The 60948-nt window shown below is 39.2% G+C and overlaps 5 protein-coding genes and 1 pseudogene across 5 annotated transcripts; all 6 read right to left on the bottom strand.

The window, feature by feature from the left end:
- Positions 1–3295: 3295 nt before the first annotated feature.
- On the bottom strand, positions 3296–4359 carry LOC125361704 (olfactory receptor 2AG1-like). Its single transcript, XM_048360285.1, has one exon. It carries the CDS (start codon positions 4253–4255, stop codon positions 3296–3298), a length of 960 nt encoding a protein of 319 aa, XP_048216242.1. The 5' UTR covers positions 4256–4359.
- Positions 4360–16569: 12210 nt separating this feature from the next.
- Positions 16570–18320, bottom strand: LOC125361642 (olfactory receptor 2AG1-like). Its single transcript, XM_048360214.1, has one exon. It carries the CDS (start codon positions 18189–18191, stop codon positions 17241–17243), a length of 951 nt encoding a protein of 316 aa, XP_048216171.1. The 5' UTR covers positions 18192–18320; the 3' UTR covers positions 16570–17240.
- A 7519-nt stretch (positions 18321–25839) lies between these two features.
- Positions 25840–26907, bottom strand: LOC125362407 (olfactory receptor 2AG1-like). Its single transcript, XM_048361256.1, has one exon. It carries the CDS (start codon positions 26788–26790, stop codon positions 25840–25842), a length of 951 nt encoding a protein of 316 aa, XP_048217213.1. The 5' UTR covers positions 26791–26907.
- Positions 26908–35329: 8422 nt separating this feature from the next.
- On the bottom strand, positions 35330–36342 carry LOC125362408 (annotated as a pseudogene).
- A 7751-nt stretch (positions 36343–44093) lies between these two features.
- Positions 44094–45044, bottom strand: LOC125362409 (olfactory receptor 2AG1-like). The gene has a single exon (XM_048361258.1). The coding sequence runs from the start codon at positions 45042–45044 to the stop codon at positions 44094–44096; it is 951 nt and encodes a 316-aa protein (XP_048217215.1).
- Positions 45045–52206: 7162 nt separating this feature from the next.
- Positions 52207–53157, bottom strand: LOC125362410 (olfactory receptor 2AG2-like). The gene has a single exon (XM_048361259.1). The coding sequence runs from the start codon at positions 53155–53157 to the stop codon at positions 52207–52209; it is 951 nt and encodes a 316-aa protein (XP_048217216.1).
- Positions 53158–60948: the final 7791 nt, after the last annotated feature.

Below are 60948 nucleotides of genomic sequence, written 5' to 3' on the forward strand. Positions count from 1 at the left end.
GCAAAATTTAGTGTGAAATCCTCTACCCATGAGATAACTTCTACACAAAACTAGATTAATTTCTTTATACTTTTAATGCAGACATATATTTGGGGGCTTGGTATATTCTTGTAGAACAAGTGTCTGTCACCTATTGGTATACCAGAGAATAAATCTTATATGAATGTGTGTCTACACACCTGCCATTCTGTCCCTCAGCTGGCATTTGTTTGTGAAAAATGCCTTTTACCTATTAAGTCACAGAGATTAATGACTTACTTGTTTGAACGTCAGGAGTTGGGGACAAAAGTTAGCGAAGTGTGGCATTGAGGTGAAATCATCACTCTGCTTTTGTAAATAAAATGTTATTGAGACATTTGTTGTTGTATTACTCTTGACTCTTGGAATTGCAGAATTGAGATATTTATTCTCTGGCATTAACAGAGCATGTTTGCTGATCTCTATACACATTAGAGCAAGTAGTGTTTCCTTCAGTTATAGAAATGTACAATGTTGAGTAATGTAAGAGAAAATTTTATTATATTTGTTTGCAATCCAAGGAAGACACAGAGTTGAGAAGATTTATGCATACTTTGTTTATGTTAAAACTTATTCTATTGGCCACAAAGCATTGGATTTAAAAATCTTTTTAAGAATCATGTGGGATTTATTTTAATTCTGATATGAACTTCTCAGAAACCATTTCAGTCTTGTTAGGAAAAGTATGTTGTATATTACAAAGTTCAAACACTCCACAAAGGATACATTGTCTCTCATAGTTTACTCCTTTTTACCTCATCCCTATTTTCTAGGGTGTTTGCATCATTTCACTCCATACTTTTCAGATTGCTTGCAGGACACATTCTGTAGAATTGAATTAAAGGCATTTTTAAAATATAACTTCATTATGTTTAAGTAGTTGTACAAAGGAGTCTCAATTCATCAAAGCAGTTTATGAATACAACACATCCTGATCATTATTTCCTCTTTCATCATACTCCCCCCATCACTCCTAACTCCTACTTTCCTTCAATTTTGTAGGATTTAAAGGTATTTTAAATCCATATGTTTCACCATACATTTTAACATTCATTATTTTCCTATCTATCTATCTATCTATCATTATAAAACTATTATTTAGCCTAGGGATGTGTCTCAGTGTTAGAGCACTTGACTAGCACAAGCAAGCGCCAGGTTTGATTATTTGAACTGAAAATACTAACTGAAATATGGCTATTTTAGTTTCAAACATTGTGGAATATAGAACTGAAGGCCACGTTAGAAACATACTACCATTAACATTATGAAATATCTTTATATTTTATCCATAACTGTAAGTAATAGAAATGTGCCTGCGATACATATGCACATTCAAATTATATTTGCTAAATGCATGCTAGAATAAAGGCAGTGAGTTCATTTACATGCATATATTCTCATGTTTGTCATATTTCTTAGGTGGTTTCTGGATTTTTGCTAGTTGTATGCAAGCTTGTGTTAGTTTCATCTTTAAATTGTATGGACTTGAAAAGTAGTTACTGTGGAGACTCCCGTATTGGTTTTACTTTTCTTCCTTCAACTCTCCCTTCTTTCTTTCTTTTCTGTCCTTTCATATGCAGTCTCTTTCTTTCTTCCTCCTTCCTTTTCTCTCTTCTATCCCTCTTGTGTCATTTATTGTTAATTCTTGACCACTGCTTACCAACATATCTTACTTTTTAATTTTTTATTATTATTTTACATGAAATCTAATTATTATATATTAGTAGTAGTTTGTGAAAATCTGCCAATACAAGATTCAGGAAAAGAAAAGCAATGTAAAAAGTGAAGGAGTGGGATGTAATTGGGAACAGTATACTACAAAATCTCTTTTCTGCACATCTGTTCTATTGTATATCATGGTGATTATATTAAGAATAGCTGCATATTGTAAACTTGAAAATTGCCAGACATGGTTTTAACTGTTCTTACCACAATGCATGTGAAGTCAAGAACATCTCAATGAGCTTGAATTATTAATGCTATAATTACACACACATTAAAACATCATAATATATACAGAAAATAAATAACATAGCCAACAGATGTGTCAGTTCTGAAAAGAACCATCATATTAGGATTTTGATGACTGTTTACTATTCATGCATGTAAAAGACAACATGTTAAATACAATTTACCAGACTTGGTCTAAATTGTTGACATTTGTTATCTTGTTCTAACTATCATGAGATCAGGCTTCTATTTGTCACCACTCTTACAGCAAACCAATGTACAAAAAGAATGGGACAAAGTGTCTTAGGATGTAGAGATAAACTGAGGGACTCGTCCTCTCCCTCTTCGGGAATTCTCTGAATCATTATGACAAAATAGTAAGGGAGAAGAGTCGCTAAACATTACACATTACCATTCAAATAAAAATTCAGCAAAGCCTAACACAAAAGGAATATTCATAGTTTTGAATTTTCTCAATTAACAAATATATGTGGTTGAATGAGCTTTAACTGTTATAGCTTAGTTTTATAGATTCATTTAATATGTTGTAAGGAAAAACAGAATTTCTGCATTTTTGCCAAGCATTGCTGTCAGTGATAAGCCACAATAAGTGTGGAGCTTCTGTAACTACAAAGTTATCTTATTTTTTATGTCTTTTCATGTCTATTCATGACATAAGGTAAAGCATTTTTAGGGTAGACAGAGGAGGGGATTATATATTCTGTGCTTTCTTTCCTCTGTATACATATAAAAACATATTCCCACATCAAGATTATGAGCTATTTGCCATTATTTCTAAAACAAAATAGTGTATCACTAAGAATACATAAAAAAATTCAAACCACAGAATCATTAAACTCTCACTAAAGGAGAGCCTTTAGCTGACGAGCTCAGGTCCGGATTTCAAGCCCCATGACTCCCCTTCCCCTCCCGTGCACACACTAAAGGAATCCAATATTCACAAAACAGTCCTCTAAAGCAAGATAATATTGGTGTTTCCTTAGGAAGAAAGACTGATATTCATCCTGGTTTTGTGATATTGAATTGAAAAGTTAATCTTTTGCCTAATGAGTAATGTAGGTGACTCAATGTTCCCTCACCAGAGTGAGATTTACATATGGATTTGCAACTTCTCTTCTTCTAATGGCTTTTCAAAGTGAGGATTCTAAAACAAAGGGTATGTGCAAATGACCTGACTGTAAAGTGTTTTTATATACTAGCTACAGAAGCAAATGAAAGATAATATTAAACACTTATGCAAATTCTCCAAATGAAGCTATCTGAGGGCAACAATCTCATGTGGAATAGAAATAGCAAGAAGCAAGTCCTAAACACTGGAATGTGAAGAAAGGATATATTTCCCAAGGACTCTCTTCAAAGCCCCCATGACCTCCTTATTTCTCAGGCTGTAGATGAGGGGGTTCATGGCTGGGGTGACAATTGTGTAGAAAAAAGAGAGGATATTGTCTCGTTTGGGACTATGGAAGGAAATGGGAAAGACATACATGACCATGGCAGACCCATAATATAATCCAACCACTGTCAGGTGGGAAGAGCAGGTGACAAGGGCTTTCTTCCTTCCCTCATTTGAGGGCATGTGGAGCACAGTGAAGAGAATTAGCATGTAGGAGACCAGAATGGCAGAAAGTGGGGGAATAAGGAACATCACACCCATCACATACACCCAGAGTTCGTAGGTGGAGGTGTCTGCACAGGCCAACTTCAGCAGAGGAGCGATCTCACAGAACAGATGTTTAATCATCCGGCCTTTGCAGAAGGGATAGTGCATAATGTGAATGGTATATGCCAGGCCACTCACAGAGGCAAGGATCCATGATATGGTCACCATGTTCCAAAGGACACTTGGTCTCATGAAGATCATGTAGTTCAGGGGATGACAAATAGCCACATACCTGTCATAGGCCATAAATGCTAGAAGGAGAGCCTCTGCTCCACCCATAATCAGTTCCAGGAACATCTGAAGGGCACAGCCTACAAAGGAGATGGTGTTATCTCCGCGCAGGAAATCTGTGATAGCCTTGGGGTTGATGCTTGATGTGAGGAGAAGGTCAATGAGAGAGAGCTGCCTAAGTAGGAGGTACATGGGCACGTGGAGTCTCACATCCATTGTGATGACAAAGAGCAGTAGTCCATTGCTGGTCAGGGCCAGCATGTACAGGACTGTCATTGTGACACAGAGCAGCTCGGGAAACTCACTGTCATTCAGAATGCCCACCAAGATGAAGCCGCTTCCCAAGGTAGAGTTCCAGAGCTCCATTCTGTGCATAGAATCAGGCCTGTAGAGGAAGCCTTTCGAAGTGATTTTGGTCAATATTTGAGTAGACTGGGAGAGCTAACAGAAGTCTCGTAGAGTATCTTTCAATTCCCTATGTTCCCTCTGTGCTTTCTGATTTTTCTCAATGTTTTCGGTGAAATATAGTGATCTTTGAGTTCAATGAGTTACACACATGTTGATAACTACTAACCATTAAGTGTGTGTGTGATGAAATAGAATACATCAGGGTAGACATCTTCATAAAGAAAATCATCCCTTGTATAATGAAAAATGCTATAAAATGGTATAAAATCTAATTGTTTCCATGTTTAAAATGTACTTATTAGTGTAGCTCATTTTTAAAATCATGTTCATAAAAAATTCTGCCATTTTCTTCCTTGACCCAATGTCTACCTTTACTTTCTCATCTTCAATTTTTTTAGCTTCCTCCACACAGGAATCTCTGGTCAACTTGACCTCAGGTAGCCATCAGATATACTCCTCTCCTGTATGGTGGGATGCTTGTTTTTCTGGAGGAAAAGCAAATCTGGGCTACAATGAATTGATAGGCTAGAGAGAGCTTAAAGTGAATTGAGAAGAACTGCACAAAATTGTTTACCTCATTAAGTGAGTAATAAATTATTTACCCAGAGGAAAACAAATAGTAGGAATTGGCTGGGGTTTCTAGAGGCATGGTAGTAGTTTCTGTTAGTGAAGGGTATGTGCTTTAGGTGTCAGTTGTGTAATACATTGTGGAAATGATAAAAGCCATCCTACTACCTGAGATTCACATCAACATTCTGAACATGAAACCTTGGTTCTTTCCTTCACACCTCAGAAATCTTGGTGATATGAGAAAGGATTCATTCTGAATACACTGAATCTAAATGATAGTAGTGGTGTGTCGGGCTCACTCTCCACATCCCCCCCTTTCCCCCCCAGGGAGATGCCAAGCCCCAAATTGTGAGGGACAGTTGGCTCTGCTTCCACCACCAGCAGGAGAGGCAAAGCATGTCCCTATCGGGCTAAGCTGAGCTGAGGTAGGATGCCCAAATCCCCGGTCCCAATCCCTCTCATGTTTAAGAGCAGGCACGAAGATCTCCGGGAGCTGGTCCGATGGACTGCCAGCCTCAAAGGATTTTATGCAAGGGAGGGGTTTATATAACAGTAATGGCAGGCAGGAAGAGGAGGGACTAACTGGGTATTAACGATTGGCTAGTGAACTGTCCATCACGGCGATGTCACGAACTTCCTCTATGGGCGGAGACCACAGCCCCCTAAGGACCGGGTCTCTGGGGTCTCCGGTGCCATTACACATGTGGCGGAGACGGGAAGGTGGGGCTGGTTTGCTTTTCTTCCGGCAGGACCGGAATATGGGAGTGGCTAGCTTTCACACTGCCCCAGGACGGGAGGGAAGGCAGCATCTCAGTACCGCCCTCTCCCCCTCAATGCTCAGCTGAATCCCCAACAGTAGTGGAAGGGTTTTAATTGGAAAGGACATAGAGTATGTGGATGTGTGAAAGCCTCCACATATCCTGATTTTTGTAAATGCAATCCTGGTTGTTTTGAAGGCTCAAGCATTACTATGAAAGAAAAGTAGAAACATCATATCATTATGTAGACCCAGGACGGTCTTGATCCTATGACCTCAGCCACCAGGTGTTGGCAATACAGTTCAAAAGATCGTGCCAAATTTTCCTAGACTATTCTGACATTTTTTGGCATTGAGCAAGTATGTACAAGAGAGGTTCTTGAAATTATGTGTTAATATTTGATAGTACTCTTTTGTAGTACCATTTCTTTTTTGCCAGTCCTGGGCTTGAACTCAGGGCCTGAGCACTGGCTCTGGCTTCTTTTTGCTCAAGGCTAGCACTCTACCTCTTGAGCCACAGAGCCACTTCTGGCTTTTTCTGTATATGTGGTACTGAGGAATGGAACCCAGGACTTCATGCATGCTAGACAAGCACTTTACCACTAGGCCACATTCCCAGCCCTTGAATTACCATTTATTGGGGGGCTCACATCACACCATTGGTGTCCAGGAAAATGAATAAGTAATCAAAGTAGGGACTAAGATTTGTTTTTACCAGTATCAGGGTGTGAATTGAGGGCCTAGCTATTTCCTTGGCTTTCTTGCTCTTTCTAGTATTCTATCAGTTCATCCATGCCTCTACTTCCCATTTTCCTGGATTATGGAGAAAGATAGATCTCATGGAGTTTTCTAGCTGGCTGAAACTGAATCAGAAGATTCCCGGTTTCAGTCTCTTGAGAAGGTTGGATTGCACACATGAGCCATTGGAACTCAGGAAATACTGAGTTTTACACCAGAAAATTAGTATCAAAAAGCTAAAAACTTAGGAAGTGGCACTGTGGCTCAAGTGGTAGAGCACTAGCCTTGACCTGAGGAGCTCAGGGCCAGTGCCCAGGCCCAGAGTTCAAGTCCCATGACTAAAAGAAAAAAAAAAGAAAGAAAGAAAATCTGAAAACTTAGTCCTTGTTAGTAGTATTGAATATTCAGTATGTTCCTCCATGTATGAAATAGATAGCTGTCAAAGTGCCTAGGGTACAGATGGGAATGAGTTAGGAATAAAATGTGAGAAATTAGACAACTAGGTAGCAGACAGTCAGTTTTAGTCTTGTTATTCAAGAGTCACAGCCTCCCCATAGATTCTAGAAACAAATATAGAACCCTTACCTCTGAAGAAAAAAGATACAGCCTGATGCCCATACCCAGTGTCCTGGAATTAATTAGGGACAAAAAAAAAGGCTCAAGATGCTGAAATAAAAGGAGGTATTTCTCCCAAGAATGGGGGGGTGAAGATGTTCATGGCAGTCAGCAGATTCAGGAGTCAAAGTTTTCTGGGGTCACCACCATGGCCAGTCCTCTCTGTAGAAAGGGATGGGTGCAGTTAATCACCTGAGAATCCAGGCAGGATGCTGGGTGAGGAAGTCCCTGCTTCCCTCAGAATGTCCTCATCCAGTGTTCAGGTGAGAAGTCTCTCATAGCACTGCAGAGGTTCAGGCTGAGCCTGGAGTCTATGTACTCATAGCTGGAGTCTCTGATAGAAGATGTGCCTGGCAGAGAATGTAGGAGACGTTTATGGGCTGGGCTCCAAGGAGTCACACCCATTGTCTCTGGGGCAGTTGGGATTCTGGCCTTGTCCTAGGAGCCTTACAGTTTCATTCTCCCTGGTGACATGGGCTCCCAAGAAAATATTTCTCCTGGAAAGTAGATTTTAATGAATCCACCCGGGCTTGCCCCTGGGCTGGCCATTTCTTCAAACTAAAATGACTGTGAATCCTGAGAACGTCTCTTGTTACACATGATTTGGCCATCAAAGACCCTGATGCAATGGCTGGTTTCAGTAACTGGCCCAGTAGCAGAGGCCATGGCCCCTGTCCAAGTTATAAAGGGATTCACCTCTTCCACCACTGATCTTTTGTTAGCATGCAACACTGATCTAATGCATGCCTCTATGTTTTTCCAGTTGTTTTGTTCTTGTCTGTCCTTTGTCATGCATGGCACACATGTGCCTTTGCCTCTGTATCTGTACTCAAAAGTCAGATCCGTACAGATCTCAGGTTGATGACATGACTCTACCTCTCTGTGTTTCAGCTCAGGCCTTTCTCCCCTCTCTGCTGGCTTCATTTCTTCAGTCTTTGGTTTGTCTTCAGTCACTCCTCTCACCAGTTAAGACTGTCACACTGCGGCTACAGTTTTCATAGCACTGCAATCTCAACTTGCAGAGAATAAAAAATATCTTTCTATAATAATACTTTATAAGATATAAACATGTATATATTCTTTTTTATCTTTTAATTTTTTATATATATTTTTTATTATCCATCTGAATTACAGAGAGGTTAGAGTTTCATACATTAGGCATTGGATACATTTCTTGTACTGTTTGTTACCTCGTCCCTCTTCCTCCCTTCCCCCCCATGAGTTGTTCAGTTGTTCAGTTAATTTTCACCAAACAGTTCGTAAGTACTGATTTTGTAGTTTTTTTTATTTTATTTTTTTTTTACCCTGTCTCTCTCTCTTTTGGTATTCCCTTCCGATTTCCTGGTTCTAATACCAGTATACCCAGTTTCCAATATACTCAGATAACATACAGAGATAGTGTAGGTATAACCACAGGAAGGTGATATAGGAATATCATCAATAATAGAGGCTACAGTTACATATGGCACGTTGAAAGTAGTTACAACTGTGATATAACAATCGTTTCCATAAGATGGAGTTCATTTCACTTAGCATTATCTTATGTGTTCATAAGGGTATAGCTATTGAGCTCCTGTGAGCCTCTGCTGTGACTTGCCTAAACCTGTCTAAATATTCTCTATAAGGGAGACCATAGAGTCCATGTTTCTTTGGGTCTGGCTCACTTCACTTAGTATAACTTTTTCCAAGTCCTTCCATGTCCTTACAAATGGGGCAATGCCATTGTTTCTGATAGAGGCATAAAATTCCATTGTGTATATGTACCACATTTTCTTGATCCATTTGTCTACTGAGGGGCATCTGGGTTGGTTCCAGAGTCTAGCTATGACAAATTGTGCTGCGATGAACATTGTTGCGCTGGTGGCTTTAGTATGATTATGTTTGTGGTCTTTTGGATAGATACCCAAAAGTGGGGCTGCTGGGTCACAGGGGAGCTCTATGTTTAGCCTTCTGAGGAATCTCCAAACTGCTTGCCAGAGTGGTTGAACTAGTGTACATTCCCACCAACAATGAAGTAGGGTTGGTTCCCTTTTGGCCACATCCCCTCCAACAGTTGTTATTGTTAGTTTTCTTGATATAGGACATTCGTACTGGGGTGAGATGGAATCTCAATGTTGTTTTGATTTGCATTTCTTTTATGGCCAGTGATGTAGAGCACTTTTTCATATGTCTCTTGGCCATTCTCATTTCCTCATCAGAGAAGTCTCTTTTTAAGTCTCTAGCCCACTTGATGAGGGGGCTATTGTTTTTTTGTGGTTTTGTTTTGGATGAAGGTAATTTTTTTTAGTTCTGCATATATTTTAGATATGAGGCCTTTGTCTGTTGAATGGCCAGTAAAGATCTTCTCCTAATCTGTGGGCTTTCTGTTTATCTTGCGAGCTATGTCCTTTGCCCTGCAGAAGCTCTATAATTTGATGTAGTCCCATTTGTCTAACCTTTCTTTGATTTGTAGCCTTTCTGGGTCTTTGTTGAGACAGTTCTGTCCTGTGCCAAGGAGCCCAGTGTTTCTCCTACTCCTTCCTTTAGTGTTTTTAGGGTGTCTGTTTTGATTTTGAGATCTTTGATCCATTTGGAATTGATTTTGGTGCAGGGTGATATATAAGGATCTAGTTTTGGTTTGTTGCATGTGTTGAGCCAGTTTTGCCAGCACCATTTGTTAAAGAGGCTATCTTTCTTCCAAACTATTGTTTTAGCTCCTTTATCAAAGATTAAGTAGGTGTAGTTCTGTGGGTTCACTTCTGGCTCTTCAATTCTGTTCCATTGGTCTTCAGGCCTGTTCTGGTGCCAATACCAAGCTGTTTTTTATTACTATGGCTTTATAATACAGCTTGAAGTTGGGTATTGTAATTCCTCCAGCACTGATCTTTCTGCTTAGGATTGTTTTTGCTATTCTAGGTCTTTTATTGTTCCATATGAATTTCTGGATTGCTTCCTCTATTTCATTAAAAAATGGTATTGGGATATTAATGGGTATTGCATTGAATTTGTAGATCACCTTTGGCAATATTGCCATTTTGATTATATTAATCCTCCCAATCCAGGAGCATAGGAGGTTTTTCCATTTCCTTAGTTCTGACTTAATTTCATTTTTCATGTTTTTAAATTTCTCATCATAGAGGTCTTTCACTTCTTTGCTTAAGGTTATTCCTAGGTATTTTTTGTTTTGGGGGGCTATTGCAAAAGGAGTTGCTTTCCTGATTTCAGCCTTGGTCTTCGGGTCGTTAGCATAGAGAAAGGTCATTGATTTTTGAGGGTTTATTTTATATCCTGCAACTTTGCCAGAGTTTTGGATCAGCTCTAGTAGCTTGGGGGTAGAGTCAATGGGGTTCTGTAGGTATAGGAACATGTCATCTGCAAAGAGAAAAAATTTAACTTCATCTTTTCCTATTTGGATCCCCTTTATATTTTCTTCTTGCCTAATTGCTCTGGTTAGGAATTCCAGTACTATGTTGAAGAGAAGGAGAGAGAGTGGACATCCCTGTCTTTTTCCTGATTTTAAAGGCAATGGCTTTAGTTTTTCACCATTTAGAGTTATGCTTGCTGTTGGTTTGTCATAAACTGCCTTGATTATATTCAGGAATGTTCCCTGGAATCCCAGTTTTTCCAGGGCTTTTAGCATAAATGGGTGCTGGATTTTATCAAATGCTTTTTCTGCATCGAGTGATATAACCATGTGGTTCTTTACCTTGCTCCGGTTGATGTGGTGGATTACATTAATTGACTTGCATATAATGAACCAACTTTGCATCCCTGGGATGAATCCAGTTTGATCGTGGTGTATGATTTTTTTGATGACCTGTTGAAGTCGAGTGGCCAGAATTTTGTTGAGAATTTTTGCATCAATGTTCATCAGGGAAATCAGTCTATAGTTCTCTTTCCGTGATGATTCCCTGCCTGATTTTGGGATGAGGGTTATAGTGGCTTCATAAAATGTGTCTGGTAGTGAACGTTCTCTTTCAATTTCATTGAAGAGTTTGAGAAATATTGGTGTGAGTTCTGTTTTGAAGGCCTTTTAGAATTCTGCTGTGAATCCTTCTGGACCTGGGCTCTTCTTGGCTGGGAGATTACTTATTGCCTTTTCTATTTCAGTACTGGATATGGGTCTGTTTAGAAGGTTTACATCTTCATGGTTGAGTTTGGGGATATGAATTTTTTCTAGGAAATTATCCATTTCTTTCAAGTTCTAGAATTTGTTGGCATAAAGGTTTGCAAAATAGTCCCTTATTATGGTCTGAATTTTGGTTGTTTCTGTGGTGATGTTACCTGTTTCATCTCTTATCTTGTTTATTTGAGTATTCTGCCTTCGTTTTTTGGTCAGGTTTGCTAGGGGTCTGTCTATCTTGTTGATTTTTTCAAAGAACCAACTCTTTGTTTTGTTTCTTTCGATGGTTTTTTCATTTCTAATTGATTTAATTCTGATTTGATTTTAATTATTTGCTTCCATCTATTGACTTGGGATTTGGCTTGTTGTTCTCTTTCAAGGAAATTAAGGTGCTTCCTTAAATTATTGAGTTGCTGTTTGTCCAGTTTGTTGATGTATGCATTCAGAGATATAAATTTTACTCTGAGTACTGCCTTTGCTGTGTCCCAAAGGAGCTGGTACTTTGTGTCCTTATCTTGGTTGAGTTCCTTAAACATTTGAATTTTTGATTTAATTTCTTCAGTGACCCTCTCATGGTTCAACAGTGTGTTGTTTAGTCTCCATGAATTGTAGGATTTTCTGTGGTGGCTGTTTGAGTTGAGCTCTAATTTTATTCCATTGTGGCCTAAGAGAATGCAGGGAATGGTTTTGATACTTCTGAATTTGTACAGATTTTCTTTGTTCCTTAAGATGTGGTCTATTTTGGAGAATGTTCCATGTGCCGCAGAGAAGAATGTGTATTCTGTTGTTGCAGGGTGGAATATTCTGTAGATGTCGATTAAGTCTAGTTGGTCTATTCAATTGTTTTGTTCTGTGGTTTATTTGTTCAGTTTTTGGCATGTTGATCTGTCCAGAGGTGATAGTGGAGTGTTAAAGTCCCCAACTATCAATGTGTTTGGGTCTATGAGTGTTTTTAGAGACAGTAGTGTTTGTTTGATGAAGTTCGGTGCTCCTGTATTTGGTGTGTAGATATTTAGGATGGTTATATCTTCCTATAGGAGAGATCCCTTTATTGGTATGTAGTAACCTTCTTTGTCTCTTCTTACCTTTTTGAATTTGAAATCAATTTTGTCTGATACTAGGATTGCAACTCCAGCCTGCTTATGGGGGCCATTTGCTTGATAGATTTGATTCCATCCTTTCACTTTTAGAAGATGTTTACTTTTGCTGGATAGATGAGTCTCTTGGGACCAGCAGAAAGATGGATCTTGATTTTTGATCCAACTTATGAGCTTATGTCTTTGGTTGGCATATTAAGTCCATTAATGTTGAGAGTTAGGATTGAGAACTGATCATTTGTTCCTTTTATTATCCCTATCTTGTTAAAGGCTGAGTCTTCCCATTTCTTGATCTGTTATTCTGGTTTACTATTTAGGGTTCATTTCTCTGTCTGCATTGTGATCTTGATTATTTTCTCTGTATAGTACATCTTTGAGGAATTTTTGTAAAGCTGGTTTGGTGGAGATACATTGTTTCAGTTTTTACTTACTGTGGAAGACTTTTATTTGACCTTCGGCTATGAAACATGTATATATTCTTAAAAGATACTGCACAAAAACACAGAAATGATACCTTTTAGCACTGTTTTGAATTTAAGAAGAAAACAGTACTTTAAAAAACCTTTTAATTCTAATTATTCAATTGGCAAGTATATTGTAAAGTCTGTGTCTGAAACTTTACCCTAGCTCAAATCCTATTATTTCCTTCTTTGATACCATTAAGTTTTCTAGACACTAATTCTCTCTCCATGCTTCATGTGCCCATGTATGACAGAGACAGAAACCTGTTCCTCCCACCTGGCTGTGGTTGCGCTGTGTCATGGGGCTGCCACTTTGATATATGTTCCTTCATTCTACAGTCCTAAATAATACAACAGTACTGAAAACCTATGTGTAACTTGAGGAGTAATGTGGTTTTTGGGATCTTGAATGCTGTCCTCATTAAACACATGTTTATGGAATATCTTACCCTCTAGGTAGAGTTCACCAGGCTTCTAAAATTAATTCTTCCTCAGTCATATGTGACTCAAATAATAAGTTATTATACAACAACTTTAGTAAAAGAGTGTATCTTTTGCCAGAATAATATAGGAATATGACGCTCTTTAAATCTTCTCTTCAGGAGATATTTTATAGGATATAAGTTTACTATTTAGCATTGATATTCTCTCCTTAAATATTAGTCTTTGTCTTGCCATGAAGCTAGTTATTTAAAGTTTTGAAAGTCTCACCAACTTGATCACGGCCTCTGAGCATCCTGTTTGTATATTGGTTCCATTTGAGAAGCACAGGCAGTAGTTTCAACTGGAGGCCCTCATGGAGGCTCAGGTATCCACGCAGAGGAGTAGAGGTTTGCAGAAATTGTAAAAATGTCATATTAATCGTAATAGTCTTGTCCAATGTCCTACTGTAGTAGTTTTCTTCAGATAGTTGTTGGCATTTTGCTATAGGCCTTATAAATTGACTTGTATTAATTTCCTTTATAGATTTTTGTGGAGTTGAAAAATAGTTACCATTTAGGTTTCTATATTGCTGTTCTTTATCTTCCGTCATCTCTCCCTACTTTCTCTTCTATCCCCCTTTTTCTTTCTTTTTTTTTTTTTTTTTTTTTTTTGGCCAGTCCTGGGCCTTGGACTCAGGGCCTGAGCACTGTCCCTGGCTTCTTCCCGCTCAAGGCTAGCACTCTGCCACTTGAGCCACAGCGCCGCTTCTGGCCGTTTTCTGTATATGTGGTGCTGGGGAATCGAACCTAGGGCCTCATGTATCCGAGGCAGGCACTCTTGCCACTAGGCTATATCCCCAGCCCTCTATCCCCCTTTTTCATGTCTGCTCTAGCCTCCATCTCTCTTTCTCCCTTTTTTAATATTTCTTTTCCTTTATTGCTATTGATTTTAGTCCCATGCTCATGTTATCTTTTTAACTGTGACTTTAATTGAGAAATAATAATAATATATTGAAGAGTTTATTCACTTTGAGAAGAGATACCAGAAAAGAGAGCAATTTAAAGGGAAGGAGTGGGATGTAAGAGGAAAGAATTTACAAGAAAAATCTCTTTTACACACATCTGTCCTATTGTATATCATGGTCATGATATTAATTACAGTGATAATACATTGTATACTTGAAAATTGCTGAACAAAGTTTTTTATGTTCTTAAATACAATAAAATGCTAATCAAGCACACATCAACAAGCTTTAATTACCAATGCTATAATTTACACCCACATCAAAACATAATGAACACCAAATCTATATCAATCTCTCTATATCTATCTGCCTGCTTGCCTATCTATCAGTCTATCATCTATCTATCAGTCTATCATCTATCTATCCGTCCATCCTTCCATCATCTGTTTATACATCCCAGTGAATACATGTCCTTTCTAAAAAGAAGAAATGACATTAGGATTTTGAAGACTTTCCTCTTCATAAATATAAAAGCCAATATACGTGTAACACCATTTGCCAGTCTTGGTCTAAATGGCTGACATTTGTTATCTTGTGCTCATAGTCACAAGAGAAGGCTTCTACTTATCAATACTTCTATCAGATGAGAAAACTGAGGTATAAAAAATGGAACACAGTGTGCAATGATGCATAGATGACAAAGAATGGACAGATATTCAAACCTAGGGACTCAGGTCCTCTCCCACTATTAGTACTCTACACAGTCACATCATAATAAGGAAAGAAGAGCCATCAAATATTAAACATGAAAATGAGTAAAATTATCACTTAAAAATTTAGTGAAGTATAACAAAAATAAGGGGGAAACTTTTAAGCAATGTTTGCTTCTTTCTAAGCATTTAAATTTTATCCTTTTTCCTTCCTTCTTTTCTCCCCTCTTCCCTCCCACTCTCCTTCTTTCCTTTCCCCCTCCCTCTCTTTCTCCTCCCTTCCTTCCTTCTCCTTCCTTTCTTCCTCTCTTCCTTCCTTCCTTCCTTTCTTCCTTCTTTCTTTCTTTCTTTCTTTCTTTCTTTCTTTCTTTCTTTCTTTCTTTCTTTCTTTTTCTTTCTGTATTTCCTCTCTCTCATTCTCTCTTTCCTTTCTTTCTTTTTTTTGTGCCAATCCTAGGGCTTGAACTCAAGGTCTGAATACTGGCTACTGTACCTGAGGTTTCATTTTTTTTTTTTTTTTTTTTTTGCTCAAGGCTAGCACTCTACCACTTGAGCCACAGCTCCCCTTCTGGCTTTATTTTAGTAGCTTAGTAGAGCTAAGAGTCTCACAGACTTTCTTGCTGGGTCGGCTTTGAACCTCAATCCTTAGTTCTCATCCTTCTGGGTAGGTAAGATTATAGGCCTGAGCCACCATTTCCCACCTTATTTCTTGATTTTTTGAAAGACTCTTGGTTTAATGAGCTTTAGCTGTTTTAGCTTCATTTTACAGATGGAACAATTTCATATGGCTTAAGAACATAATTCTGGGTTTTCCCCAAGCACTGTTGTCAATAAGGATTCCTACGTAAGACACAGTAGGGTAGAGCTTCTGCACCCACAAGTTTCTCCGTTTGTTTTCAGTCTCTCATATCTATTAATCGTGTGGTAAAATAAAACATATTCAAGGTAAATTATATTTTCTGTGCTTCCTTTTCTAATCACACAGACAAAAACATATTTCCATGTTATTCCCAGAAACTGTTATCAAAATACACCGGTATGCTATAAGATTACATTTGAAAAATTTCAAACCACAGGAGCAGTTGATTTCTTTCCAAGTTACTGTACCTCTGCTCTCTGTGTACATTTAAATCTACTTTCTTTATTTTAGATCTTAATCATATACATTTTAAACATGTTCTGACAGTTTTCAAATAGAATTGCCAGATTGAATTTCTTTTGTATTGGTCATTGTGCCATTAATGTGAATTTCTCCTCAGCATAGAATGCAAATGCCATCACCTGTTACTCTTCTCCAATAATAACTTTTTCTATAACACTATAGAAGCCCAATGTACTTTTGGTTTGCCCTTCCTCTTTTTATTTATATAAAATCCAACAGAAAGGGAGCAGTTATTTAAGATTAGATGCATATAAAATCCAACAGAAAGGGAACAGTCTTTTAAGATTAGATGCTATGGGTGTTTCTGTAGTCCCAAATAATAACTATTTCTCCCTGCTGTGTGAATCAAAATAACAGTGAATCTACTCTCCAGTTGGTAACAAAAAGAGCAAATCTTAGAAATCCATTCAAAACCTTTGTACTGTTTTTGTCCCCCTGCCTTTTTTCCTATTTGTTAGTTTGTTTGTATTTGGGAAGGTAAGGGAGACAAAGGAAAGGTGGAATAAAGGGTGAATAAACACAACAGTGGTACTTACTAGACACTACATGGAAAATGAACTGTATATCTTGTGGGTGGGGATTGGAGAGAAAAACTGAGAGAGAGCGAAGGACCAGGAGACATTGTTCAAAAAGAATTGAACTCATTACCTGATACATGTAACTGTAACCCCTCTGTGTATCACCTTTGCAATAACATTAAAAAGGAAAAGAAAGCAAACAAACAAAACCTTTGTATTCCTGATTTTTTGAATGAGGTTTCCAAAACCAGGGTGATATATGCCAAGACAATTTAATAGAATGTACTTGTACATACTATCTACAGCAAGAAATAATTTTAAAACATTTTAATTATGTTAAGTATTTTTACAGATTACCAATTCAACATACCAATTTAAAATGCATCTTGATCAATGTCATCACTTTTGTCTTTCTCCCCCATCTTTCCCAATATCCCTCATTCCCTCAAGTTACCACAGGTCCATTTCCACATGTGTACATTGAAATGATGACTACTCACACACCCTTGTTCTCTCTATTTGACTGCCACTACTGCACACACTGTAGCTTCCTGGTATTCATTTGTTAGGCTACGAATTACATGTTCAAAGGAGGTAGACCATTGTAAACCTCATACACCATATTTCGGACAACATGCTTATACATATCAACACAGGACCAGTATATGTTCATATATGTTTATATTTAGGATATAACTTACACATGAGAGAAAAAAATGAGCACTTTGTGTTTCAGAGTCTGATTCACTTCACTCAGAGATATTTACAAAACAGTATTATTCAAGATAGATTAATGTGCAATTTGACGAGGAGAAGGAAATGTAAGAGGGAGGTCCTAATCCCTGGAATGAGAAGGCAGAATATATTTCCCAAGGACTCTCCTCAAGGCTCTCATCACTTCTTTATTTCTGAGGCTGTAGATGAGGGGGTTCAGGGCTGGGGTGACAATAGTGTAGAATACAGAGAGGATGTTGTCCTGTTTGGGACTATGGAAGGAAATGGGAAGCACATATATAAATGAGGCTGGGCCATAATACAGCCCAACCACAGTCAGGTGGGAAGAGCAGGTGACAAGGGCTTTCTTCCTCCCCTCAGTTGAGGGCATGCGGAGCACAGTGAAGAGAATTAGCGTGTAGGAGACCAGAATGGCAGCAAGTGGGGGAATCAAAAACATCACACCACCCACATACAACATGAGCTCATATCTAGAGGTGTCTGCACAAGCCAACTTCAGCAGGGGTGGGATCTCACAAAACAGATGTTTTACCAACCGGGATTTGCAGAAGGGATACTGCATGGTGTAAATTGTATATCCAAGGGCGCTCAAGGATGCCAGGATCCATGATGTGCTCACCATGAGCCAAAGGACTCTTGGACTCATAAAGATCGTGTAGTTGAGAGGATGACAAATGGCCACGTACCTGTCATAGGCCATAAAAGCTAGAAGCAGGTCCTCTGCTGCACCCAGAATCAGTTCCAGGAACATCTGAAGGGCACAGCCTCCAAAGGAGATGGTGTTATCTCCACGTAGGAAATCTATGATGGCCTTGGGGGTGATACTTGATGTGAGGAGAAGGTCGATGAGAGAGAGCTGCCTAAGCAGGAGGTACATGGGCACGTGGAGCCTCGCATCCATTGTGATGAGCAGGAGAAGCAGCCCATTGCTTGTCAGGGCCACCATGTACAGGACTGTGATTATGGCACAGACCAGTTCAGGAAATCCACTGTCATTCACAATGCCCACCAAGATGAAGCTGCTTCCCAAGGTGGAGTTCCAGAGCTCCATTCTGTGTGTAGAATCTGATATCTAGTAAAAGTCTTTCTAAGGGATTTCAGTCAATATTTAGATAGACTAAGCCAATTCAGGTAGCCAACAGAAATCCTGTTCCCCCATGCTTTCTGATTTTCTCAATGTTTTCAGTGGATTATAATGGTCTTTCTGTTAAATGGTTTACAAATATATAGATAATTACTAACTAGAAGTCATCTGGGCAAATAACTTCATAGAGAAAGGAAAAATGTCCTTTAGTTCATAAAAATATATAACTTGGCATTAGTAAAAAAAAAAGTAGCTGTTTTCATACTGAAAAGTTACTTGGGATAACAACTCATTAAAATTTGCTTACAGATTAATTTTTGCTATGTTTTTTCTTAACCTAATGTCTGCCTTTACTGTCTTGTATCAAAATTGTTAACTTCCTTCACATAGTAATATTTGGGTTTTGGTCACATGATCTTTTATAATCTTCAAATATACTTCTCTCTTTGATGGTTATACTGTTGGTTTACTGAAAGAAAAGCAGTTTTTTAAAATAGGAATGATGGGGTGAAGTAGGCTTTAATAATAATTTGGTAGACACAGTACAAAATATTTAAAATTTCAAGATATTTACTCAGTGGCAGACAAAGCAAAAAACTGGATGGGATTTCTGGGGGCATGCTATCAGGTTCTGGTAGTAAAAAATATGTATTGAAGGTGTCAGGTACATAATAAGAAAGGCAAAAGAAATCCACTACCTAAGCTTCACAGCAACCCTCTGAACATGAGCCATAGTCTTTGCCATGACAAATCTTAGTAATAGGCAGAAAGATGATGCCATGAGGACACTGAATGTAAATGATACTACTCTGTGTGGAACTGAACTGGAACAGACCTGAGTATGTGGTATATATTAACATATTCACTAGTCTGCCCTTTGTAAACGTATTCCTGGTCGTTTGGAAGACTAAGAATTCCTGTGAAAGAAAGGTAAAATGTATACATTAACTTTCTTTTAGTATGTACACACCCATACCCATATAGTTCCCCCTCTGTCAACACAGTTTCTATCTTCTGAGAAAGGACAGTTAATATATACTCTGTTTACAGAGGAGGAGGCGATTGATAAACTGCTGATGGTGTAGGGGAGGGAGTTGAGGAAGGTCAAATTTCATACTGAAACTATCACCCTCAAAACTATCCTCTCAGCCTGAGATTAATAGAGAATTGTTATATTTCATGGAAATGCTCATTGTTATGGGTAATTAGAGATGTAGTGTCATGGACTTTTCTACTCAGGCTGACTCTGAACAAACATGTTTCTTCAGATATTAGCATTTTGAGAATTTAGCACTATATGCATGAGCCCCTGGAATCTAATCAGTACTAAAATATTTACGAAAAAGCCAGCGTCAAGAATTCTAGAAACTTATGTCTGGATCTGACCAATGGCACTGAATATTACAGATGACTTCTCATACACCAGGTAGATATCTGTACCCAGAGCCTGGAGCCTAGAGGCTAGAGCACAAATGTGAGCGAGTAGCTATGAAGCCTGAGAAACTAGGCAGTCTGAGAGCAGAACAGGAAGTTTCGCCCTTGTTTCTCAGAATTCAAAGCCTCCATATACTTTACAAGGAAAAAAGACAAAGGCCTCACCTCCAAAGAAAGTTAAAGCCTCCAGACCACACCGCACCCAAAGTCTTGGGATTCATTTGGATCTTGAAGTGGTTCAAGATGCTGAGAAAAGAGGAGGTAATTCTTCTAAGGATGGGGTGTAGATATGCGTGGCTGATTTTTGGGCCAAGAGTCAAAGGTTCCTCCTGTCACCACCATAGCAGTCTTCTGTGAGGAAAGAAAAGGATAAGTGTAGACAATCAGCTGAGAATGCAGGCAGCTGGCTGGGGTAATCGGGATGTGACTGCACACAAAGCCCCTATCCATCTCCTTTCACACACTGTATGCTTGGGTCTTCAGTTCCTGTACTCAGACTTTTATATGCCCTGCAAGGTGGAATCCATGACAAAAGACGAGCTTCACAGGATTTGGGGCAAGAAGAATGGGCAGGGTTGCTCAAAGGAGACCCACCATTGTTGCTCCTTGTTGTTTATCTGGGGCAGTTGGGATTCTGGCCTTGTCCTGAGGGACTTATCACAATTACATCTTCCCTGGTGACTTGGACTCCCAGGTTAATACTTCTCTTGGAAACTGGGTTTTAACGAATTCTCCAGGGCTTGTCCCTGGCCTGCTAGTTCTGCACACACCACCCACTCTGAATCCTGAACACTTTTCCCCCCACATATTCTGGGTACCTAAGTCCATGATTCAACAGATGCTGTATACAACTGGATAGCTGACAATGCCCTTGTCCATCCTCTGTAGAATTTACAAAGGGACTCGTGTCTGTGTCAGGGCTGCCGTTCTCCTCATACCTCCCTGGCTCTCCTGCTGGAGAGTTTATCAGTGCGCTTTTGGTAACCTCAGTTCTTCCTTCACTGACTTAGAACAGGTAACATGATGAAATGGATGCTTGCATGGTGTTAAGTTCTTTGTTTTTCACATCTACCCTTTGTGTGTGCACACAGTGCCTATCCCTCTGTGTTCTGTGATGAGAGGATGGATCTGGACAGAGCGGAGATGAGGACATAGCTCTAGCTTTCAGCTGTCACTGCTTCATTTCATGCCTTTCTCTTCTCTCAGCCAGCTCTTCCTTTCTCAGTCTCCAGTCTCTCTACAATCCTTCTCATCATCAGTCAGGGCTGGAAAACAGCTACTTGTGTTTTCTTATCCTTTTACCTTCCACACTCAAAAAATGAACAATACAGCTTTACATATTTATTATAAAATGTATATACTCCCAAATATTACTGTGCAAACAATACATAATTTATACATTATTTTTGCACTAAAGAAAGAAAAGCTAAATCTTTTGTGTTGTTCTGTTTAAATGGTGAATATATTGTGTTTCATGTCTGAAGGGTCTCTTTCATTGGTTCCACTGTAATCTCTCATTCTCTTCTCTGTAACACAGGTGCACTGAAATGAGGGGAGCAAAAAGCACTTGTGACCGTCTCTCTCCATCTGGCTATGGTTGGGATGAATTATGGGGTTTCCACATTCGTGCATCTCCTGTTCTACTTCCACTTTCCTAAATCAGACAATACCATCTCTCTTTTTTTCTTCTCAATTATCACTGTGGTACTGAATCCCTCACCTACAGCAAGGGGAGTAAAGACATCCTGTGGGCCCAAAGGACAGTCCTGGTAAAACACATGTTTCAGGCACATTCTACCCTTTAGGTAGATCTTAGCTGGCTTCCGCAATTAATTTCACTTCAAAGTCAAGGTCTCACTCAGATTTAATAGTCATAGAACAACCTCAATAGTGAAGAGTATAACTTTTGATAGAGTAATACAGGAATGTGACTGGACATGTAAATTACTCTTTAAATGTTCTCTTCAGTAGGTCTGTTATAGTCTAGAAGTTTCACTATTTTATGTTGCTGTTTTCTTTCTATCATCTGTCTATCTATCTATCTATCTATTTCATCATCATCATCATCATCATCATCATCATCATCATCATCGTGTGTGTATGTGTGTGTGTGTGTGTGTGTGTTTGTGTTTGTGTGTGATGGTTCTGGTGTTGGAACTAGGGCCTAGGTACTTTTTTGCTCAAGGCTGGTGCTTTACCACTTAAGGCACATCTCTACATCTGACTTTTATTGGTTAATTGTAGATCAGAGACTCAAGGATTTTCCTGCTCAGGCTGGTTTTGAACCATGATCTCAGATCTCAGCTTCCTGAATAGCTGGTATTACAAATGTAAGCCACTGCTGGTGCTTTCAGTATTACTGTTCTCTTTACAACTTACTCTCTACCCTGTCTTGTAGAGTTGTGTAAAAAGTTTTTAAAGGTTATCACAAACTTGGACATAACCCATGAGATTTCTGGTCCATATTGAATCAATTTAAGGAACAGTGACAATAGTTTTATAAGGATTCTCTTATTAGGGCTCACAGAATTGCACAAATTATAATAGGGTCATATTGACAGAGACAGTTTTTTCAAATATCCTAATGTCATAGTTTTCAGATATTTGTATCATTTTATCCTTTTTTTCCTGGCTTGGGCCTTCATTTGTGCTCTGACAGATGTCATTAGCTTTGTGTGTATTTTTGTTTTGTATTTCACATAGGATTATTGCATAGTGCTTAAAATTCAAATATTATAAGAATATGCTTCCATTAAAGGGAATCATCATTGTTATCTGTAATTATTATATTTTGTCTCACTGGAAATAGAAGTAAATACCCATGTTTCACTCTTTGATAATAAAGCCAAACAAGCAGAACAAAAATTTGCTTTTCTGTTTTCCTAAGCTTGTTATGTTCCTAAAAACTCTTGATATGGGTATCGTATGTAAACATTATAAAAAGCACACATATTACTGGAGGGAAAACCTGGGAGAAAGTAGGGGAAGGGGTGACATTGTCTAAAAAGAAATGTACTCATTACCTGACTCATGTAGTTGTAAGCCCTCAGTATATCACCTTTGTAATAGCAAAACATTTTTTAAATTAAAATGTACTCACATATCAAAATATAAGATAGTAGTGCATATAATGTATATTTTACTTATGCATAAATTTACATTTGAGAAGATAAATTTGTTGTTGAGAAGACAACAAAATTTATTTTCAGACCAACTTATATATGCTATGCTTTTCTGAAGAGGATCTTGTTCTCTGTGGAAATTCGATCATTGCTTTCCTTGTGCTTTTTTATTTTCTCTCAAATAAATTAAAACTATAACCACTTTATCTATAATATTAAAAGAATTTTTATTTAGGTACTGCTATTGAAGTTAAAAATACAACAGTTGTTTCCAGAGTCTTAGTAAATTGGGGGTAGGAGACAAATAGTGAACTCTTGATATGGGGTTAGATAGAAACAAGAATGTTGAGTATGCTGTTCCATAGTAGAGGAACAGTAGATATTCACAAAAAGAAATAAAGGAGTCAGAATACTTGTATCAGGAATAAATGATAGGAAGTAGAGGTGTGGCTCAAGTGGTAGAGCTCCAGCATTGGGCTACAAAATGAATTGAAAGTGGCAAGCTGTAGGTACAAAACTCAGTAATGTCATAAAAAATAAATAAGGGGGAGTTAGTATTTGAGATGAACATATTTAATCCCAGTTAAATATTTCACATTATTTGTACATGAAAACATGTTTCATTTATGTATGTACATATAAGCTTATATCTATATGTAACTACTAAAATGAGTAAAAGTTGTTTCTACAAATGAATCCACTGACTAGATACAGGCAAAACATGTGAAATCCCCTCTCCATGAGATAATTTCTATATATGTTTAGACAAGTGCCCCTTTGTTTCTAATTCAGGTACATATTTACCAGTTCCATATGTTTACGTAGAATAAGTGTTTCTTACCCAGGGTACTCAAATGATGCTCTCCTCTGCATTATGTGGTGGCGGACTGAGCAATAGTGAACAGTCTGTGGTCAGTTGCTGGACTACAGAATTCAAGGTAGAATGCAATGCAGCACGCATACTTCGCTAATGTGGAATGGGATACTGACCCTTATTGAACCAAAGTCAGAAATCCTGTAAAAAGTAAAGTGACAGGAATGCAGAGATCCATTTCATAATATTATTAGGAAGCTCAAATCTTAAAAATAAATGTGATGTAAGGGGCTGGGGATATAGCCTAGTGGCAAGAGTGCCTGCCTCGGATACACGAGGTCCTAGGTTCGATTCCCCAGCACCACATATACAGAAAACGGCCAGAAGTGGCGCTGTGGCTCAAGTGGCGGAGTGCTAGCCTTGAGCGGGAAGAAGCCAGGGACAGTGCTCAGGCCCTGAGTCCAAGGCCCAGGACTGGCCAAAAAAAAAAATAAATAAATGTGATGTGAGGGAGGCATCCACCATTTAATAATTGCTTCACATGAAACCTAAATCTCCCCGGGTTATATTGCTCTGAAAATGCTGAGTGTTGGCACAAATTTATATCAAATGGATGTTTTGAATTCGACTAGGTACTTCGTGAGTATTACATATTTAATGTTTAATGTGTGTCTTTATCTGTTTACATTACACAGCAGTAGCAACCATTGAGAACATAACTGATACTTTTTCTTAGAAAATTCCTTTGAATAGATTTATCTAAATCAATACTTCAATCAACTGAATATTCTTGCCATTAAAGGGCAGTTTGGTTTTTTTCTAATAGTGATAAACAATCTTTATTCTTTCACAAATCTAGTCTTTATTAATTTATTAGGAATAACATTTAAATCTATTATTTTAATTTGTACAATGTATAATTTTCTCATTAAATTTTTTAATGTTTTATTTTTGAAGACATGGATATTGTATTTGTTATATTAATAACTTCTTTTGTAAATTTTGTATTTGATATTGTTAAAATTATGATGATGGGGATTTAAAAAGAAAAAATAGCAAAATATATATATGATGAAGGAAATCTTCATTTTCCTCTACTAGTTTTACTAACAAGATGGGAATTCCATATGTTCTGTTGGTAATAATTCATGTGTCTTTTGATTTTTCTGCTTAATCATTTTATTTTTAAAATTACTTTAAAGTAAAAAGTTTATGAGCTTATATTTAGTAACAGTTTTTCTCATAATTCTGCAGAATTATTTTGCCAAAGTTTCATGTCTTACTATATGTCATCATTTAAACTCAACTGAAATATTAGCTTTTCATAAAACTTATCAGTCTAACTAACTTGCACTCAAATGTAAGCAGGTAACCATGCATCTTGGTTTGTTATTACATTACTCATGACAGAAACCTTTCCTTTTTATGCTTTAATTTACATCAGAACTTCATGACTTCATTTCTATCTATCCAATTCTAATCCCCAAATTTCTCTCCAAGAATTCTGTGAATTTGTGTGTGTGTGTGTGTGTGTGTGTGTGTGTGTGTGTACAACTTAGAGTAAAATGCCACCTTCTAGGTTAGAAGTTTAACATTTTGATTTAAAGATGTCATATTTTGTTAGATAATTTGTAAATTAAACACAACAGCTTCTATTATTAACACAGCATTTCCCAAACTGGATTATGGCTTCATGATAAGAAGGAATATTAAAAATAAAGAAAATTACAAAACTCATAGCAAAACTACTATAATTAAGGAATGTGAAAGAGTGAGGTAACTGAAAAAATGTGATCCTTATAATAAAATTTTGTGTGCATAGTTGCAACTTTCAAATATGAAAAAATGACTGATTATAATAAAAGAAATAACTAGAAGTTTAGAAACAAATATCCGTACGAACTGAAGTATAAAATCCCATAGACAATATTTTAAAGATCCAACAGTTTAAACCAAAATTCTATGCCATATTATCTACTCATATCTTAGAATGATCTATCTTTGTCTACCTCATAGTGTAGATGATGCAGAATATTCAACCAGAGTGAGCCTGAGAAATCCTTTCTCAGCTGAGATTTGAAACACAGGGTCACCCCTGAGAGTTCACTGTAGTGGGATGACTTTGAATACAGTAAGAAATAATAATGATTTGGAAAGTGTATGTAATATCTTTAACAGTGTCTATTATTATAGAAGGGGTAAATGTGACAATTTGATGGAGAAAAGGAATAGTCACAGGTAAGCTTTAAGTGCTGGAATGTGAAGGCAGGATATATTTTCCAATAACTCTCCTAAAGGCTCCCGTGACCTCCTTATTTCTGAGGCTGTAGATGACAGGGTTCAAGGCTGGGGTGACAATTGTGTAGAAAAAGGAGAGGATGTTGTCCTGTTTGGGACTATGGAAGGATATAGGAAGCACATATATAAATGAAGCTGGGCCATAATACATCCCAACCACAGCCAGGTGGGAAGAGCAGGTGACAAGGGCTTTCTTCCTCCCCTCAGTTGAGGGCATGCGGAGCACAGTGAAGAGAATCAGTGTGTAGGAGACCAGAACAGCCAGAAGTGGCGGAATCAGGAACATCACACCCATTAAATAAACCATGAGTTCATATGTAGAGGTGTCTGCACAGACCAACTTCAGCAGAGGGGGGATCTCACAGAACAGATGTTTTACCATCCGGGATTTGCAGAAGGGATAGTGCATAGTGTAACTGGTATATATGAGGGCACTCAGAGATGCCACAATCCATGTTGTCATCACCATAAACAAAAGGACTCTTGGACTCATGAAGGTTGTGTAGTTTAGAGGGTGACAAATGGCCACATACCTGTCATAGGCCATAAAAGCTAGAAGCAGGTCCTCCCCCCCACCCAGCACCAGTTCCAGGAACATCTGAAGGGCACAGCCTCCAAAGGAGATGGTATTATCTCCTCGCAGAAAGTCCATGATTGCTTTGGGGGCTATAACTGATGTGAGAAGAAGGTCAATGAGAGAGAGCTGCCTAAGCAGGAGGTACATGGGCACCTGGAGCCTCGCATCCATTGTGATGAGCAGGAGTAGCAGCCCATTGCTGGTCAGGGCCAGTGTGTACAGGACTATCATTGTGGCACAGAGCAGTTCAGGAAACCTGCTGTCATTCAGAATGCCCTCCAAGATGAAGCCGCTTCCCAAGGTGGAATTCCAGAGCTCCATTCTGTGTGTTTTCTATATTTGTCTAGAGTCAGATATTTAGTAAAAGCCTTTCTAAGATATTTCAACCAATATTTAAATGGACTCAGGGCAACTAGGCGTATCCAACAGACACGCTGTGAAATACCTATTATCCCTTATTCTCCCCTGTGCTTCCCGATTTTTCCTCAATGTTTTCAGTGAATTGTAATTATCTTCCCGTTAAATGGATTACAGACATGTTGATTATTGCTAACCATGAAGTGTATCATATATATACAGAATCTAATAGAATGCACTCAGACATACTACTTAAAAAGAAAGAAAACATCCCTCAATTCATAATTATGCAATAAACCTGGAACTGGCATAAAATCTAGGGGTTTGCATGCTTACAATCTACTTGGGAGTATAATTTATTTCAAAAATTTGGTTCTTGTGAACCTTATGTTCTTCCCTGACCTTACTCTCATCTCCAAGTTCTTGCTAGCTTCTTCCACATAGGAATCTCTAGGCCTTAGTGACTTGATCTCTGTAGTCTTCAAATATACTCTTCTCCTTGATAGTTGTACTGTTGGTCTGCTGGAAGTAAAGTAATTTGGGGCTAAAATAAATGAAAGGGGAGGAAAGTTTAAGTAATAAATTGTTAGAAAGCATGCAAAATTACTTAACTCTTTTTTGTTGTTTTGTTTTTTTTTCTTTGCCAGTCCTGAGGCTTGGACTCAGGGCCTGAGCACTGTCCCTGGCTTCTTTTTGCTCAAGGCTAGCACTCTGCCACTTGAGCCACAGTGCCACTTCTGGCGGTTTTCTGTATATGTGGTGCTGGGGAATTGAACCCAGGGCTTCATGTATGGGAGGCAAGCACTCTTGTCACTAGGCCATATTCCCAGCCCCTAAAATTACTTAACTCTTTAAGATAGTGGTCAAATATTTACTCAGTGGGAGCAAAGATAAGAAAGGACAGAATTTCTGGAAGGCTGGTAGCAGTTTCTGATAGTGAAGAGGGTGTGTTTAAAATGTCAGGTTCATAATACAGACATTGTAAGAAAGGCAAAATCTACTTCGCTTACCTGAGATTCACAGCAACATCTGAGCATGAAAAAAAGTTTCTTTTCCCTTACAAATCTTAGTAATACATGGGAAGATGCTTTTCTGAGGACACTGAATCTAAATGATAGTACTGGTGGAAGCCTGCTCATTGTAAATGCATTCCTAGATGTTTGGAAAACCTAGAAGGCACTGTGGATGAGGAGTGAAAAGTATTCAGTAAATTATTTATCTCTCCTTTGTATTATACACATATAGACCCAAATGTATATATGTATATGTCCATATACAAACATACTTACTGCTGCTGTTTTCTGAGGTCTCTAAACATACATTGGGTAAACAGAGGACGAGCCTCTTAAAGTGTTGATGGTGCAAGGAAGTTCAGGAAGGGTAAGCTTCACCCTGACTGTCCTTAGAAACTGAGATTACTAGAAGAGCACAGGGTCATGGAAACGCTCACTCTTTACAATCGTATGTAAAATTCGAAAGTATATCTTTGTTAATTTTTCTCCATTACTTTGATATTGCTCAATATATTAAATACTTAATTGATATCCATTTGTCCTATTTACTGAGGTTGGTTTAGAAAAGAAACTCACTACATAGACCCAGGCTAAACTTGATGTATGGCACTTACAAGATTGCACCTACCTGCCTGATATTGGCTTTTATGACATATTTTTATTATCAAGTAGGCATGTAGGTGAGAGAAGCTTGAAATAATGTACTGATATGGTTATGTGACAGTCTCTTTTGAGGTGCTATTCAAGGAGTTCTTATCAGACTGCTAGTGTCTCGGGAAATGCAGACGTACCAAACATAAGTACTGAGATTTAAAAAACCAGTAGTGGGAATTGAGCCACTCACTAGTGGTACATCCTTGGTTCATTTGCTTGTGCTGGTGTTCTGTCTGTTCTGTCCTACTTCCAGTCCCCTTTCCACTGTCTAAGTTCAGTCTTGTGGACTTTGCTGTCTAGACTAGATTCAAATCAAATTTCCTGAGGTGTCAGCCTTTTGAGAAGCTAGGATTTATAGACATGAGCCAGATCAACCCAACATGGAATGAGAATTTTACCCACAAACCATTAGCAGCAATTCTAGAAACTTAGTGCGGTCAACAGTCCTGAACATTGCAGTCGTTCCTTCCTGTGTGAGGGACTGAGATAGTTGCAACAATACAGACGCATGTGCCCGGAATTAAGCACCTGGAGTACAGATGGGAGCGAGTGTGCTGTAAAGTCTGAGAAATGAGACAGTCTGAGAGCAGAACAGTAGTTCTTGGTCTTGTTTCCCAAGATTCACCACCGCCACACACTTTCTAGGGACAAAGCTGTAACCTTACCTCACTTGGAAAAAAATTATACTAAGTGAAGTGAGCCAGACCCAAAGAAACATGGACTCTATGGTCTCCCTCATAGGGAATAATTAGTACAGGTTTAAGCTAATCACAGCAGAGGAGCCCAATAGCTATACCCTTATGAACACATAAGATGATTCTAAGTGAAATGAACTCCATCTTATGGAAACGATTGTTATACCACAGTTGTAACTACTTTCAACATCCTATGTGTATCTGTAGCTTCTATTATTGATGATGTTCTTGTATCACCCTCCTGTGGTTGTACCTACACTATCTCTGTAATCTTATCTGAGTATATTGGAAACCGTGTATACTGGTATTAGAACTAGGAAATTGGAAGGGAATACCAAAATCGAGAGACACAGGGTAAAAAAAGACAAACAACTACAAAAGCAATACTTAGAAAACTGTTTGGTGTAAGTGAACTGAACACCTCATGGGGGGAAAGGGAAAGGGGGAGGAGGGAGGGGGGTATAAGGGACGAGGTAACAGTACAAGAAATGTATCCAATGCCTAACGTATGAAACTGTAACCTCTCTGTACATCAGTTTGATAATAAAAATTTGAAAAAAAAAGATGTAACCTTACCTCTAAGGAGGAAAGTTGCAGCCTTCAGATCACACCCTGTGCTCTGGGAGTCATTTCGAGGTGAAGAGGCTGCAGGTGCTGAGGAAAGAGAAGGCGCTTCTTCTGAGGGTGTGGGTGTGGGTGTGGGTGTGCATGGCTGTCACTGGGATCCGAGGTCAAGGGCACCTGCAATCTCCACCATGGCCAGTCCTCTCTGAGGAGAGGGATGGATGAAGAGAATCATCTGAGGATCCAGGCAGGTGGCTGGGGAAGCCAGAAGTTGAGTCCCCCAGAACGTCCTCATCCAATCTCTGTTCCCAGCTCTGCACTGTTTGTGGATGAGGATGAGTGCATGCCCCCTGATTTTCATATACCCTCCCAGCTGGAGTCTCTAAAGAGAGAGGTGCCTGGTAGGACTTTAGGGAAGGAGAATGCTCAGGGATACTCGAAGGAACATTTCATTGTTTATCCTTACAGTGTCAGATGCAGTAGGGAGTCTGGCCTTGTCCTGGGGGACTTGTCACCGTCTCCTCCTCCCTGGTGACATGGGCTCCCAATGAAACACTTCTGAATCTGGATTTTAATGAGTCTCTCCGGGCTGGTGTCCTGGACTTCATTTTAGCGAACATCACTATGAAATTAGGTCTGACTTGGTGAGTGGTTTTGTCCCTTCTGATCTGGTTAAGGATGGCCCTGACCAAAGAAATGGCTTCCACCTGTGTCCCAGTAGCTTGGGTCCCTGTCCATCACTCTAAGATAATCTAATGTCTGTGTTAGTGCCCAACTGTCCTCATATATTCACATACCTCCTTCCCTCCCTCCCTCTCTCTCTCCCTCTCTCTTTGTGTATGTGTGTGTTTATGTGTGAGAGAGAGAGACAGAGAGGGAGGGAGAGAGAGAGAGAGAGAGATGGTACTGCTCTTCTGCTATTGGAACTCAGGGCCATGATGCTATCTTGCTATCTCTCAGCTGGTGCTCTACCACTTGAGCCAAAGCTCTACTCATGGCTGTTTGATTATGGTTAACAAGAGTTAAGAGTGTTGTGGAGTTTCCTTCCCACGATAGCGTTGCAAGGTGATCTGAGATCTCAGCTTCCTGAGTTGCTAGGATTCCAGGTATGAGCCAACCGTCACCAGCAGGATTACTGTTCTCTTTCAAACTTAGTCTCTATCCTGTCAGGAAGCTATTCTTTTAGAAGGTTCTTAAATGTTATCACCAACTTAGACATGGCCATGGATCTTTGTGGAACATTTTGAATCAATTTGATAACCAGTGACAAGAGTTTCATAATGATTCTCTATTAAGGCTAAGAGATTTGCACAAATAATTAGAACGGTCATATTGATGGAGATAGATTTGTCTGATAACTAATCATAGTAATTTTCTGGTATTTGTATCATGTTCACCCTTTTCCTAGCATCAGCTTTCCTGTGTGCTCTGACAGGTGTCATTAGATCTTGTATTTGGGTATTTGTGTTTTGTATTTCACATGAGATTGTTTCGTAGTGCTTACAATGCAAATATAAGAATATGATTCTGGGGGCTGGGGATATGGCCTAGTGGCAAGAGAGCTTGCCTCATATACAGGAGGCCCTGGGTTCGATTCCCCAGCACCATATATACAGAAAACGGCCAGAAGTGGCGCTGTGGCTCAAGTGGCAGAGTGCTAGCCTTGAGCAAAAGGAAGCCAGGGACAGTGCTCAGGCCCTGAGTCCAAGCCCCAGGACTGGCCAAAAAAAAAAAAAAAAAAAGAATATGATTCTGTAAGAGGGAGTCATGGTTGACATCTAAAATTTTTAGTATATTTTTGTCTCACTGGAAATCAAAGTAAACTCTTGTGTTTCATTCCTCTTGATACAAACAGAAGAAACAGAACAAGAATGTGATTTTCTGTTATGTCCCTATAGCTGTAAAGGGTATTCAAGTTGGAGGTGATTATTGTCCTTAAACATTTTAAAATTCAGAACATGACTTAAGGGAAAACCTGAGAATCAATGAGGTAAGGGGTTACATTATCCAAAAAGAAATATTCTCATTTTCTGGGTTATGTAACTATAACCCCTCTGGACATCACATTTATAATAACAATAAAGTTTCATTTTTTTAAATGCATGCACAATCAAAATACAGTATAACACAACACCCCATAGAATGTATTTTTATGTATTGCGTACATATAAATAAAATTAAATATGAGAAGAGAAGTAGAAGAAAACAAAATTTATTTTGTGACTAACTTATATGTGCTATGCTATTGTGAAGACCTTGTTTTTTAGAAATTGGGTCAATGTTTTCCTGGTACTTTTTAATTTTCCTCCAAGTAAATTAGACCTATAATTTCTTCATTTTTAACAATAAAGGAATTTCTCCTTACATAATGCTATAAAAGTTGAAAATACAACAGGGTTTAATAGAGCCTTGGTAAATTAGGTGTAGGGGAAAAACAGAGAACACGTGATCAGGGGTATGGAGATAGGGTTAGATAGAAACAAGAATGTTGAGTGTGCTATTCCATAGTAGAGTGAGTATAGATAGGATTAATGGGCAATGTATTCACAAGAAGATTGAAATGATTTGAACACTTGTACTAATGAAGCAATGAGAGGTAATGGAGGTGTGGTTCAAGTGGTAGAGCTCCAATGTTGCAGTACCAAATGAATTGAAAGTGGAAAGTTCCATAGTTTTCAGTGTGTGAATGCTTGGAGTCCTGATTAGTTAATGACATCCAAGTGTAATTACTTGTGTTTTACTAACCATGGGTTAACTTGTAGATTTATATACATATTCTTGTTATTATAAATGAAGGAGAACATGCAACTTATATTTCTTTGGGTCTGGTTACTTCACTTAATGTAATTGTTTTTCAAGCATAAACACACTGAGAACAAAGAGGATATTCTTAGGAGAGGATCACAATGGCTCAATAGCTATGTGTATATGAGCATATAAAATTATGCTTATTGTAATGGATGTCAAGAAATGGAAATAAGAGGTGTTTCTATTGTACTGTTTGCAGTTCTTTCTTTTTTTCTTTCTTTTTTCTCCTTTGGTTTATTCCTTGTTGTCACTGGGTTTTTTTGTTTTGTGTACCCTTAGTCTTGTATATAAGTCTATCTGATTTATGGAAGGGAAGGGGAATCAAGAAATAGTGAGACAAAGGGTGAACCAATTCAGCAGTGATACTCACTAGATACTCACAGTGTTGGAAATGAACTTTAAAATTTGGAGGGAGGAGTGTTAGGAGGAGAGAAGTGTGAGAAAATTAGGGAGGGGTGACTCTGTTCAAATATAAATGTACTCATTATCTGATTTATACAACTGTAACCACTTGGTACCTCACATTTACAGTAAAATTGAATTAAAATGCTATGCTCTGTGTTCAAAACCCAGTAATGTCAGAGAACAATAAATAATATCAAACTGATAAGTATTTGAGATGAATATATTTAATCCCAGTTAAATCTTTTATATTAAATATGGATGAAAACATAATATATCATTTATGTATGTATATATAATCTTATGCTCATATGTTCCTACTAAAATGAATAAATGTTTTCTCTACAAATGAATCTGCTGATGACTAGATATGGGCAAAACTTGAAATTCCCTCACCATGACTACTATACACATTTAGAAGAGTTTCCTTCCATTTTAATGCAGGTACACATTTCCTGGTTCCATATGTTTGTGTAGAACAAGAGTTTCTCACCTATCGTACTTAGTGATGCTCTCCTCTGCTTTGTGTGGTGGCAGTCAGAGCAATGGTGAAGAGTAGGGGTCAGTTGCCAGACTACAGAATTCTTCAAGGTAAAATTCAATGCAGCACACATACTTCTCTAATGTAGAATGTGATACTTGCCATTATTGAAGCAGAGTGTGCAGCCCTGTAAGCAGTAAAGTGACAGTAATCAAGATATCCATTTCATACCATTATTGGGAAACTTAAGCCCTAAAATAAATGTAGTGTTAGTGAGTAATCCACCATGTAATAATTACTTCACATGAAACCTAAATCTCGCAGGCTTATATTGCTCTGGAAATGCCAAGTGTTGGTATAAATTTACATCAGATGGGTGTTTTCAAGGTAGCTAGCTATTTAATTTGTGTTTCATATTTAATATTTTATTGTTATTGTAAAGGTGATATACAGAAGAGTTACCATTATATGTCTTGTAATAAGCATGTTTCTCTTTGAATAGTGTCACCCTTTCATCATTTTCCCACAGTTTTTCCCTCTCTTTGCTCCCAACAAGTTGGAGGCTGTGTTGAAATAAATAATAAACGACTGATTATATTATTAAAAGAAATGTCTCTTGAGCTATTGGGATCTTCTTCTAGGAATATCCTAGACATATACTAATTATTACCAATGAGGGAAACCATAGAGCCTTTGTTCATTGGAGTCTGTCTCCCTTCACTTAGTATGATGTTTTCCAAGTCTTTCCATTTCCTTACCAATGAGGCAATGCCATTCTTTCTGATAGAAGCACAGAATTACATTATGTATATATACCACATTTTCTTGTCCATTCATTTACTGAGGGGCATTTGAGTTGGTTCCATATTTTAGTGATACTAAATTGTGCTGCTGTATCTCAATTGCTATGTCCACATGAACACAAAAGATGATACTAAGTGAAGTGAACTCCAAGTTATGGAAATAAGTGGCTCATCAGTGTTGATGTTATTTTCAATGTACTATGTGAAATTATGCCTTTTTCCTTTCTTTTTCTTCCCTATGTTTTTATCCCTGATGTCACTGTAACGTATTTTGGTACCCTGGGTATTGTATATATGTGTATCTAAACTAGGGAAGGAAAGGGTTACACCAAAGGTAGAATCAAATGGTAAAAGGTAAACCAGTGTAAAAGCAATACTTACAAGACAATATGCTATAACCAACTGTACTACTAGGGAGGAGGGACTTGGGGAGGAAAGAAGGTGGAAGAAAAATGAGGGAGGAGTTAACAAGTTTGATAAGAAATGTATTTACTGCCTTACATATGAAAGTGTAAGCCCTCTGTACATCAATTTGACAATAAATTTAAAAAATAAGTGGCTGCAAATTTAGAAATAACCATACTAACTGAAGTATCAATTTCTTTAGAATTTTTTTTCTAGTCCTGAGTCTTGGACTCAGGGCCTGAACACTGTTCGTGGCTTCATTTTACCCAAGACTAGCACTCTACGACTTGAGCCACAGCACCACTTCTGCCTGTTTCTATGTATGTGGTTCTGAGGAATTGAACCTAGGGGTTCATGTATGCAAGGCAAGTCCTCTACCACTAGGCCATATTCCCAGCCCTTCTTTTAGAAAATATTTTAAGGATCAAATTCTTTAAGCTGAAGTTCTGTGCCATATTGCCTACGTATCATAGAATGATGGATCCCCTACCCGCCTACCACATAGTATAGATGACTCAAAAATCCAGTCACAGCTTGAATTTCCCAAGGACTTTTTGAATGAGGAGATTCCAAACCTAGGGTCCTTCCTGCCAAGCCACATTATATAATGACTTTGTATATACTAGCTACAGTAAGAAAATTGAAAAATTAACATAATGTTTTTAACAGTGTCTATTATTATAGAAGTGGTAAATGTGACAGTTTGATGGTGACAAGGAATAGTAACAGGTAAACTCTAAGTGCTGGAGTGTGAACGCAGCATTTCTTGTATTTTCCAAGAACTCTCATAAAGGCCCCCATGACCTCCTTATTTCTGAGGCTGTAGATGAGGGGGTTCAGGGCTGGGGTGACAACTGTGTAGAAAAAGGAGAGGATGTTGTCCTGTTTGGGACTATGGAAGGAAATAGGCAGGGCATAAACAAATGTGCCAGGGCCAAAGTACATGCCCACCACAGCCAGGTGGGAAGAGCAGGTGACAAGGGCTTTCTTCCTCCCCTCATTTGAGGGCATGCGGAGCACAGTGAAGAGAATCAGTGTGTAGGATACCAGAACAGTGGTAAGTGGTGGAATCAGGAACATCACACCCATCACAAAAAACATGAGCTCAAATGTAGCTGTGTCTTCACAGGCCAACTTCAGTAGAGGGGGGATCTCACAGAACAGATGTTTTACCATCCGGATTTGCTGAAGGGATAGTGCATAGTGTAACTGGTATATATGAGGGCGCTCAGAGATGCCACAATCCAGGTTGTCATCACCATAAACAAAAGGACTTTTGGACTCATGAAGGTTGTGTAGTTTAGAGGGTGACAAATGGCCACATACCTGTCATAGGCCATGAAAGGTAGAAGCAGGTCCACTGCTGCACCCAGCATCAGTTCCAGGAACATCTGGAGAGTGCAGCCTCCAATGGAGATGGTGTTATCTCCATGTAGGAAATCTATGTTGGCCTTGGGGGCGATACTTGATGTGAGGAGGAGGTCAATGAGAGAGAGCTGCCTAAGTAGGAGTTACATGGGCACCTGGAGTCTCACATCCATTGTGATGAGCAGGAGCAGCAGCCCATTGCTGGTCAGAGACAATGTGTACAGGGCTGTCATTGTGGCACAGAGCAGCTCAGGAAACCTGCTGTCATTCAGAATGCCCACCAAGATGAAGCTGCTTCCCAAGGTGGAGTTCCTGAGCTCCATTCTGTGTGGTCTCTTTGGTTGCCAAGAATCAGATGTCTAGTGGGAGCCTGTCTATGGGACTTCAATATTTGAATGCACTCAGCCTAACTAGGGAATCCAATGGAAGTCCCATGAATATCCTCAATTCCCTATGTTCCTTCTGTGCTTTCTGATTTTCTCAATGCTTTCGGTGAATTATAATGATCTTTGAGTTACATGGAATACAGATTTGTTGATTATTACTAAACATTACATTTACTCCGTACATAAATTAAAAATTAAAGTTTACCTGCCCTGATACCTTCAATGAGAAAGAAAACAACATTTAATTTATAATGAAAAAAAAAACTTGTCATTGGTAAAAAATCTAGCTGCTTTCATACTTTTATACAAATCTACTTGGTGTTACAATTCATATTTATGTTTGCTCATAAAATAATTGGGCTATATTCTTTCTTAACTTGATATTTCTATTTTTCCCTCAAAGTTGTTAGCTTCCTCCACACAGGAATTTCTGTTTGACTTGATCTCAGGTACTCTTCAGATATACTCCTCTCCTGGACAATTGGACTGTTCGTTTACTGGAGAAAAATAAATCTGGAATAACATGAATTGATGTTTCTTTGGGTCTGGCCCACTTCACTTGGTATAATTTTTTCCAAGTCCTTCCATTTCGTTATGAATGGGGCAATGTCATTCTTTCTGATAGAGGCATAAAATTCCATTTTGTATATGTACCACATTTTCCGGTTCCATTCGTCTACTGAGGGGCATCTGGGTTGATTTCATATTCTAGTTATGACAAATTGTGCTGCGATGAACACTGTTGTGGTGGTGGCTTTGGTGTGTTCTTGTTTGGGTCTTTTGGGTAGATGCCCAAAAGTGGGGCTGCTGGGTCTTAGGGGAGCTCTATCTTTAGCCTTCTGAGGAACTTCCACACTGCTTGCCAGAGTGGCTGAACCAGTTTTCATTCCCACCAACAATGAAGTATGGTTCCCTTTTGGCCACATCCCCTCCAACATTTTTTATTGTTAGTTTTCTTGATAAGGGACATTCTTATTGGGGTGAGGTGGAATCTCAATGTTGTTTTGATTTGCATTTCTTTTATGGCCAGTGTCGTAGAGCACTTTTTCATGTCTTGGCCATTCTCATTTCCTCATCAGAGATGTCTCATGTCTTTAGCCCACTTGTTGAGTGGGCTTTTGGTTCTTTGCGGTTTTGTTTTGGAGGAATTTGACTTTTTTAGTTCTCCATACATTTTAGATATGAGGCCTTTGTCCTTTGTATGGCTGGTAAAGGTCTTTTCCCAATCTGTGGGCTTTCTGTTTATTTTGCAAGCTATGTCCTTTGCCCTGCAGAAGCTCTGCAGTTTGATGCAGTCCCATTTGTCCATACTTTGATTTGCAGCATTTCTGGGTCTTTGTTAAGGAAGTTCCATCCTGTGCCAAGGAGCCCAAGTGTTTCTCCTACTCCTTCTTGTAGTGTTTTCAGGGTATGTTTTTTTTTTTTTTGGCCAGTCCTGGGCCTTGGACTCAGGGCCTGAGCACTGTCCCTGGCTTCTTCCCGCTCAAGGCCAGCACTCCGCCACTTGAGCCACAGCGCCGCTTCTGGCCGTTTTCTGTATATGTGGTGCTGGGGAATCGAACCTAGGGCCTCGTGTATCCGAGGCAGGCACTCTTGCCACTAGGCTATATCCCCAGCCCATCAGGGTATGTTTTAATTTCAAGGTCTTTGATCCATTTGGAATTGATTTTGGTGCAGGGTGATATATAAGAATGTTTTATTTTGTTGCACGTGTTGAACCAGTTTTGCTAGCACCATTTGTTAAAGCGCTATCTTTCTTCAATCCTACTTTTTTGTTTTTAGCTCCTTTATCAAAGATTAGGCATAGTTCTGTGGGTTCATTACTGGGTCTTCAATTCTGTTCCATTGGTCTTCAGGCCTGTTCCGGTGCCAATACCAAGCTTGTGGGGCACTAGCTGCTGCTTTATGAGGCGGTCCTAATAGGCCTGCCTCTTCAACCCTGCAGCGGTGTGGCTGTTAGCTCCGCCTGCAACCTTCGGGTCCGGAACCAGAAAGGCTGGCTTTAACGAGCCCTGCCTCCCGCCTCGGACAATGTGCGCGCTATGATGGCTGTGGGGAATGAACCCAGAGGTGGTCCTGGGGGATGTGACAACCGCCCATAGAGGAAGTCCCGTCATGTCACCTGTGAAGGGCAGCCTGATCAGCCTATCATGTCTAGCTAGCCACTCTTCCTGCTCGTCATCACTGCTATATGAACCCCACCCTGAAATTAAAGCCTTTGGATGTTCGCGTGAGGACTCCCTGAAATCGCCTGTGTATCCTGAGTCCTGATTTGAGCATAAGGGGGCTGGGGTTGGCGTTTTCGCAGCTTGCACATTTTCTCGGTTTCTACCCCGCAGGGGCACGCCCTCACGTCTCTCCCGTGGGTAAGGAGAAGCCACTGGGCCAAAAGCCTAGACAAAGCTGTTTTTTTTCTTTTATTACTATAGTTTTATAATGCAGCTTGAAGTTGGGCATTGTAATTCCTCCAGCACTGTTCTTTCTGCTTAGGATTGTTTTGGCTGTTCATGGTCTTTTATTGTTTCATATTTCATTAAAAAATGGTGTTGGGATATTAATGGGGATTGCATTGAATTTGTAGATAGCAATATTTAGCAATTTAGCAATTTAGCAATTTAGCAATATTGCCATTTTGCCTCTATTAATCCTCCCAATCCAGGAGCATGGGAGGTTTTTCCATTTCCTTAGTTCTGCCTTAATTTTGTTTTTCATGTTTTTAAAGTTCTCATCATAGGGGTCTTTCACTTCTTTGGTTATGGTTATTCCTAGGTATTTTATGTTTCTTGAGGCTATTGCAAAAGGAGTTGCTTTCCTGATTTCAGCCTCTGTCTTCGGGTCATTAGCATATAGAAAGGCCATTAATTTTTGAGGGTTTATTTTATATCCTGCTACTTTGCCAAAGATCAGCTCTAGTAGCTTCGGAGTAGAGTCTATAGGGTTCTTTAGGTATAGGATCATGTCATCTGCGAAGAGAGAAAGTTTAACTTCATCTGCCAAACCATCAGTGGGTCATTGAAGAAATTAGAACAGAAATTCAAATGTTTATGTAATTCAACCAAGATGAGTACACAAAGTACCAGCTCCTTTGGGACACAACAAAGGCAGTACTCAGAGGGAAATTTATATCTCTGAGTGCCTACACCAACAAACTGGAGAAACAGCAACTCAACAACTTAAGGAAGCACCTTAATCTCCTCGAAAGAGAACAACAAGATAGATAGACCCCTAGCAAACCTGACCAAAAAACGAAGGCAGCACACCAAAATAAACTAGATCAGAGATGAAACAGGTAACATCACCACAGAAACAACCAAAATTCAGAACACAATAAGGGACTATTTTACAAAACTTTATGCCAACAAATTCAAGAACCTGGAAGAAATGGACGATTTCCTAGAAAAAATTGATACTCCCCAAACTCAACCATGAAGATTTAAACCTTCTAAACAGACCCATATCCAGCATTGAAGTAGACACGGCAATAAGTGATCTCCCATCCAAAAAAAGCCCAGGTCCAGAGGGATTCACAGCAGAATTCTACAAGGCCTTCAAAACAGAACTCACACCAATATTTCTCAAACTCTCCAATGAAATTAAAAGAGAACGCTCCCTACCAAACACATTCTATGAAGCCAGTATAACCCTCATCCCAAACCAGGCAAGAACTCATCACGGAAAGAGGAATATAGACCGATTTCCCTGATGAACATTGATGCAAAAATTCTGAACAAAATTCTGGCCACTCGACTTCAACAGGTCATCAAAAAAATCATACACCACGATCAAAGTGGATTCATCCCAGGGATGCAAAGTTGGTTCAGTATACGCAAGTCAATTAATGTAATCCACCACATCAACTGGAGCAAGGTAAATAATCACATGGTTATATCTCTGGATGCAGAAAAGGCATTCGATAAAATCCAGCACCCATGTATGCTAAAAGCCCTGGAAAAATTGGGATTCCATGGAAGACGCCTGAATATAATCAAGGCAGTCTATGGCAAACCAACAGCAAGTATAATTCTAAATGGTGAAAAGCTAAAGACATTCCCTTTAAAATCAGGAGGAATACAGGGATGTCCGCTCTCTCCCCTCCTTTTCAACATAGTACTAGAATTTCTTGCCAGAGCAACTAGGCAAGAAGAAAACATAAAGGGGATCCAGCTGACTTTTAAATTTAATTCCATTTCAAAGTCAAGGTCTGAGTCAAATTTAATAATCATGCTGCAAACACTACAGTGAAGAGTGAATCTTTTAATAGAGTAGTATGAGAATGTGACTGGATGTGTGAATTGCTCTCTTCAGTGGGTATGTTATAGGCCAGAAATTTCACCATTTAATACTTCTATCTATGTATCTATCATCTATCTATGTGTGTGAGTGTGTGTGTGTGTGTGTGTGTGTGTGTGTGTGTGTGATGATGATGATGATGATACTGGTGTTGGAACTCAGGCCCTGCATGCTGTCCTTCACCAGCTTTACAACTCAAAGTTGGTGCTATACTCCTTGAGCCACAGCTGCACTAATGGCTGTTTGGTGGTAAACTGTAGATAAGAGTCTCACAGAGTTTCCTGCACAGGCTCGAATTGAACGATGATCTCGATGATCTCAGATCTCTGCTTCCTGAGCAGCTGGGATTATTATAGGTGTGAGCCAACAGTGTGAGTAGGATTTCTGTTCTCTTTCAAACGTAGTCCCTATCTTGCCAGATAGTTCGTTGCTTGACAGGTTCTTAAATGTTATCACCCACTTGGACCTGGATGCTGAACTTTCTGTTCATATTGAATCAATTTAAGAACCAACGATGATAGTTTCATAAAGATTCTCTTATTAGGGCTCAGAGATTTGGACAAATTGTGAAAGGGTAATAATGAGTCAGATACTTTTGTTTAATAAGCTACTGTCATGGTTTCCAGGTATTTGTGCCATGTTCACCCTTTGCCTAGCTTGAGCCTTCTGGTGTGCCAGACAAATGTCATTAGCTTTGTGTGTATTTGTGTTTCATATTTCACATGGGATAATTGCATAGTGCTTAAAATTAAAATACTATGAGAATATGATTCCTTAAGAGGGAGCCGTGGGTAACATGTTATTAGTATATTTTTGTCTCACTGGAAATAGAAGTAAACATCAGTGTTTCATTCTTCTTGATAAAAGTCAAATAATCAGAAGAAAAATTTGCTTTTTTGTTTCCCTGAACTTATTATGTTGCTACAACTGCAAAGGGAGTACTTCCTTGGTGTGGGATTGTATTACACATGTTAAATGCAAACACATTGGAAAATACGGGAGAGAGTAAGGGAAGGGTGACTTTGTCCAAAAAGACACCTACTCTTTACCTGACTTATGTAACTGTAATCCCTCTGTACATCACATTTTTAATAACAATAAAAACCTTAAAAATTTTAATGCACAAATTTATCAAAATATAACTAGATACCACTTATAATGTATATTTCATATATCATTTATGCATAACTTTAAATTTGAAAAGGGGTGAAACAACATTTAATTTATTTAATACTTCAATATGCTGTGCTGTTCTGAAGAGGGTCTTGTTCTCTGGGGAACTTTGGTCATTGTTTTCCTGGTGCTTTTTAATTTTCTTCCAAGTAAATTGGTACTACAACTACTTCATTTATAACAATGTTTATTATTTAAGTTATGTTATTGAAGGTGAAAAAACAACAATGGTTTCCAGAGCCTTGGTAAATTGAGGGTAGAGGATAGAGAACTTTTGTTCAGGAATATTGATATGGGGTTAGATAGAAATGAGAAGGTCTAATGTGCTATTCCATAGTAGAACCTACTTAGATAGGAGTAATGGGCAGAGAATTCACAAGAAGATTGAAAGGATTCTGAACACTCGTACCATGATGCAATGATAGGAAGTGGAGGTGTGGCTCAAGAAATAGAGCTCCAATGTTGGACTATCAGGCAAATTGCAAGTGGCAACTGTGTGTTCAAAACCTAGTACTGTAGCAAAACAATAATCAAAATGAAAGGTCATTGGTAAATACTTGGGATGAACATATTTAAACCCAGTCAAATACTTTACATTGTATATACATGAAAACATATGATGTACCATTTAAATATGCATATATAATCTGATGTTTTTAAGTAGCTACCAAAGCGAATAAGGGTTCTTTTTACAAGTGAATCCACTGACTAGACTAGATATTGGCAAAACTTGTGAAAGCCCCTCTCCATGAGATAACTTCTATACATATTTAGATGAGTACCCTTTCATTTTTAATGCAGGTACACATTTACTGTTTCCATATATTCATGTAGAACAAGTGTTTCTCACTTATGGGTACTCGGTGATGCTTTCCTCTGCATTTTATGGTGGCAGACTGAGTAATAGTGAAAAGTCTGTGGTCAGTTGCTGGACCACAGAACTCAGGAGAGAATGTAATGTAGCACACATACTTCACTAATGTGTGTTGTGATACTTAACCTTATTAAACCAGAGCTATTAGTCTTGTAAGCAATAAAGTTACAATAATATAGAGATCCATTTCCTATTCTAATTGGGAAGTGTAAGGCCTTAAATGTGATGTGGGACTGGAATATGGCTTAATTGTAGAGGGCTTGCCTTGTATACATGAAGCCCTCTGTTTGATTCCTCAGCACCACATACATGACAGAAAAAGCCAGAAGTGGCACGCTGTGGGTCAAGTGGTAGAGTGCTAGCCTTGAGCAAAAAGAAGCCAGAGACAGTGCTCAGGTCCCAAGTTCAGGCCCCAGGACTAGCATAAATAAATAAATAAATAGATAGATAGATAGATAGATAGATAGATAGATAGATGTCATGTTATGCATATGCCACATAATTCCTTAATATGAAACCTAAATCCTAAAATATTACATTGTTACCAATATGCTAAATGTTAGTACAAATTTATATCATATGGATATTTTGAATGTGACTAGGTAGTTTGTCAGTTATAGAGTAAATGTTTTATGTGTGTCTTTATCTGTTTATAGTACACAGAGGTAGCAACCATTGAGTACGTGACTGATGCTTTTTCTTATAGAAGTCTTTTGAAAAGGATTGTCTAAATCAAGGCTTACATCAACTGAATATTCTTGCTATTAACGAACAGACGGATGTGCTCATGCATGTACAAATCGACAACACATATTCATTGATTCTTGGAGAGAGGTTGTGGGAATAAGATTGGATAGGAATAAAGTCATAAAAAGGAAAATTGTCTCTCCTGATAAATTACAATGAAATTAAAACAAGATGCATGGCAACATGCTTAGATTTGGGTGTATATTACGTATATTGGTAAGGTCTGAAAGGCTAATAGATGAATTGCAGTAAGTCATAGAGATTGGGTAAAAAGACTTCTGCAGACTTCTGAGTTCTATGGCATACTGTCTACTCATCATAGAATGATGGATTCTCTAGCTACCTCACAGTGTACATGATGCAAACCATTCAACCAGAGTGAGCCTTACAGATGGCTTCGCACTTTGACCTTCCCAAGTTCTTTTTGAATGAGAGTCATACCTGCCAGTTCACTGCATTATAATTGCGTTCATTATATTAGCTACAAGAAAAAGCAAGAAATAACCATTTGAAAGGTATATGCAACATCTTTAACAGTGTCTATTATTACAGAAGTGGCAAATGTGACAATTTGATGGAGAAAAGGAATAGTAACAGGGAGATTCTAAGTGCTGGAGTGTGAGGAAAGGATGTGTTTTCCAAGGACTCTTCTCAAGGCCCCCGTGACCTCCTTATTTCTAAGGCTGTAGATGATGGGGTTCAATGCTGGGGTGAAAATTGTGCAGAAAAAGGAGAGGATGTTGTCCTGTTTGGGACTATGGAAGGATATAGGAAGCACATATATAAGTGAGGCTGGGCCATAATACAGCCCAACCACAGTCAGGTGGGAAGAGCAAGTGAGAAGGGCTTTCTTCCTCCCCTCTTTAGAGGGCATGCGGAGCACAGTGAAGAGAATCACTGCATAGGAGACCAGAATGGCAACAAGTGGGGGAATCAAGAACATCACACCCATCAAGTAAACCATGAGCTCATATGTAGAGGTGTCTGCACAGGCCAACTTCAGCAGAGCTGGGATCTCACAGAACAGATGATTTACCATACGGGATTTGCAGAAGGGATAGTGCATAGTGTAACTGGTATATACAACGGCACTCAGAGATGCCACAATCCAGATTGTCATCACCATGAAACAAAGGACTCTTGGACTCATGAAGGTTGTGTAGTTTAGAGGGTGACAGATGGCCACATACCTGTCATAGGCCATAAAAGCCACAAGGATGTCCTCGCCCCCACCCAGCACCAGTTCAAGGAACATCTGAAGGGCACAGCCTCCAAAGGAGATGGTGTTGTCTCCTCGCAGAAAGTCCATGATGGCTTTGGGAGCTATAACTGATGTGAGGAGGAGGTCAATGAGAGAGAGCTGCCTAAGCAGGAGATACATGGGCACGTGGAGCTTCACATCCATTGTGATGAGCAGGAGCAGCAGCCCATTGCTGGTCAGGGCCACCATGTACAAGGCTATCATTGTGGCACAGAGCAGCTCAGGAAACCTGCTGTCCTTCAAAATGCCCACCAAGATGAAGCCACTTCCCAAGGTGGAGTTCCAGATTACCATTTTGTGTTGCCTAGAATCAGCTATCTAGTGGAAGTCTTTCTAAGGGATTTCAGTCAATATTTGAATAAACTCAGGCCCATGAGTGGAGCCAACAGAAATCTCACAGGATATCTATTCATCCCCTATGTTCTTCCCTTGCTTTCTGATTTTCAGAATGTTTTCAGTGAATTATCATGATTCAGTTAAACAGAGTACAGGCATATTGATTATTGCTAACCAAGAAGTATATAATATGTATAATACTTCAGATAGAAATATACTCAGACATACTACTTAAAGAGAAAGACAACATCCCTGGATTCATAATCATACAAACAACCTAGCACTGGAATAAAATATAGGGGTTTCCATGGTTACAATCTACTTGGAGTACAATTGATTTTGAACAATTTAATTCATTCAAAACTCTTTGCCATGTTCTCCCCTGATCCAATATCTGTTCTGTTGTTAGCTTGTCCGCATAGGAATCTCTAGGCCTTGGCCACTTGGTCTCTTGCCGTCTTCAAAGTCACTCCTCTCCTTGATGGGAGTACTGTTGGTCTGATGGAGGAAATGTAATTCTGGGCTAGTAAAATGGATGGATGAGATAAATTTAAGTAATAAATTGGTAGAAGGAGTACACAGTTATTTAAAATTTCATGGTAGTGGTAAAGTATTTACTCTGGAAGCAAATGCAAGAAATGATGGGTTCTCTGAAGGCCTGGTAGTGGTTTCTGATAGTGAAGGGTATGTAGTTACGTTCACAATTCAAATGTTGTAGGAATGGTAAAAGCCATCGCACTACCTAAGATTCACAGCAACACCCTGAGCATAAACTATAGATTCTTTTCTCTCACAAATCTTAGTAATACTGGACGTATGCTGTTCTGATAACACTGGGTACAAACCATAATACTGATTGAAGAGTGTGAATTGGAACAACATAGTGCATGGCCTGTGTGTATGAGATCTTCCACTAAGCCTGCTCTTTGTAAATGTACCTAAAAGGGACTATGGAAGCAAAGTGACAAGTATACACTACATTGTTTATCTCTCTCATATGTTCATGTATATAGACACCTACATGTATACACATACACACATACATGTTATACACATATGTGTATATACACATACACACATATCTGCTGCTTCTGTCATCTGAGAGAGGCCAGTAAACATACATTGGGTATATAGAGGATAAGCTCGTTCTTATAAAGTGGTGGTGTAAGGAAGTTCAGTAAGGGTGAGCTTCCCATGGGTAGCTGTCCTCAGATGTTGAGATTATTAGAAGAGCAATAGTTATATTTCATGGAAATGCTTGCTCTTCACAATAAAGTTATAACTTGAAACTATACTTTTTATTATTTTTCTGTTGGTCTTGTTACCCAAGATTCACCAGCTCCACACACTTTCTAGGGACAAAGCTGTAACCATACCTCTAAAGAGGAAAGATGCAGCCTTCAGATCACACCCTGTGCTCTGGGAGTCATTGTGAGGTGAAGAGGCTGCAGGTGCTGAGGAAAGAGAAGGCGTTTCTTCTGAGGGTGTGGGTGTGGGTGTGGGTGTGCATGGCTGTCACTGGGATCCGGGGTCAAGGGCACCTGCGGTCTCCACCATGGCCAGTCCTCTCTGAGTTGAGGGATGGGTGAAGATCGTCATCTGAGGATCCAGGCAGGTGGCTGGGGAAGCCAGAAGTTGAGTCCCCGAGAACGTCCTCATCCAATCTCTGTTCCCAGCTCTGCACTGTTTACGGATGAGGATGAGTCCATGTCCCCTGATCTTCATATACCCTCCCAACTGGAGTCTAAAGAAAAAGGTGCCTGGTAGGACTTTAGGGAAGGAGAATGCTCAGGGATACTCGAAGGAACATTTCATTGTTTATCCTTACAGTGTCAGATGCAGTAGGGAGTCTGGCCTTGTCCTGGGGGACTTGTCACCTTCTCCTCCTCCCTGGTGACATGGGCTCCCAATGAAACATTCTCCTGATTCTGGATTTTAATGAGTCTCCCCGGGCTGGTGCTGTGGACTTCATTTTAGCAAACATCACTATGAAATTAGGTCTGACTTGGTGAATGTTTTTGTCCCTCCTGATCTGGCTAAGGATGGCCCTGACCAAAGAAATGGCTTCCACCTGTGTCCCAGTAGCATGGGTCCCTGTCCATCGTTCTAAGATAGAGTCTCATGTCTGTGTTAGTGCCCAACTCTCCTCATACATCCACATACTGCTCTTACTCCCTTCCTCCAACCTTTCCTCCCTCCCTGCCCTTCTCTTTGCGAATGTGTGTGTGTGTGTGTGTGTGTGTGTGTGAGAGAGAGAGAGAGAGAGAGAGAGAGAGAGAGAGAGAGGGAGAGAGAGAAAGAGAGAGAGGGAGGCATGGGTAGAGAGAGAGACAGAGAGAGAGAGAGATTGTACTGCTCTTCTGCTATTGGAACTCAGGGCCATGATGCTATCTTGCTATCTCTCAGCTGGTGTTATACCACTTGAGCCAAAGCTCTACTCATGGCTGTTTGATTATGGTTAACAAGAGTTAAGAGTGTTGTGGAGTTTCCTTCCCACGATAGCGTTGCAAGGTGATCTGAGATCTCAGCTTCCTGAGTTGCTAGGATTCCAGGTATGAGCCACCCGTCACCAGCAGGATTACTGTTCTCTTTCAAACTTAGTCTCTATCCTGTCAGGAAGCTATTCTGTTAGAAGGTTCTGAAATGTTATCACCAACTTGGACATGGCCATGGATCTTTGTGGAACATTTGGAATCAATTTGATAACCAGTGACAATAGTTTCATAATGATTCTCTATTAAGGCTAAGAGATTTACACAAATAATTAGAACGGTCATATTGATGGAGATAGATTTGTCTGATAACTAACCATAGTAATTTTCTGGTATTTGTATCATGTTCATCCTGTTCCTAGCATCAGCTTTCCTGTGTGCTCTGACAGGTGTCATTAGATCTTGTATTTATGTATTTGTGTTTTGTATTTCACATGAGATTGTTTGATAGAGCTTACAATGCAAATATGAGAATATGATTCTGTAAGAGGGATCCATAGTTAACATCTAAAATTTTTATTATATTTTTGTCTCACTGGAAATCAAAGTAAACTGTATTTCATTCCTCTTGATACAAACAGAAGAAACAGAACAAGAGTGAGCTTTTCTGATTTTCTAAGCTTGTTAGGTCCCTATAGCTGTAAAGGGTATTCAAGTTGGGTGCGATTATTGTCCTTGAACATTTTATTTTATTATATTTATGTTTATTTATTTATTTTTTGCCAGTCTTGGGTCTGATCTCAGGGCCTGCGCACAGTCCCTGGCTTCTTTTTGCTCAAGACTAGCATTCTGCCACTTGAGCCACAGCAACACTTCTGGCTGTTTTCTATATATGTGGTGCTGGGGAATTGAACCCAGGGCTTCATGTATATCAGGCAAGCATACTTGGCACTAAGCCATATTCCCAGCCTTGTCCTTAAACATTTTAAGAGGCCCAACATGACTTAAGGGAAAACCTAGGAGTCAGTGAGGTAAGGGGTGACATTATACAAAAAGGACTGTTTTCATTATCTGGCTTATGTAACTGTAACTCCTTTGTATATCACATTTATAATAATAAAGTTTCAATTTTAAAAATGAATGCACATATCAAAATACAGTATAACATAGTACCACATATAATGTATATTTTTATGTATTGCTTACACCTAAATTTACATTTGAGAAAAGCAGCAGAAGAAAACAAATTAATTTTGTGGCTAACTTATATGTGCTATGCTATTGTGAAGACCTTGTTCTCTAGAAAATTGGTCAATGTTTTCCTGGTGCTTTTTAATTTCCCTCCAAGTAAATTAGACCTATAACTACTTCATTTATAACATTAAAGCAATTTCTTCTTACATAATGCTATAAAAGTTGAAAATACAACAGGGTTTAATAGAGCCTTGGTAAATTAGGTGTAGGGGAAAAACAGAGAACATGTGATCAGGGGTATGGAGATAGGGTAAGATAGAAACAAGAATGTTGAGTGTGCTATTCCAGAGTAGAGTGACTATAGATAGGAGTAATGGGCAATGTATTCACAAGAAGATTGAAATGATTTGAACACTTGTACTATGAAGCAATGAGAGCAAATGGAGGTGTGGTTCAAGTGGTAGAGCTCCAATGTTGCAGTACCAAATGAATTGAAAGTGGAAAGTTCCATCGTTTTCAGTGTGTGAATGCTTAGAGTCCTGATCAGTTGATGACATCCAAGTGTAATTACTTGTGTTTTACTATCCATGGGTTAACTTGTATATTTATATACACATTCTTGTTATTATAAATGAAGGAGACCATGCAACTTATGTTTCTTTGGGTCTGGTTACTTCACTTAATTTAACTGTTTTTCAAACATACACACACTGAGAACAAAGAGGATATTCTTAGGAGAGGATCACAATGGCTCAATAGCTATGTGTATATGAGCATATAAAATTATGATTATTGTCATGGATGCCAAGAAATGGAAATAAGAGGTGTTTCTATTGTACTGTTTGCAGTTATTTCTTTTTTTCTTTCTTTTTTCTCCTTTGGTTTATTCCTTGTTGCCACTGGTGTTTTTTGTTTTGTTGTTGTTTTGTATTGTGTACCCTTAGTCTTGTATATAAGTCTATCTGATTTAGGGAAGGGAAGGGAATCAAGAAATAGTGAGACAAAGGGTGAACCAATTCAGCAGTGATACTCATTAGATACTCACAGTGTTGGAAATGAACTTTACAACTTGGAGGGAGGGGAAAAGTGAGAGAAAATTAGGGAGGGGTGACTCTGTTCAAATATAAATGTACTCATTATCTGATTTATGCAACTGTAACCACTTGGTACCTCACATTTACAAAGAAATTGAATTAAAATGCTATGCTCTGTGTTCAAAACCCAGTAATGTCAGAGAACAATAAATAATATCAAACTGATAAGTATTTGAGATAAATATATTTAATCCCAGTTAAATCTTTTATATTAAATATTGATGAAAACATAATATGATATATCATTTATGTATGTATATAATCTTATGCTCATATGTTCCTACTAAAATGAATAAAAGTTTTTTCTACAAATGAATCCGCTGACTAGAGTAGATATGGGCAAAACGTGAAATTCCCTCACAATGACTGCTATACACATTTAGAAGAGTTTCCTTCCATTTTAATGCAGGTACACATTTACTGGTTCCATACGTTCGTGTAGAACAAGAGTTTCTCACCTATGGTACTTAGTGATGCTCTCCTCTGCTTTGTGTGGTGGCAGTCAGAGCAATGGTGAAGAGTAGGTGTCAGTTGCCAGACTACAGAATTCTTCAAGGTAAAATGCAATGAGGCACACATACTTCTCTAATGTAGAATGTGATACTTGCCATTATTGAAGCAGAGTGTGCAGTCTTGTAAGCAGTAAAGTGACAGTAATCGAGACATCCATTTCATACCATTACTGGGAAGCTTAAGCCCTAAAATAAATGTAGTGTTAGTGAGTAATCCACCATGTAATAATTACTTCACATGAAACCTAAATCTCGCAGGCTTATATTGCTCTGGAAATGCCAAGTGTTGGTATAAATTTACATCATATAGATGTTTTGAAGGTAGCTAGCTATTTAATTTGTGTTTCATATTTAATATTTTATTGTTATTGTAAAGGTGATACACAGAAGGGTTACAGTTATGTCTTGGAATAAACATGTTTCTCTTTGAGTAGTGTCACCCTTTCATCATTTTCCCACAGTTTTTCCCTCTCCTTGCCCCAAACAAATTGGAGGCTGTATTGAAATAAATAATAAATGACTGACTACATTATTAAAAGAAATGTCTCTTGAGTTATTGGGATCTTCTTCTAGGAATATCCTAGACATATACTAATTATTACCAATGAGGGAAACCATAGAGTCTTTGTTTATTGGAGTCTGTCTCCCTTCATTTAGTATGATGTTTGCCAAGTTTTCCATTTCCTTAGCAATGAGGCAATGCCATTCTTTCTGATAGAAGCACAGAATTACATTGTGTATATATGCCACATTTTCTTGTCCATTCATTTACTGAGGGGCATTTGAGTTGGTTCCATATTTTATCAATGCTAAATTGTGCTGCTGTATCTCAATTGCTATGTCCATATGAACACAAAAGATGATACTAAGCAAAATGATTTTCAAGTTATGGAAATAACTGGCTTATCAGTTTTGATGTTATTTTCAATGTACTATGTGAAATTATGCCTTTTTCTTTTCTTTTTCTTCCGTATGGTTTTTCCCCTGATGTCACTGTAATGTATTTTGGTACCCTGGGTATTGTATATATGTTTATCTAAACTTGGGAAGGGAAGGGGAACAACAAAACAGACAGACAAAGCATAAAAGTTAAACCAGTTCAAAAGCAATACTTACAAGACAATATGCTATAACCAACTGTACAACTAGGGAGAAGGGAATTGGGGAGGAGAGAAGGTGGAAGAAAAATGAGGGAGGAGGTAACAAGTTTGATAAGAAATGTACTCACTGCCTTACATATGAAAGTGTAAGCCCTCTGTACACCACTTTGACAATAACTAAATTTAAAAAATAAATGTCTGAAAATTTGGAAATAACCATACTAACTGAAGTATCAATTTCTTTAGAAAAAAAATTTTTGTAGTCCTGAGCACAGTACCTGGCTTCATTTTACCCAACACTAGCACTCTACCACTTGATCCACAGTGCCACTTCTGGCTTTTTCTATGTATGGGGTACTGAGGAATCAAACCCAGGGGTTCATGAATTCAAGGCGAGTACTCTACCACTAGTCCATATTCCCAGCCCCTCTTTTCGGAAACATTTTCAGGATCAAATCCTTCAAGCTGAAGTTCTATGCCATATTGCCTACGTATCATAGAATGATGGATCCCCTACCCGCCTACCACATAGTATAGATGACTCAGACCATTCAAACAGAGGGACCCTCACAGACCCCGTCACAGCTTGAATTTCCCAAGGACTTTTTGAATGAGGAGATTCCAAACACAGGGTCATGCCTGCCAAGCCACATTATGTAATGACTTTGTATATACTAGCTACAGTAAGAAAATTGAAAAATTAACATAACGTTTTTAACAGTGTCTATTATTATAGAAGTGGTAAATGTGACAGTTTGATGGCGACAAGGAATAGTAGCAGGTAAGCTCTAGGTGCTGGAGTGTGAACGCAGGATATATTTTCCAAGAACTCTCGTAAAAGCCCCCATGACCTCCTTATTTCTGAGGCTGTAGATGAGGGGGTTCAGGGCTGGGGTGACAACTGTGTAGAAAAAGGAGAGGATGTTGTCCTGTTTGGGACTATGGAAGGAAATAGGCAGGGCATAAACAAATGTGCCAGGGCCAAAGTACATGCCCACCACAGCCAGGTGGGAAGAGCAGGTGAGAAGGGCTTTCTTCCTCCCCTCAGTTGAGGGCATGCGGAGCACAGTGAAGAGAATCAGTGTGTAGGAGACCAGAACAGTGGCAAGTGGTGGAATCAGGAACATCACACCCATCACAAAAAACATGAGCTCAAATGTAGCTGTGTCTGCACAGGCCAACTTCAGTAGAGGGGGGATCTCACAAAACAGATGTTTTACCATCCGGGATTTGCAGAAGGGATAGTGCATAGTGTAACTGGTGTATACGAGGGCGCTCAGGGATGACACAATCCAGGTTGTCATCACCATAAACAAAAGGACTTTTGGACTCATGAAGGTTGTGTAGTTTAGAGGGTGACAAATGGCCACATACCTGTCATAGGCCATGAAAGGTAGAAGCAGGTCCTCTGCTGCACCCAGCATCAGTTCCAGGAACATCTGGAGGGTACAGCCTCCAAAGGATATGGTGTTATCTCCACATAGGAAATCAATGATGGCCTTGGGGGCGATACTTGATGTGAGGAGGAGGTCAATGAGAGAGAGCTGCCTAAGTAGGAGGTACATGGGCACCTGGAGCCTCACATCCATTGTGATGAGCAGGAGCAGCAGCCCATTGCTGGTCAGAGACAATGTATACAGGGCTGTCATTGTGGCACAGAGCAGCTCAGGAAACCTGCTGTCATTCAGAATGCCCACCAAGATGAAGCTGCTTCCCAAGGTGGAGTTCCTGAGCTCCATTCTGTGTGGTCTCTTTGGTTGCCAAGAATCAGATGTCTAGTGGGAGCCTGTCTATGGGACTTCAATATTTGAATGCACTCAGCCTAACTAGGGAATCCAATGGAAGTCCCATGAATATCCTTTAGTTCCCTATGTTCCTTCTGTGCTTTCTGATTTTCTCAGTGTTTTCATTGAATTATAATGATCTTTGAGTTACATGGATTACAGACATGTTGATTATCACTAACCATTACATTTACCCCACACGTATCTTAGAAATTAGACTTTACCTGTACAAATAACTTCAGTGAGAAAGAAATACAACATTTAATTCATAATGAAAAAAATTAACTTGTCATTGGTACAAAATCTAGCTGCTTTCATACTTTCACACAAATCTACTTGGTGTTACAATTCATTTTTAAATTTGCTCATAAATTAATTGTGCTATGTTCTTCCTTAACTTGATGTTTGCTTCTATTTTTCCCTCAAAGTTGTTAGCTTCCTCCACACAGGAATCTCTGTTTGACTTGATCTCCGGTACTCTTCAGATATACTCCTCTCTTGGATACTTGGACTGTTGGTTTACTGGAGAAAAAATAAATCTGGGCTAAAATGAATTGATGCATTAGATAAATCTTTCTAGGGAACTGCACAATAGTTGTTAAGCTCTTTAAGTTAGTAATTATTTACCCAGAGGAAAGCAAAGAGAAGGAACTGGATGGGGTTTCTGGGGGCATGGTAGTAGTTTCTGTTAGTGAAGGGTATGTACTTAAATTGTCAGGTGTGTAATACATATGTTGTAGGAAAGGTTAAAGCCATCCAACTACCTGAGACTTACAGCCACATCCAGGACATGAAACCTTGGTTCTTTCCCTCACAATTCAGAAGTCTTGATGATATGAGAAAGGATTCAGTCTGAATACACTGAATCTAAATGATAGTACTGGCGAAAGGATTTTAATTGGAAAGGACATAGAATATGCAGAATGTATGAAAACATGCACATATTCTGCTTTTTGTAAATGCACTCCTGGTTATTTGGAAGACTTAGCAGTACTGTGAAAGAGAAGTTAACATCATATCATCATGGAGACATAGGCTGTTCATGATCCATGGATCCTATGACCTCAGCCACCAGGTGTTAGGATTGCAAGTTCAAAAGAGCATGCCAGATTTTATTTGGCTTTTCTGACATTGAGCAAGTATGTATAAGAGAGGTTCTTGAGCTGATATGATGATATTTGATAGTTCTTTTTTTTTTGTGCCAATCCTGGGGCTTGAACTCAGGGCCCAAGCACTGTCCCTGGTTTCTTTTTGCTCAAGGCTAGCACTCTACCACTTGACCCACAGCGCCACTGCTTTCTATACATATAGTGCTGAGGAATAGAACCCAGGCCTTCATGTATATGAGACGAGCACTTTACCACTAGGCCATATTCCCAGCCCAGATAGGTCTCTTTTGAAGTACTATTTTATTGAGGAGCTCACAGGACACTATCAGAGTCCAGGAAAATGCAGTTGTAACAAAGGTAATGACTGAGATTTGTTTTATTACCAGTATCGGGGTGAATTAAAAGGGAAGCTACTTGCTTGGCTTTCTTGCTCTTTCTAGTATTCTACCAGTTCATCCATGCCTCCACTTCTCATTTTCCTGTATTATGGAGATAAATGGATCTCATGGGCTTTTCTACCTGCCTGACATTGAATTAAGAGACTTCCAGTTTCAGTCTCCTGACAAGCTTGGATTGTAGACATGAGCCACTGAAACTCAGGCAGTACTGAGACTTACACCAGTAAATCAGTATAGAAAGTCTAAAAACTTAGGCTTGCTTAGTAGGACTGAATATTCATATGCTCTTTCTGTCAAAGTGCCTAGAGTATAGATGGTAATGAGTTAAGAATGAAGAATGAGAGACTAGACAATTAGGTAGGAGAACAATTAATCTTAGTCTTGTTATTCAAGGTTCACAGCCTTCCCATAGTTTCTAGAAACAAGGATAGAACCCTTACCTCTAAAGAAGAAAGATACAGCCTGATGCCCATACCTAGTGCCCTGGAATTAATTAGGGACAAAAAGGGGCTCAAGATGCTGCGGAAAGAGGAGGTATTTCTCCCGAGAATGGGGTGTGAAGATGTCCATGGCAGTCAGCAGTTTCAGGAGTCATAGTTTTCTGGGGTCACCACCATGGCCAGTCTTCTCTGTAGAAAGGGATGGGTGCAGTTAATCACCTGAGAATCCAGGCAGGATGCTGGGTGAGGAAGTCCCTGCTTCCCTCAGAATGTCCTCATCCAGTGTCCAGGTGAGAAGTCTCTCATAGCACTGCAGAGGTTCAGGTTGAGTCTGGAGTCTATGTACTCGTAGCTGGAGTCTCTGATAGAAGATGTGCCTGGCAGAGAATGTAGGAGACGTTTACGGGCAGGGCTCCAAGGAATCATACGCACTGTCTCTGGGGCAGTTGGGATTCTGGCCTTATCCCAGGAGCCTTATCACAGTTCTCATCCTCCCTGGTGACATGGGCTCCCAAGATAATATTTCTCCTGGTAAATAGATTTTAATGAATGCAGTTGGGCTTGCCCCTCGGCCAGCCATTTCTTCAAATATTGCCCTCTAACTCTGAGTTCTGAGGACTTCCTTTGATCTGGAAATTGAAGACCCTGATGCAATGGCTGGTTTCAGTAACTGGCCCAAGCAGAGGCCATGGCTTCTGTCCAAGTTATAAAGGGAGTTGCCTTTTCCATCATTGATCTTTTGTTAGCATGCAACACTGATCTAATGCATGCCTCTATGTTTTTCCAGTTGTTTTTTTCTTGTCTGTCCTTTGTAATTCATATCCCACATACTTCCAGAAACCCCATCAAGTTCCTTCTCTTTGTTTTTCTCTGGGTAAACAAATTATTACTAACTTAAAGAGCTTAACAACTTTTGTGCAGTTCCCTGAAAAGATTTACCTAATGCGTCAATTCATTTTAGCCCAGATTTATTTTTTCTCCAGTAAACCAACAGTCCAAGTGTCCAAGAGAGGAATATATCTGAAGAGTACCTAAGATCAAGTCAAACAGAGATTCCTGTATGGAGGAAGCTAACTAATTTGAGGGAATAATAAAAGTAAACATCAAGTTAAGGAAGAACATAGTAAAATTAATTGATGAGCAAATTTAAAAATGAATTGTAACACCAAGTAGATTTGTATGCAAGTATGAAAGCAGCTAGAGGACTTCTGGGAAGACCGTGGAGGAGCAGCAGAGCCCTAGCTGAGCTTCCTCCGACATCACAGTTTTCCCACCCCATAGAAACTTTTACTCTTAGAAAGACAGCCAAAGTAAGTTAAAACAGTACAGGGATTCTGGCCAACCAGGAAAAATCGACTTTGCTGGTCTGAAAACACAGATTTGAGCTCCAGGTGGCGTCTTGCCGGACAGCGCCCAGCACAGCAACCCGCATTCCTCGTGTTTAAAGCACACAGCGTAGACCAGGGAGAAATCCTCCAGACAGCGTCAGACACACGCGGATCACAGGCTGAGCACAGACGGGCTGAAATCACAGAGAAAGCCTGAGTACCCCACGAAAGACACTATCACTTGCTCCCACAGACCAGCTCTGGGAGGTAGCCGTTTTCCCACCACCAGAGCAAAGTGCCATCTTTGACACTGGCATAGGGTCAGACCAGATTGCAACTAAAGTGGGCCTGGGGATAGTGATGACAAAGGATCCATCTTTGACAAGGGCAAGAGGGACCAATCAGTGATAGCCAGCTCCCCCCAGGAGAATGCCCCCTGCCCAGGCGGGAGGCTCGTCCTGGGCTGCAGCTTAGCCAGAGGTGCCCCGCCCTGCCCGACAAAATATCTAAATTTAAAGCAAAAGTGGCAAGCAGCTACCAGCAGCACGGAACCACCAGACAGGGGAACAAACACCGTTCCTGAGACAGATAAACGGTCCTGTCACAGAGGAAGCCCAATTCTCAGCCTGAAACAGAGCTGAATTCAATAGCCAGCTTTGCCCAGGAGGCCGCCCCACCCAGGAAGGAGGAACCTCCCCCAGGCAAGCAACTCTAAGCCAGGTAAACCAGGCCAGAGGTGCCCCGCCCTGCTGAGTCCACAGCCTATTCAAAACCAGGTGTTAAAGGCCGAGGCCCCACAGCAGACAGAGGAGCCACAGTTCCCAAGACTGTTCATGTCCCAATCTACAGTGGACACCAAAGGCCTACCTGCAAGCTGGGCGAACCACAGAGACCCAGGATTGCACCAACGAGGGAGGAAGGTGAGAACAGATCCACCCCCTGCAAACTGAAAGCAAGTCAAACCAGCCAAGCGGCAAAATAGACTGCAGACCATTGCAAGGACACCAGAGACTGTAGAGAGACCACCCAAACAAGGAAGACTCCATTTTTTTTCTTCTCCAACATTTTTTAAGCTTTTTAATTTTTTTAAAATTTTTTCACTTCTGAAACGTCGTTGCTTTTTTTTTGTTTTCCATTTTTACCTGTTTGTTTTATCAAGTTTTGTTGTTTTTTTTTTTTTTTTGGTTGTTCGTTTTTCTGTTTTTTTCCTTTTCATTTTTTTAAAAATAATTTTTCGTTGTTTTGTGCATCTGTCTTCCAGTATTTTTTCTTTATTTCTCTCTTTGCGTTCGTTTTCTTTAAAAATTACTTTCCTATGAATAACATCTCCACTCTTTTCTGCTAACTCTCCATTGTCTATCATTTTAACCTTGTTCTTTCTACTGATTCTACTCTTCTCCACATTTCCACATCACTGAAACTAAACCAAAACCATCACCCCCCCAATACATTTTACTCTATTCTCTTTACTACCTCTAACTTACCCTCTTGACATACTTCCAGGACCTCCAGGTTCCATTGACTCCTGGTTATTGGATAGAGGGTATCCCTGCTTAATCCGAGTGAATCAAAGGGGTTCATAGAGAAAGCCAGTCCTAAAAGAACTTAATATAAGAACAAGAATTGCTCATAGGGTTGTAACAGTAAATAAGTAACTACTGAATACAGGGCTCAGGATTGGCTGTTATATTGAAATTGCATTCTTTAGGAACACCAAATTTAATTTTATATACAGGTATACAAAGTATCTGTATATAATTGTGAACTTATAAGATTTACAAAACAGTGCTTGGTAAGGTCTGCTTTGGGTCTTAAACAGTGCTCACAGGTGCTTGTAGATTGGCATTCCCAATCCAAATGGGCAGAAGAAACACAAGAAAGATGGCAAACAATGGAGTCTTATCTCCCACTCAAAACAAACAGGAAGCAGAGCAGTCAATCAAAGACAAAGAAGAAAACCCTCAAAATGCTCTACAAAGTCTACTGATAACCATGATAAATGAAAAGTTTGAATCAATACAGCAATCCTTCCATAAAGTAATAGATGATTTCATGGCCTCAACAAATAGAAAGATAAGTGAAATTCAAGAGTCAAATGAAAAGATAGCTACCCAGCTAAAAGATTTGGGACACAGCACTCAAAACCAAATTAATGAAGTTAATGAAGAATTCCATACAGGACCCAAGAGATGACATGGAAATCATCAGGAAAGACCAGACAGAAGGAAAAGAGATTCAAAATCAAGTAGCTAGCCTACAGTCCCGACTAGCTGAAGCAGAGGATTGAATCTCAGGAGCTGAAGATTCCATAGAATCTATGGAGAAAGTTCAAAAATCAATACAAAGCTAATCCAATTGACAAAACAGATCACTCCAGGAGCTTAAAGACACAATCAGGAAGCCCAATTTAAGGATAATAGGTATTGAAGAAAACCTGGAGGAAGTAGTTAATGGAATAGGCAAAGTATTTAACAGAATATTAGCCGAGAACTTCCCAAATATCCAGAAGGACAGGCCTATACAGATACAAGAAGCATTTAGAACCCCAAATGGACCAGACCAGAATAGGACATCGCACCGACACATTGTGATCAAAACAGGATCAGTAGAGTCCAAGGAAAGAATCCTTGAAGCTGTAGGGAGAAGAAAACAATCACACATAAAGGAAAAGCAATCAGAATTACCCCAGACTTCTCAGCAGAGACCATGAAAGCAAGGAGAGCCTGGAATGAGGTATGCCAAACCATAAGTAAAAATAACTACCAACCAAGAATACTGTACCCAGCAAAACTTTCATTCATAGGCGAAGGTCAAATAAAAGTCTTCCAGAGTAAGGAAAAACTGAAACAATATATCTCCACCAAACCAGCTTACAGAAAATCCTCAGAGATGTACTATACAGGGAAAATAATCAAGATCAAAATGCAGACAGAGAAATGAACCCTAAATAGTAAACCAGAATAACAGATCAACAAATGTGAAGACACAGCTTTTAACAAGATAGTGATAATGAAAGGAACAAATGATCATCTCTCATTCCTAACTCTCAACATTAATGGTCTTAATTCTCCAATCAAACGACATAGGCTCATAAGTTCGATCAAAAATCAAGATCCATCTTTCTGCTGCCTCCAAGAGACACATCCATCCAGCAAAAGTAAACATCTAAAAGTGAAAGGCTGGAATCAAATCTATCAAGCAAATGGCTCCCATTAGCAGGCTGTAGTTGCAATCCTAGTATCAGACAAAATTGACATCAAATTTAAAAAGGTAAGAAGACACAAAGAAGGTTACTACATTCTAATAAAGGGATCTCTCCTACAGGAAGATATAACCCTTCTAAATATCTACACACCAAATACAGAAGCATCCAACTTCATCGAACAAACACTATTGACTCTAAAAACACTCATAGACCCAAACACATTGATAGGTGGGGACTTTAACACTCCACTGTCACCTCTTGACAGATCAACACACCTAAACTGAACAAAAAAAACCCACAGAACTAAACAATTGCATACACCAACTAGACTTAACTGACATCTACAGAATATTCCACCCAGCAAAAACATTCTTCTCCGCAGCACATGGAACATTCTCCAAAATAGATCACATCTTAGGGCACAAAGAAAATCTGTACAAATTCAGAAGTATCAAAACCATTCCCTGCATTCTGTCAGACCACAATGGGATAAAATAAGAACTCAACTCAAACAGCCACCGCAGAAAACACTACAATTCATTGAGACTAAACAACACATTGCAGAACCATCAGTGGGTCACTGAGGAAATTAAAATGGAAATTCAAATGTTTGTGGAATTCAACCAAGATGAAGACACAAAGTACTAACTCCTTTGGGACACAGCAAAGGCAGTACTCAGAGCAAAATTTATATCTCTGAGTGCATACACCAAGAAACTGGAGAAACAGCAACTCAATAATTTAAGGAAGCACCTTAATTTCCTTGAAAGAGAACAACAAGCCAAATCCCAAGTCAATACACAGGAGCAAATAATTAAAATCGAATCACAAATCAATTAGAGACAAAAAAAAAAAAAACATTGAAAGAATCAACAAAACAAAGAGTTGGTTCTTTGAAAAAATTAACAAGGTAGACAGACCCCTAACAAACCTGACCAAAAAACAAAGGCAGCACACTCAAATAAACAAGATCAGAGATGAAACAGGTAACATCACCACAGAAACAACCAAAATTCAAAACACAATAAGGGACTATTTTGCATAAGTTCATGCCAACAAATTCGAGAAATTGGAAGAAATGGATTATTTCCTAGAAAAATTGATATCCCCAAACTCAACCATGGAGATTTACACCTTCTGAACAACTCATATCCAGCATTGAAATAGAAACGACAATAAGTTGTCTCCCATCCAACAAAAGCCCAGGTCCAGAGGGATTCACAGCAGAATCCTACAAGGCCTTCAAAACAGAACTCACACCAATAT

This window comes from Perognathus longimembris, chromosome 13, assembly GCF_023159225.1.
Source record: "Perognathus longimembris pacificus isolate PPM17 chromosome 13, ASM2315922v1, whole genome shotgun sequence".
NCBI classification, from domain to species: Eukaryota; Metazoa; Chordata; class Mammalia; order Rodentia; family Heteromyidae; genus Perognathus; species Perognathus longimembris.

Excerpts from the sequence above, each read along its gene's own strand:
- LOC125361704 (XM_048360285.1), bottom strand. The coding sequence starts at position 4,255 with ATGCACAGAATGGAGCTCTGGAACTCTACCTTGGGAAGCGGCTTCATC.
- LOC125361642 (XM_048360214.1), bottom strand. The coding sequence starts at position 18,191 with ATGGAGCTCTGGAACTCCACCTTGGGAAGCAGCTTCATCTTGGTGGGC.
- LOC125362407 (XM_048361256.1), bottom strand. The coding sequence starts at position 26,790 with ATGGAGCTCTGGAATTCCACCTTGGGAAGCGGCTTCATCTTGGAGGGC.
- LOC125362409 (XM_048361258.1), bottom strand. The coding sequence starts at position 45,044 with ATGGTAATCTGGAACTCCACCTTGGGAAGTGGCTTCATCTTGGTGGGC.
- LOC125362410 (XM_048361259.1), bottom strand. The coding sequence starts at position 53,157 with ATGGAGCTCAGGAACTCCACCTTGGGAAGCAGCTTCATCTTGGTGGGC.